Source organism: Lolium perenne, chromosome 4 (genome assembly GCF_019359855.2).
Source record: "Lolium perenne isolate Kyuss_39 chromosome 4, Kyuss_2.0, whole genome shotgun sequence".
NCBI lineage: Eukaryota > Viridiplantae > Streptophyta > Magnoliopsida > Poales > Poaceae > Lolium > Lolium perenne.
This window is the reverse complement of record NC_067247.2, coordinates 91,319,605-91,391,693: the sequence shown is the minus strand read 5'-3', so window position 1 is coordinate 91,391,693 and position 72,089 is coordinate 91,319,605. Positions and strand designations below refer to the sequence as shown.

The window sequence follows — 72,089 nt, the reverse complement described above, 5'->3', positions numbered from 1 at the left end:
TGAAAAATAATGCAGAAAACCAAACTTTAGCGTACTGGGTAACCGCCCTTTAGCATACATAGAGGGTGGAAGCTAACCGCCGACAGAGAGAGAGAGAGAGGATGGTGGCCCCGACTAGAGAGAGATAGGGGTTATCCTGCCCGTTAAATCATACGATCAACGGTCGGCGGGCACGATCCGCGTGACATGGGCTAGACCAATTAGGGCAATGTTGGGCGTCTGTGAGAATTTGTGAAGGGAGAGGGCAAAACTGAGTAGTATCAAGAAACCAAGGGCAAGTGAGTAGTAAACAGACTAAGGAATTCAAATATGAGATTAAAAAAATGAAAAATGCGTGTTTTGTACAATGAAACCCATCTTGGCCTACCTCAAACTATTTGCAATACAAATATACATGAGTGTGAAAATTATGGCCTCATTCAGACAAAGTATGTTTTGGGGAAAGCTGTTTTGGGTAGGGCTTATTGTGGAAAACCATGCACCTTCATAGCTACTAGGTGATTTGAGAAGTGGCAATTTGTGGTAAAACTTGATTTATCTACGATTTATCTATGATTTGAGAAGTGGCAACTTGTGGTAAAGACTCCATGAGTAAGTGCCACTCTTTTTCATAATTTTTTGCACATTAAATAACTCATTTAACTGGTTAATCCCATTTGTTGACTCTCTGTTGACCAGCCACTTGAGGGTAAAACTGAGTATATTGCACTAGCCAGTATTAGCACCCAAGGGGAAAACTGAGCACACAAAAAATGCTAGTATATGACTCGAGGGTATACCTGAGTATATCTAAATTTCCAAGGTTAGACTCGAGGACGTGTTGCGGTGCAGAAGTGGAAGACGTGCCATTGTTGACGCGTGTCGCGGTGCAAACGTGCACTAGTGGACGCGGGTCGCATTTAGGACGCGTAAGCCCCTCTCTCTCCCTCCTCTCGCACAGATGCGTCTCATTCTCGCTCACGCACGAAACCACGCCTCTCACGTCCCATCAACTTCTCCAAATCGAAGGAAAAACCCCAACCGCCGTACGAGCCCTGCCGGCGATGGAGAAGAAGAATGCGCCGGCGGCCATCGCCCCCGAGCCCGTCGCCTCCGAGCCCGTCGCATCCGAGCCCGTCGCCGCCGAGCCCGTTGCATCTGAGCCCGTCGCATCCGAGCCCGTCACCGCCGAGCCCGTCGTCTCCGAGCCCGTCGACGCCGAGCCCGTCGCCTCCAAGCCCGTCACCGCCGAGCCCGTCGCCGCCGAGCCCGTCGCCTCCGAGGGCGGCGCATCCAAGCGCGGCGCCTCCGTGAGCTGGGCCTCTCTCGTGGGTGACGGACCACTTCACAAGATCGGCGAATGCTTACTGGCGAATGAGGAGTACGTGGACGCCTACTCTGCTATGAGGCAAGTTTGTAGAAATTGGCGCTCAGGTTTACCTGAGCCCGACGTGCACCTGCACGAATGGATCATGGTAGACCACGCCCTTCCACGCGCCGCTGAGTTCACCTTCCTCCAACTCGGCACATCCCGCTACGTCACCATAGATCTATCGGAAGTTCGTGCAAGGTTCAAATTCCTCCAAATTCCTCCATATCTATAGGGTTAATATATTCTTATTTTCAATCTTAGTGTTGAATGTTATCTTCATCAATATATTTTAGATACTGCTTCGTCGGCTTTTGCCGTGGTGTCATCGTGCTTGCCCAGAAGAACCCGCCGCACAAGATACGGCTTCTGAACCCACTCACAAAGGCATCGAACACTATGTTTGAGGCGCAGATGCCATCTGTTTTTGTGAATTCAGTCGCTGTGATCAAATCCCCGACTATGGTCTTAGTTTGCTCACATTACCCGAACGAAATTAGTTGGGTCGATGAGAGCACTCCAACTAAGGATATATATGAAGATTGGGGAGATGGTAGTTTTTCGATGGAGAACCATAGTTTGCGTTGCATTACCCCGTTCAATGGTGAACTGTATGCAATAGCTGTGGATAATTTTGAGTCTGGAAGAATAGTGTGCACCAATGTACAGTTGCAGCAGTGCGCGAGCACTGTCAAGATGGAGACACTAATTTCATTTCCACAACTTGGAAATGACAAGTTCTATCTTGTGAAGTCGGATGGTGATCTGCTGCTTGTGTTGTTGGACAACATGCTTTTGGAGGACCAACCATTGGTGTACCGTGTGGACCCTCAGAGCCGCTCTCTCCATCCGGTCAGTAACATTGGCAGTCATGCCTTCTTCGTGCATTATATCCGGTGTATCTCCATCGACACCACAGTGCACCCGACACTTCTACCTGGCTGCATCTACTACGCCGATTTGGGTTATATCAGAGAGTACATTCATGATACAAAGGCCTGGGATGAGTGGCCACGATATGCGAATAGAATGGGAAACTACGGTCTGAGAAATGAACATAGGCCATACCGTCTGGAGGATGTATTGGCCGCATACTGCAGACGGAAGGAGTTCAATGAATATTTCCTTGGGATAATGCACGGATGGGATGACGAAGAAATATATGAGCAATGAGGAATCTTCTAGCTGGCCATACATTGCGTGCGTCTTGTATTTTTTTTCATCTTAGTTTGTCGTGAACATTAACAATGTTATTGGCTGCTTTTGGCTGCTGTATGCAGTTTATATATTATACGTTTTCTGATTATGCTGCTGTGAATTTGTCATATACTAGCTTGTAGATTTGCTGCCATATTGGGCAAAAAACGAGGGTCAAAAGGCAGAAATAGAGAAGCTTCTCTAGATTTGATACTAATTTGGTGAAAAAGACAGAGAGAGAAAGAGGGGAAAAGGTGCTCTTAAAAGGGAAAATGCCAATTTGGGCTGAGAGAGACAAAACTGAGCTCCTGCTCACGTGCAACCAAACGCTATCTCATCCTGTCCCACGCGGTCCCTTTCTACCAGCTCCACGCGACGAGGGCCCACACGACGCGGCCCCACACGTCGGCAAGACAAAGACGGAACGGTCAACTTAACGGGAATCCTGCCGTCTGAGCTGCTTCTGCGGGTTTCAAACAAGGACTTGGGGAAAAGTGAGGAAAAACTAAGGGGCTGGGGAAAACTGAGCACAACTAAGGAACCGAGGGCACGAAAATAGAAATCCCTTTTTTCTATTTGCAACTCTGTGTGCGCCATGTGGAATTGCATGCTCTAGCCAGTTCATCCAATGAGGTTTTATATCACTTAACACCAGAAGTTCGGGATTTTATTTTATCACAGAACCACAACCCTAGAAATTTGTATCACAAAACACCAACATTTGGGGTAATTGTTTCGCAGAATACATGATCTCTGTTTGATAGCCCATTAGTGACTTCAGGCCACCGTCAGTTTAAGAGTGACAATAGTGAAAGACAATTAGACTTTATTTTGTGGTATTTGCTGTTAAACGCTAAATACAAAGCTGTTTGTCAACACTAGTTGTTAAATCTTATGTCCATACAGTTCAAAAAAATCTTATGTCCAGGGTAGTTGTATTGGTACACATTATCAAAACCTTATGCTGGTACAAAATATATTACCCAAATCTCATGTTCTTGTGTGGTTATAATTTCAATGGATATTTGTCATATGGTAATTCATTTTGTGTGTAGCATATGTAACAAGTGTGACTCATATTCTCATTTCCACAGAGTGTCTACAAAATTTCACAACAAAATTCATTTGTTTGTAGCAAACATGCTCACGTACTGTAAATTGGTGTCACGCTGTAGGGTGATGCTCTTGTCAAGCCAACTAATGACAAATAATGTGTTATGTGTAATAATTTCCCCAAATATTGGTGTTTTGTGATAAAAATTCCCAACTTGTGGTGCTAAGTGATAAAACCACTCATTCAATAGACCGAGCCTTAGGCATGTATCATTAGATATTTTTTTAGGAAGGCTGCAAGTATTTATTTTGAATACTGCGTTGCTATTTGCTAGGATTTGAACTCAGGACCTTGTAGGTATGATACCATTTCGAATTGCATGCTCTAGCAAGTTCATCCAATAGACCGATCTGTTGGAACTTGGAAGACCCTAGGCAATTATATTAAGCACACGCCATTCCATATGGTTAACCATGGGCATGAAATGACACTTATGTGTTTGAGTCTATATGTGGATTGCTTAGCCCTTTCCATCGATTCGGACTTTTGGTTGCGTTAGCTCTTTGCATGAAGCTTGACATTCATACTTATCCTAAAAATTGTTGCTGCTGCCCTCTGTTGCCCAACATAAATTATTTTTGAGCCATAATTTGTTTGCCCTTTCCATCAGTCCGGACTTCCGGTTGCATTGGCTAGTGCATGAAGCTTGACAATATGAACATCAATTATTTTTGAGCCATAGTTTGTTTGTCATTACACCTTTTGAGCAGTCTCACTGCTACTATTAATTTGTTCTTATATGCATAGTTCCATGATAAATCTCATCTGCATTTCTCGCCAATGCATGTTAGGTCTTCCACTCGAGAATGAGTACGAAGAGCAACGGAGGCAAACTATCCTGCATAATAGCCGAGTTGCAGCCTCGTTGGGCCTAACACTACATCCTTCTACAAGGTCTAGTGCAAAAATGCCACCCACCTCCATCACAAAGGATACGGAACATTCCTCTGATTCAGAATTTGATCCTGCTGATTGTGATGGCGAGCTGACTCAGGAAGATGCCCTGGTCGACTATCCTCTGCAACACAACAAGGTGAGTTTTCTCTGTCCTGTCATCGAATTATTTGTCCCAACTTCCATTTGTTGTATCCCAGTCCTACCAAATATGTTACCCATGCCATGTTCAATCTCATTACTACAATTTTTCATGCTTAGTTAACGCATCATATATGTTTTGGCATATGTTGCCTTACTTTTTTCCATTCCATCTGCATATCATCATCATATAATATTGTACATTGAAATATCATTTATGTGTGACAGGCATCTACAGATTCGGGCAAGAACTTTTCAAGAACGAACAGGAGGAAGAACACTCAACAGAACCTCAGCCGATACCGTAGGATGGGTGACGGTGCGTAATAAAAAAAGGGTTAAGCCCGATGCTCGTGCTGCTCCTCCTATTACAAGGTCTAACAAAAGACCGACACGAGGTGGCGAACAAAGCCGAGAATGATAACAAGAAAAGGTCTCGTAAAAACCACAAACCATCGAATCGATTAAGTAGCCCCAACATGTACCAGCCCACACATTCCACAACCACCAGTTGCCAATCATTTCTCACAACAATTGCCAACGTAACCGGTTTCCACAAAGAATTCGAGCCAACAATTGGCACCATCAGAGTGGTGGTAGGTAATAATGGCCAAGGACACATGATGCTAGTCCCAGATGATACAGCCTCAAATGTCCAAACAGTGCTGCCACAACACCAGCAAACTGGTGATGATCTCCCTCCGACCCTTAGTCCTGCGAAAGACAACTCCTCTCCCGATGATGAGACCCACGCCCAAAAAAGGTAATACTTTTTTCAAGACTTGTAGTTTAATGCTCCCTTATGTATCTATATACCATGATAGCTTGATGTAATGCTTAACTTGGTAGGTTCACCACGATCAATAAAAACGAGGGGGCCAACGGTAGGAAGAAAACTTGCAGCTAAGATTTCCGGAATGGGTTCAAGATTTCGCATCACATCTATTGTAGGTGGCAGAAGGCCACTTCATCCGCATGAATCTTCATATCTTGTATCACATATTGGCTATTTTATCAGGAATGAACTTCCTACCTTCCCATTGTGGAAGCAGCATGTTGACACCCCTTCACAGTTCGAGAGTTTAGTGCATAATTTACATGTAAGTCATGCTTCTCCTGGTAATGATAAATTATTCCACATTGATCTGTCCCATTCCTTGTAGCTTACTGTTGTTTCTATGCTATATAACTCACCAATCATTCAACCGTTGTGAGCAGTTAAGGTTTGAATTCGATGAGGATAATGAGGATGTAAAGTTTGTCATCGCTTCCATATTCAAAGAATTGTTGCGCCAGATTACTGCCAATGTTCGAACAAAGTCTCCTGCACCCTGTATGACTGACGAGCAGTGGGGAGATCTTGTCAAGCACTGGTCTGATCCAAAGAATGTGGTATGGCTTATGAGGACCGTGAAACCAGATTAAATTCCGAATATTTATTTTGCGCCAGTGTCTCACTAGTCTCCTTTTGCAGACGTTGTCTAAAAGGAACCAGGCTAACCGCTTGAAACAACGTTTACCAAGCCATACAGGATCTCGTCACTTGGTTGGGCATCTCTGGCAAAAAGTAATGCCCCGCTGGTCTGTACTGCTACATATGTTACTCGTAAATTGTGTAGAACTCCATGTGCATGTTATATTTGCATCCTCCATTTTAACCACGTTATTTGATTTCTATATGATTGTACAAAAATGCAGAAAGTAGATCATGCAAACAACATGCAACCAGACAAAGAGATGACTCTGGCAGAAAGCGATTCGAGGCATGCCGTAAGAACAAACATAATGTGATAGGAGAACTCGCAGAAAGTGTTATTGTAAGTCTTCTTTATGATTTAAATTTTTTAACGACACACTTGCTAATTTGTAGGAGCAATAATGGGCATGTCAATATGATCTTGTAGACGTTTTTGTGAAAATGCATTTGATGTGTAATCAGGCATACCAACTTGTAGGATTAAAAGTAGTTCATACACATCAAATCTACCGTTTGCATGTTTCTCTGTAATAACTTTAATTTTTACACGACTGAAAACTTTTCAGGCAAATATGAAATTGGAGATGGCAAACCCGGGAAAGACGGTATGGAAAAAACTCTAGAAGAATGTATGGAGACATTTACCATGGTACTTAAAAATAAAGATATCACCAAAAACACTTTCCTGCGAAATGCTGGGTTTTTGCAGTCCAAGTCCAAGTCCAAGTCCAAGTCTTTCTCTGCACAAGTTCTGGAGGAACAACTCCAAATAGAACGAGCTGCAGCAGATGTGTTAAGAAACCAAGTTGACATGTTGAGATCGAGATCAGAAGCATGTGATGCCCTACTGCAGGAGGCCAATCAAGTTCGTTATAATCTCTCAAAGACTAATAAAATGGCATAGATAATTGGAGATGAACACTGACATTGACATGTGAGTACCTTGGTATTGTGAAATTTTTCCTGAGACTGAGGCAATGTTCCTATTTTGTTGGTCGATGCATTTTATCTGCGGCTGGGATCAACTTGGTAGTTGTTCCTGTGGATGTTTTATAAATTGGTTGCCTAGCCTTTTCAATCAGTTTGAACTTAAATGGTATTAGAGCCAAGGTCTCGAGTTTGAATTGTTCACGGTGTGGTTCAATTCATCCATAATTTGTTGGTGCCCCATTGGCCCTTGTAAAGCTTCATGTGCCTACCTCCGAATCCAGTGTTGAATTTCTCTTGTCACACACGAGGATGGCTGTTAATGTGTGTATAAGTGGGTTGCATAGCCCCTTTTATGTAAGTTTGCAAGTTTCCGTATTGTGTTGTGCCTTTGGGACTCGAGGCTTGCTTCGGTGTCCCCCCCTCACCAAAACTTGAAGGGGTAATTTTTGCCATGTGCCTTCATTTTTTAGCCCGTAAAAACCCATATCAAGCCCTATATACCATCGTATAGATATACTAGGTGTACTTAATGTTCCTAACAGCCAATGTGGCTGGCGAAATATTTTACCCACGAACGTTTTGGTTTTCAATGTACAACATTGTCTGCGTGTCTGACTACTGAACAATATAGACTCAAATGGACCGTACTGGCTACTTGAGAGCTTACACTTATGTCTTTTTATTCACTTTTAATCATTACGCCCTTGGTTACGAAGAGTTAAAAAGAGATATTTGCCATTCATATGTTTTAGTTCACTACAGTTTGAACGAAGGGGGGGACACCGAAGCAAATGTGTTGGGACTCAGCCTGCACTTCTGAATTTTGGTTGCGTTGGCTACTGCATAAGTTTAATATAGTTCCATGTGGTTTTTGTTGAGATCTATAAGTGGATTGCCTAGCCCTTTCCATCATTTCGGACCTGTGGTGTGCTATTCTGTTTTCCACGTGTTAGACCTCCTCTTCTTAACAAGACTCCATGAGTAGGAGGCACTATGATTTTATTTTTTTTGCGCATGAAATTACTCAATTAGAAACTAGCTTAATCCCATTTGTTGACTCTCTGTTGACCAGCCACTTGAGGGTAAAACTGAGTATATTGCACTAGCCAGTATTAGTACTCGAGGGGAAAACTGAGTACATATATTTTTCCAGTGTAAGGCTCGACGGTAGAACTGAGTACACGTAACGGTGCAGACGTGCGATACCACGGACGCGTGTCGTGGTGCGCAGCGGTTAGGCGGTGCGCGTGTTGAGACCAAACGTCTAGCTTTTTTGAGAAACTGCCGAGACCAACCGTCACGTTGCCTGTACAGAGCCCCTCTGTCCCTCCCTCTGCACACAGTCTCATTCTCACTCACGCACGCAACCACGCCTCTCACGTCCCATCAACTTCTCCAAATCGAATGAAAAAACACCAACCGCCCTACGTGCGTTCCCTGCCGGCGATGGACAAGAAGAATGCGCCGGCGGCCGTCGCCCCCGAGACCGTCGCCTCCGAGGGCGGCGCATCCAAGCGCCGCGCCTCCGTGGACCGGGCCTCTCTCGTGGCTGACGGACCACTTCACAAGATCGGGGACTGCTTGGCGAACGAGGAGTACATGGACACCTACTCTGCTTTGAGGCAAGTTTGTAGAAATTGGCGCTCAGGTTTACCTGAGCCCGACGTGCACCTGCACGAATGGATCATGGTAGAACACGCCCTTCCACGCGCTGCTGATTTCACCTTCCTCCACCTCCGCACATCCCGCTACGTCACCATCGATCTAACAGAAGTTCATGCAAGGTTCAAATTCCTCCATATCTATAGAGTTAATCTATTTTTATTTTCAATCGTAAACATCTTAGTGCTGAATGTTATCTTCATCAATATATTTTAGATACTACTTTGTCGGCTTTTGCCGTGGCGTCATCGTGCTTGCCCAGAAGAACCAGCCGCACAAGATACGGCTTCTGAACCCACTCACAAAGACATTGAATGCTAGGTTTGAGGCGCATATGCCATATGTTATTCTGAAATCAGTCGCTGTAATGAAGTCCCCGACTATGGTCTTCGTTTCCAAAGATTACCCGGCGGAAATTGCTTGGGTCGATGAGAGCACTCCAACTAAGGGTATAGATGAAGATTGGGGAGAAGGAAGATTTTCGACCGAGCACCATTCTCTGCGTTGCATTACCCCGTTCAATGGTGAATTGTATGCAATAGCTGTGAACAATTTTGAGTTCGGAAAATTAGTGTGCACCAACAATGTCCAGTTGGAGCAGCGCGCGAGCACAGTCAACATGGATACACTATTTTCATTTCCAGAACTTGGAAATAACAAGTTCTACCTTGTGAAGTCGGATGGTGCTCTGCTGCTTGTGTTGTTGGACAACAAGCATTTGGAGGAAGGTCAATCATTGGTCTACCGTGTGGACACTGAGAGCCGCTCTCTCCATGCTGTCAATAACATTGGCAGTCGTGCCTTCTTCGTCCATTATATCCGGTGTATCTCCGTCGACACCAGAGTGCACTCGACACTTCGACCTGGCTGCATCTACTATGCAGATTTGGGTTATATCAGAGAGTACTTTGATGATATAAAGGCCTGGGATGAGTGGCCAATACGTGTGGATAGATTACGAAACTACGGTATGAGAAATGAACAAAGGCCATACCGTTTGGAGGATGTATTGGCTGCACACTGCAGACGGAAGGAGTTCAATGAATATTTCCTTCAGATCAGAGAATGGAGTGACAAAGAAATATATGCTGAATGAAGATCAGATTCATTCATCCTGGGGTATCCTAATCTTCATGTTGGCCATACATTGTGTCTTGTATTATTTTCAGATTAGTTTGTCGTGAACATTAACATTGTTATTGGCTGCTTTTGGCTATTGTATGCAGTTTATGTATTATACTCCGTACTTAGTTTTCTGGATTTATTATGCTGCTGTGAATTTTTCCTATACTAGCTTCTAGATTTGACTGATTTTGTTTGTAATGATGATGGCTTGATGTGGCTGTTGGCCTTGACTGCCGGAGCAGAGCAATTAGTACTGTACTTAACCAGGTGTACCGTCTTTATATTAGTATTATATTATATTACTTGACCATAGCCATATTCAAAATCAAATCTCAGTCGGGCGGCAAAATCTCCCGCCAATCCTGAAATATTTCAGACGGGTTTTTGAATGGGATAAGAAGATAGATCACGATGATAGTAACCGGTATTCAAGGTGATGATGATTTGATTTTGCACTCGGCCTTGAACAGAGGTACTAGTACGGTCTCACAATTTTTTATCATTATAGTTGGACCTTAGCCAAATTCAAAATCTCATAGCGGCAAAACTTCCCGCCCACAAAATACAAAAATTTCACACGCTTCCAAATTCCCATTCTACCCCTGTGGAGATGACAGCAAAGTCGGTTGGTGGGGGGGTATGACCGTCATTTTTTGGATCACCACCTCCCTAGCCCGGAAACCCTCCCAAAAAGAATTCATTTCCCTCAGACCACCCACCGGAACTTCCCAAGTCCCTCTCTCCCACCTCCACGACCACCGCACCGGAACATCCCCGCCGGACTTCCCTGGCCTACCCGAGCCCTCGCGATCCTCGTCATCCGGCTGCCTGCCGGAGCCGCTTCATCGACGCCGTCATCAACCGGACCGGATCATCCCCGCCGAACATCGAAACCATATGCTCATCCAGTAGTCTACCGCAGTCGCTTCAGCTGCGGTATCGTCCACCCCACCGGAGCCGCTTCGCCGGATCCGTCGTGCACCGCATCGGATCTTGCTCACCGACACCGCTGTGCATGAACCGGATCTGCTTCACCGGCGCCGTGCATGATCTAAACTCTTCTACTGTCGCTTTTTTATTGCTTGCCTGCAAGTTCTTGTTTAATCTTGCGGGAACCTGTTTGTGCTAACGACGCGCCGTTATGTTTTTGCAGATGAGATGAGTAACATGAAGTGCAATGGCCGTCTCTCCAACCCCAAGTAGCACATGTAGCGTACTTCATCACCGGATCTATCAACCCCAGGAAGATCTGCTGTGACTCCCACAGAGTGCTTCTCCTGATGTAAGTCCCTTGTTTTAGCGCCATGTTCTGGGTTCAGATGCTTGTTTGTCTGAAGCTCTTTTAGTTCATTCCTAGCTATGACCGTAACACCTTGCTATTTTCTAGTTCATTGCTAACTTTAAGCGATTGAACATTTTGGTTTGCATTCCCTGCTCTGTAGATGTAGCCATCATAACTTCTATCTTGCTCAGTCGTTGTTACAAAAATTATAGGTATTATAGTAACATCCTGCTATTATTTAGTTCATGGCCAATTTTAAGTAATTGCACATGTTGGTTCGCATTCCCTGCTCTATAGCTTTTGGCATATAACTTATGTATTTGGTTTACATTCCCTGCTCTGTAGATCTAGCCATCATAACTTTATCTTGCTCAGTCGTTGTTACAAAACTTATGGCCTGCTACTATGTTGTTTGCGCCAATTTTTTTACTCCATGAACATGTTGGCTTGCATTCCCTGTACTACAGGTGATGCCATTGTTTTGTATCTAGTTCATTGTAAGCTAACAAAGTAAGGACTTAGTTTGGCATGCTATCACTCTGCTATCTAGCCTGTAGTACAAATAAACTTGTCATACTACTAGATAATAATTTTGCGTGCCATCTTGTTCTTCAAAAGCTGCATTATTGACTTGTTTCTCTGACTTGGCATGATGCTCACATATGGAATGCTGAACATATTGGTTTGCATTCCCTCTTATACAAGTTCACAGGTGATCCCACTATATTCTGTATCTGGTCCATCCTAAGCTCCAGCATTAACTATCCTCTATGTGTTACTCATTACAAGTTTATATCCCGAAACATCTTGATTTGCATCCCCTTCACTATAAGTTCAGGAGTATTATTTAGTTCACGGCCAAAATGAAGTAATTGCACTCTGCACATGTTGGTTCACATTCCCTCCTCTTTAGCTTTTGCCATCGTAACTTCTATTTTTGGTTTACATTCCCTGCTTTGTAGATGTAGCCATCATAACTTCATCTTGCTCAGTCATTGTTACAAAATTTATAGCCTGCTACTATGTTGTTCATGCCAATTTTGTACTCCCTGAACATGTTGGTTTGCATGGGACTCGACAGTAGTAAGTCTGCTGTTTCATTCTAACATGCTCTGTTATATTGGCTGTTGGTATGCGGCATGCACTCTTTGTTTGCTTATTGTGCGCATTACAATGATCTTGTTATAACGATGAAATGATGAGTTCCAAATTCTTTGGCAAACAATATTATAGTGTCTTTGTCTTTCCATTGTTGCTGTCTTAACTTGTAATGTCTTTGTTTCAGATATAGGTGCTGCATGGACAACTTAAAAGATTGTCGGATCGCTTCATTGTATTGCTAGGTTTAATTACCATTCAATTTCTCTGGGTTCTGTAATATTTTTTCAAAGCCGTGCAGCTGATGTAATATTTAGTTAGTTTTTATAGTTCTTTCGCGCATTTTTTCTTTGTTGCTTGTGGTAAGTGAGGCTATCCCGACGTAAATCATTGCTGCGTAAATATTCTCGATATCTAAAACACGAATTCCCATCCCTTAAACAGCCCAATTAACCGAAATCACATATGTGCCGGCCCGCAAAATCCTAAAGCGCCTATTATGCCGGCATATAAACAGCAACTAAACGGGCTGGCCCACTTACTTATTGGGCCAGCCCACTTGATTTACCGTGGACCCCACACTCTAATTGGGCCAGCCCACTTGCTTTAAGGTGGACCCCACCCACTACTGGGCCAGCCCACTAACTAGTTGGGCCAGCCAATTGCTTTTGTGGTGGATCCCACATACTAAATGGGCCGGCCCTTTAAGAGGAAAGTGGGACCCACCTGTGTTTTTGGCCCGGCCCACTATCTTGTTGGGCCGACCCACTTGCTATAAGGTGGACCCTACATACTAAATGGACCGGCCCTTTAACAGGAAAGTGGGACCCACCTTTGCTTTTGGCCCGGCCCACTATCTTGTTGGGCCGGCCCACTTGCTACATGGTGGACCCCACATACTAAATGGGCCGGCCCTTTAAGAGGAAAGTGGGACCCACCTGTGGTTTTGGCCCGGCCCACTAGCGTGTTGGGCCCGCCCACTTGCTATATGGTGGACCCCACATACTAAATGGGTCGGCCCTTTAACTGGAAAGTGGGACCCACCTGTGTTTTTGGCCCGGCCCACTATCTTGTTGGGCCGGCCCACTTGCTATATGGTGGACCCCACATACTAAATGGGCTGGCCCATTAAGAGGAAAGTGGGACCCACCTGTGCTTTTGGCCCGGCCCACTGGCTTGGTGGGCCAGCCCATTTGATCTAATGTGGACCCCACGTACTAAATGGGCCGGCCCGATAGCAGGAAAGTGGGGCCCACATGCTAATTGGGCCGGCCCAATAATTTCTTGGGCCGGCCCACTTGCTTTAAGGTGGACCCCACTTTGTAAACGAGTGCATTCGGCCCGGCCCACACGCTTAGTGGGCCGGCCCATTAATCTTTTGACCAGTCAACCTTAGAGGTTAGGCCCGGCCCACGTAACTAATGGACCAGCCCAGCTATATAGTTGACCGGTCAAACTAAGTCAGCTGGCCCGGCCCGCAAACTTAATGGGCCGGCCCGCTTAAGACGTGGCAGGCCTCGTGTGGGCCTACCATCTACCACGGGGTTTCAGCGGTTAACGCCGTGCCAATCGCGCTAATCATGCCTCGCCACGTGTCGCTTTGCCATGACGTCGCCAGTCAACGGGCTCCCGAAACACTTCTGCAACGGTCCGATTTTCCGTGGCGGAAGGGCGCCCAAGCGCGACGGACCGAAAAAAACGTGGTAGGACTTTGCCTGACGCAGTTTCGACAACAGAACCCATATCGTCGGGTTAGGCCCATAGGCGACGAAAAACACCCCTTAGCGGACGATTTTGAGACGTTGCCTATCAGAACTTTTCTTGTAGTGAATGTATATGAGCAGTAGTAACGGTACCAGAAAATAGCTTGATGCTACAACTGGCGTGTGGTTGATGGTGGTAATATTGCAGGCAGTAGAGATGCAGTAAAACAGTAAACAAGCAGTGATAACAGTATTTGGAAACAAGGCCTAGGGATTATACTTTCACTAGTGGACTCTCTCAACATTGATCACATAACAGAATAAATAGATAATGATATACTCTACACTCTCTTGTTGGATGATGAACACCACTAATTGCGTAGGATTACACAAACCCTCAATGCCGGAGTTAACAAGCTCCACAATATTCGATATTCATGTTTAAATAACCTTAGAGTGCACGATAGATCAACACAACTAAACCAAGTACTAACATAGCATGCACACTGTCACCATCACACTATGAAGGAGGAATAGATCTCATCAATACTGTCATAGCAATAGTTAACTTCATAATCTACAAGAGATCACAATCATAACCTACGCCAAGTACTACACGATGCACACACTGTCACCATTACACCGTGGAGGAGGAATAGAGTACTTTAATAACATCACTAGAGTAACATAGATGAATAGTGATACAAAACTCATATGAATCTCAATCATGTAAGGCAGCTCATGAGATCATTGTATTGAAGTACATAGGAGAGAAATTAACCACATAGCTACCGGTACAGCCCTTAGCCTCGATGGAAAACTACTCCCTCCTCATGGGAGACAGCAGCGTTGATGAAGATGGCGGTGGTGTCGATGGAGGAGCCTTCCGGGGGCACTTCCCCGTCCCGGCGGCGTGCCGGAACAGAAACTCCTGTCCCCCAGATCTTGGCTTCGCGATGGCGGCGGCTCTGGAAGGTTTCTCGTACCGTGGCTTTTCCGTCCAGACGTTTTAGGTCAGCGACCTTTATATAGGCGAAGAGGCGGAGTCGGAGGGCTGACGAGGCGACGACACAACAGGGGGGCGCGGCCCCCCCTTGGCCGCGCCAGGGTGTCATCTGGTGGCCCTGTGGCCCCTCTCCGATGGCTCTCGAGTGTTCTGGAAGCTTCGTGGAGTTTTAAGACTCTGGGCGTTGATTTCGTCCAATTCCGAGAATATTTCCTTACTAGGATTTCTGAAACCAAAAACAGCAGAAAATAGGAACTGGCACTTCGGCATCTCGTCAATAGGTTAGTTCCGGAAAATGCATAAAATCATCATAAAGTGTGAACAAAACATGTAGGTATTGTCATAAAACAAGCATGGAACATCAGAAATTATAGATACGTTGGAGACGTATCAATGACTTAATATCATTATTTTCATTAGGCATAACTTTCGATTTCAAAAGATCAACATCAGCAGCAAGACTATCGACTTTAGAAGCAAGTATATCAATTTTTTCCCAAGCTTTTCTTCAACAGATTTGTTAAAAGCAGTTTGTGTACCAATAAATTCTTTAAGCATGGCTTCAAGTCCAGGGGGTGTATTCCTATTATTGTTGTAAGAATTCCCATAAGAATTACCATAACTGTTACCATTATTATAAGGATATGGCCTATAGTTGTTACTAGAATTGTTCCGATAAGCATTGTTGTTGAAATTATTATTTTTAATGAAGTTCACATCAACATGTTATTCTTGGGCAACCAATGAAGCTAACGGAACATTATTAGGATCAACATTAGTCCTACCATTCACAAGCATAGACATAATAGCATCAATCTTATCACTCAAGGAAGAGGTTTCTTCGACAGAATTTACCTGTTACCTTGTGGAGCTCTTTCCGTGTGCCATTCAGAGTAATTAATCATCATATTATCAAGAAGCTTTGTTGCATCGCCTAGAGTGATGGACATAAACGTACCTCCAGCAGCTGAATCTAATAAGTTCCGCGAAGAAAAATTCAGTCCTGCATAAAAGATTTGGATGATCATCCAAGTAGTCAGTCCATGGGTTGCGCAATTTTTAATCAAAGATTTCATTCTTTCCCATGCTTGGGCAACATGCTCATTATCCAATTGTTTAAAACTAGTAAATTTGCCCGTGCGTTGCCACGAAAAAATATAAGATCATATGCATAATATTGTTTTTTGAGATGTAAAATATACATTTGTACCGTGCACAAAAAATTACATTTCCTTGTGAAACTATGTTTCGACAATTAGCATGCATAAATATTTTTCTCCCGGTGCAACGGGTATATTTCCTAGTTAAATTCATTGATTTGAATGTGTTCTCCAATTTGTATATTTTATAAAATATACTTATGAATAGGTTTAGTTAATTCAACGTGTAAAATTGGACAGGTCTGAAGATGAAATCTGCCTTGTGAAATGAGTACGTACTTTTAAAGGTAGGATTTTTAGCTTTTTGTGTAGTTGTGCAGTTCTCCCTATTTTATTAGAAAATCATTCAATATTTTCTGGCTCCTATCCTTCAAAAGTGTGTACGGGGAAGTACCAACATGTATATTAGTGGTTCATGACTAAAAATCTATGGAACAACTGACCTACTGTTTTCAGTAAATAGAAAAAAGCAAGAAGTAAAAGTAACTGCTTCTGTTTACAAATTTTCTCCCATATGGTTTCATCTTATCCGGGCAAAAAAAAAGGAACAAATAATGTGTGTCCTCTCTCCAAATCTTAGCCGCAAATTTTATGACTCAGCCATTTGCAACCAAGCGAATGTTTATGGGCGGTGCGGGTTTGAAATAATAGAACATGTAGAATGTATAATAAGAACTGTTTAATTAACACTTAGTTTTATGTCCTGATGGACACACATAGTTCTAACTTGTTTCTCCATGAAAGTAAACTCTAGCCTCATATTTTTAGTCTTCACTTACATTTGTTTGGTTAAGATCTCCACTTTCTCTGCTAACATATGCCGGACAAAAGAAGATACTAACTTTTCATTGCCCAGCCACATAAAGTGCAGGAGCACGTAATAAAACTAAACTCCGTAATGGAAAGTTAAACAAAAGCTACTACTAATGTCATGTAAAGAATGTTCAAATACTTCAAGATACCAGGAAAATTGATTAAATATAAGAAATAGTTGCATACCTCAATGGTATCACCTTTGTCCTTTAGACTTTGATCTTTCTGGTGGCATGCTTCCTCAAAGAAACAACCTCCTTCTGCAACTCCCATCTGGTAAGCTACTGACATTTTCATTAGTCCTCACATGCACAGTTCCTTTTGAACTATCGTTAGGAAATAGTACAACAGCATAATCAGTATTTGTCTCTGAACTTCACACAATATCTGTCTATAAACTGAACTTCCCAACACACTAAGTTTTTTGCAGTGCAAGATGATATAGCTGATGGATTTAGTGACTGACAGGTATGACTGGAAAAGCGAAGCAATTCATTGCTAATTTTCACAGTTGAAACCTTATGAGCCACGGACTACCAAGATTACCAGTCAAACAGGCAACCAAAGCAAAACAGCTGCAGCTACAGGGGAAGATCCGAGAAGAAACCACCGGGGCTGAAGCTCCAAGCATTAAAAGAATCACGACAACCACATAACCAGCGCCAGCATCCTATTCTCCCCCTCCATGGCATACACGAGGCCGGGCCTGCAGCTTGCTGCCACTGCCGACGACCCGAGGTTGAAGCTGAGGAACCCTTCCAGGTCTGTGATGCTTCTCCCCCTCCGACGTGCCGCCCTGGTCCTTCCAGCGTCCTGCAACCTGCTCCACATCTATCCGCCCGTCTTGTAACTCTGGGCGCCGTCCCCGCGTCCTCCTCGTGCACCACATCTGAGACCCCGGCCGTTCCTCGCCGACTCCCGGCCTGCGATATCCTGCACCATCGAGATCCATCTCATATTCCCCTCCACCAGAGTCCTCAGCGGCCTTGCCCCGAGCGGCCTCTTCGTCGTCAGCGATCGAAGGAGGACTGCCACAGATCGCCACGGGGAAGTCGAGCGACTTCGACCACTCCAATCTTCCACCGCGCGGCTTCGCTTCTCTAAAAAATATTCCCAATTGTTTCCTCAACTCCCTAAATCTTCCGGAGAAACTGCATCAGCATCTCAAGTTCACTGGATTCACAGCCCTCGGCGTCGGTACGGACGGCGGCGGTGTCGATTCGTTGCCGCTGTTGTAGGTCCAAGTTGGCGCAGGCGCGCAGCGCCTCGCACATCGCTACAGGGCAGCCTTGTCCCCCTCACGTTCCCAGACGGTGCTGCTTATATGTAGGCAATTTTATGAGAGAATAGCCACAATACCATTAGTCAAAACCGAACTTGCCAAAATAGCACTGGAAAAACCCAACTTGCTAAAATAGCACTACAATTTCGGTTTCTTGTGCCAAAATACCATTATGCACTAACGGAGATAAACACCCACGCAAAAAGACTTACATGCCCTTGCCTCTTCACACACAGGCAGCAACATTTCAGCACCAGATCATCAGTATTTTCCAGAAGTATTGGACAACAGCAGTTAAATAACATTCAACAAAAAATTAGCACCAGATGACAGCATTCCAGAAGCATTTGAACAACATCAAATTCGCATCATTCAGTAACATTTTCAGAAGCAACCGCATTCCAGGAACACTATATTGACAATTTGACAATATTTTCAACAGTTTTCAGCAGCAATATAAGAGGAACATCGAGTATGTAACATCACACAATAGAAAAACATAGAGCATGATAATTGCATGTTCCAATGATCGCCAAAAGGATGACACTAGTAGTTCAATAGATAACTACACATCAAAAGTAGATCTCACAGTCCACTAAACTTGTTTGAGAGGGCTATTTGTAGTACTTTTGCTCCTTGTAAATGCACTAGGAGGTGAAGAAGCATTTTCCATGGCTGCTGCCATTGACCTCGTCATTGGGCTTGATGTTGCAAGAGAAGGTTGAGAAACTTGATTAGTTGGCGTGCATGGATGGGTAGTAGTGGCTGTTGCAGTTTTGTTTGTCTTATGCCTACATGAAAACAACAGATTGGTATGCAAGAGATGTGCAAAATAGCAATCTATGTATGTGAACCAAAATACCTTTTTGGAAGAGGAGTTGCATCTCGATCGGTATCACTGTCTTTTTCGGGTTCTTTGCATGTTTTCAAAAGATGGCCCGTTGCTCCACATCTTTTGCATACATGCTTCCTACCCGTTCCACGCTCGCTACAGTTCTTGTACCTTCTAGTTCTTGGACGTCCAGCACTCCTTGACAACTTGGGAGGAATCATTTCAAAGTATGGTTGTGCCTTAGGCCATTGAGATTGGCCCCTAATTGGCATGAGAATTGGCTCATATGCAGCTTTGAACTTGGCTACCGAGAAGCAATCATCAACATATTGATCTACCTTCTCTCCTTTAGAGAATATGAAATGGAGAGCATGTGTGCAAGGCTTACCACCTATCTGCCAACGTCTACAAGAGCATTCCTTTTTGCCCAAGTCAACTATGTGCCTCCATCCATTTCCAGATATCTCGGCTATGGTTGGTGTTGCCCTGACTTCACCATAGCTGACATAGGCATCCCAAATGGGCCTGCCGAAGATAGTACCCGGGGTTTACTGAAGGCCCAGTACTCGAAGAATAAGAAGATTCGGGAGCCCAAGATATATTAAGGAAAGTTAGAGTTGTAATAGGAAGTGTTATTTGTAAATTGGCGGGATGAGTTAGAAACCGTCCCGAACTCTGTAACTTGTACAAAACGAAACCCTCGGCTCCGCCTCCTATATAAAGGGGGAGTCGAGGGACGAAGAGGCAATCGAATCATTGTTACAAACCCTAGTTTTCATAATCGTCGAGTACTTTTCGGCTGAAACCTTCGAGATCTAGTTGCCCTCTACTTCTAACTAAACCCTAGCCTACAATCCATAGGCATTGACAAGTAGATACCTTGTCAATTGGCGCCGTCTGTGGGAACTAGAGGCGTAAGGATCTGATCTCGATGGCACGTTCAAGATCTTCGACATCGTCAACCGCAAGCAACACAATGGATCGAGGTAAACAGATCGCTGCTGGTCTTGTCGATTTTGTTCCTCACCCACCCTCCCGTTTGGATGCATATGCGTATCTGGCGGAGCCCATGGAGATGACATTCGGAAGGTTTCACTTTCGCGTCGAGAAGGAAGGATCGTATCGTGTCGAGATTCCGATTTCATCGGGATCGTCGGCGGTCGATTCCGATTTTTCAAGCTATGCATCGTCAACCGAGTCAGGAGAAGAAGAAACTTCGTCGACACGCTACGTCAGCACCAGAGCAAGAGAGAAACTCGCCAAGATCTTCAATGACATGTCGTTTGAGTCATCTGCGGACTCATATATAAGCGATGGCTCAAGCGATGTCGACAGTTACGACTTCATCGACAAATCTATCACAGTGGGCAAGGTCTTCATCAATCTCAACGATGATGTCACCAAACCCAACATAGCTCTGAATACAAAATATCATCAGATTTATGCCATTGAGGATCAAGAGGAAACATCTGAGGCTTTCGACGATCTGGAAAATCCATACGTCGATCCCTCCAATCTGCGACAAGGCCTGGGCAACAAATACGTCGGGCCAGAGCCGCGAGATAGAGTTCAACTTTCACAAGCAGCGTGGGACAGAGCCGCGAGAGCTATGAACGGTACAGAACCAATGGCTACCACGGCCACACCAGAGGAATTACAAGCATATCAATATAGGCTCGCACGAGCTGCCGTAGAATTGGAAAACAGACAACCGAGTTAAACAGGAGAAAGGAGGCAGCTTCTGCATCCAGCAGGAGAAGGGCAGATCTAAGTCGACAATCTAGAACTTCGGGTGATAGCCACAGGGAGGCTCGGAACAGAGCAAGATCAAGGTTGCAACATATACCCGAAGCAGAAAGAGAGCACTTGGTCCAAAACCTCGACATGTCCTTCATGTCGATAGATACAAGAGGAAATATCATCCCTAAGACACCAGAGGCTGGGTATATGGCGACACATGCTTTTATCGTTGCATCTAAACCACCTCCAGGTGATCCAAGGGAAACACTATACAATATGGCGGTAGCAGGAGTTGGAGCTATGGGGACAGCGTTTGTATCAACGCCTCCCGAAGGAGCGGCAAGGCAAAATAGTCCACGACCTGCAGCAGCAACGGCAAAGACTCGAAGGACCAAGTGGAGCAAGAGACACAGCAGCACAAGCAAGGGTCGACAGAGCGCGGCAAAGCAGAAGGGATCATCGGCAATCTCCGGAGATTAATGATGAAGATATGTGCGGCCTGCCATGCTTCACGAGGAGAGTCCGAAAAACTCGAGTCCCCTCAGGATTCAAGTTACCCGACAACTTCAAGAAGTTCGACGGCCTTCAAGATCCAGAGGATTGGCTAGTTGATTATCTCGAGACAGTGAAGCTCACAGGAGGAACCAGGGCAACAGCTATGCAAAGCATCCAGCTGCATTTGAGTGGAGCCGCACGATCTTGGATAAAGAAACTCACTCCAGGATCTATCGACAGCTGGGAAAGTTTCGAGGACGTGTTCGTCAAGAATTTCAGATCCACGTGCAAAAAACCTGCGTCGTTAGAGGAGTTGAGAGCGTGTCGACAAAAGCCAGATGAGCCAATGAGAAAGTACATTCAAAGGTGGAATATCATCAAAAACTCGGCAGAAAATATATCTGACGAGAGAGCAATAGATGCGTTTGTCGCAGGAATCAGGCGTGGAGATTTTGTCGAGGACTTAGGAAGGACCAATCCAAAGACAAGATGTCTGCGTTAATGGAGATAGCAAACAGATGGGCAGATGGAGAAGACGCTGTCCACAACAAACGGCACAGTCGCGTGAGGAGGACCATGGTCGAAATTATCAACCGAGGCGACGATTTCCTCGGCATGCCGAACTATGACGCTCCAGGGCAAATTTCGGCAGGTTTTCGGGCAAACACAGGAGGAAGCAACAGAGATGATTATCAGAGAAGCAGTGAACAGCGAGGCGATAACAGGGATGATTCTCGCAACAACAGACATAATAGCGGGCCTAGGTTCCCAAGGCCTTTCGTGTCCCCTGAAGAGATGATGAATGGGCCGTGTCAAATGCATTTTTTCCTCGACGGCAACGGTAAAAGACAGTCAGGACACCTGCAGAAAGACTGTCGAAATTTTCAGGCAATGCTAAGATATGCAGAGAACGCTAACGCGCGGGCAACACAGAGAAATCCTCGAGAACCCAGAAGCGAGATTCACTTGCCGCCTCCTCCCGCGATTACAGACGACAATCGGCATCAGCTCAGAATAGCGGCAGCACCTCCACCACCACCTTATGTTGATCCTAACTCCAATGGAGCGGTGTCGATGATCCAGAAGGGAAGGCCGTCCAATAGAGCTCAGAAAGTAATCTCACGACAGGTGTTTATGGCAGAAAAAATGCCTCCACCAACAGTTGAGTACCTTAATTGGTCAGGACAAGATATTGGCTTCACAATAGCAGATCATCCGCAGCAAGTTCCTCGACCAGGACAGTCAGCACTTATTCTGCCAGCAGTTATCGCGGGATTTGATGTCTCCCGAGTGTTCATAGACGGCGGCAGCAGCCTAAACCTTATGTATGCAGATACATTGAGGAAGATGAACATATCCTTAGCAAACTTGAAGCCAACAGACACAAGGTTCCACGGCATCACACCGGAGAAACCAAGTTATCCATTGGGGAAGATCAATCTCGACGTTCAGTTTGGGACCCGAGAAAATTATAGAATCGAGAGGCTGGAATTTGAAGTCGTAGATTTTCCGTCGCAATACCACGCTTTGTTGGGACGCCCAGCATATGCCAGATTTATGGCGGTGCCACACTATACATACCTGTTATGGAGATTGCCTGGACCAAAGGGACCAATCACAGTTAAAGGAAGCTTTGCCTTAGCCGATAAATGCGACAAGGATTTTCATCGGCTATCAGAAACTTTCGGGATGCAAGCTGAGTATTTGGCGTCAAAAAGCATGACTGATTACGACGTACTGCCAGACGTTGGAAGGCCAAATAAAGAATCAACTTTCAATACCAAGAAAAATTCTAAGGAGGTGCGGGTTCACCCGACAGACCCGAAAAAGACGACATCTATCGCAAACGACATGGATATCGCATAGGAAAGCGCGCTCGTCGAGTTCCTCCGTGAGCACTGGAAAATCTTCGCATGGTGTCCAGCTGACATGCCAGGAGTACCCAGGGAACTTGCCGAGCACCACCTAAACTTGGATCCATTAGCGAGACCAATCAAACAACCTTTGCGGCGTTTTTCGGAACCAAACCGCAAAGCTATGCTATCAGAAGTAAATCGACTGGAGGAAGCTGGTTTTATCAAAGAGATATCTACAGAAGCCACATGGGTAGCTAACCCAGTGATGGTGCCGAAGAAACACACGACAGTCCTTCGCATGTGCGTCGACTTTACGTGTCTCAATAAACATTGTCCAAAGGATCACTTTCCCCTCCCGAGAATCGATCAAATTATCGACTCCACGGCTGGATGTGAACGTCTTTCCTTCCTGGACGCATACTCTGGTTATAACCAGATCAGATTGAAAGAAGAAGACGAGGCCAAAACAGCGTTCATAACACCTTACGGCGTGTTCGTTCTGAGAACAATGCCTTTCGGTTTAAAAAACGCGGGAGCAACATATCAGAGGATGATGCAGAAGTGTTTGGCGACACAGATCGGGAAAAACGTGCAAGTGTACATTGACGATGTCGTCATAACGTCAAAAGAGGGGGCAACACTGATCGAGGATCTCAAGGAAACCTTCGACAACCTCAACAAATTCTGCCTCAAGCTGAACCCGACGAAGTGTTCCTTTGGCATCCCAGCAGGAGAACTTCTGGGATTTCTAGTCTCAGCAAGAGGGATTGAAGCAAATCCCAACAAAATACAAGCTATCATAACAATGAGGAAGCCAACAAAGTTGAAAGAAATACAGCAGACTAATCAAGCGAGTCGCAGCTTTGAGCAGATTCGTCGCCAAAGTTGGGAGAAAAAGCGTTACCATTTTACGCTCTAATAAAGCAAGGAGATAAATTCCAGTGGAACGAAGAGGCCGATAGAGCCTTCGAGGATTTGAAGCGCACAATCTCGACACCACCAATTCTGGTGGCGCCAAAGGAAAAGGAACCTCTCCTGTTGTATATTGCAGCCACGCCCCAAGTGGTGAGCACGGTGCTAGTTGTCGAAAGAGAAGAAGAAGGAAAACTTCACGGCGTGCAGAGGCCAGTATACTTCGTCAGCGAAGTTTTATCGCCCTCAAAACAAAGGTACCCTTAGTACCAAAAGCTAGCATATGGAGTGTTCACAACAGCACGAAAATTGCGCCATTATTTTTCGGCGCACCCGATCATAGTGGTCAATGAAGCTCCCTTGTCAAATATACTAAACAATCCAGAAGCTACGGGTCGTGTCTCCCTTTGGGGAATAGAACTTTCCCCTCGGGACATCACGTATGAAAAAAGAAAAGCAATCAAGTCGCAAGTTCTCACGACTTCATCGCAGAGTGGATGGAGTTGCAAAACACAGGACCTCCAGACTTGTCGAGAACCTGGACCATGAACTTTGATGGGTCCAAAAGACTAGAAGGGGCTGGCGCAGGAGTAGTACTCATATCACCTGAAGGCGACAAGTTGAAGTACATCCTTCGGATGACATTCCCTAACGCATCTAACAATGAAGCAGAATATGAGGCTCTCATACACGGGATGAAGATGGCGAAAGCTTGCGGTGCAACTCGACTAAAAATCTTTGGCGACTCACAATTGGTGGCTCAGCAAGTTATGAACCAATGTGACGCAGTCAATGATAGCATGATGGCATACAAGGAAGTGTACAACGAGCTCGAGAAGTTGTTCGATGGATGCGAAGTGAATCATATTAGTAGATTGAGCAACAACGAAGCCAACGTTCTTGCAAACATCGGGTCGCAATGCCTTGCAGTCCCGCCAGGTGTATTCTGGGAAGAGATAACAGAGAGATCCACCAAATCGACAAAATCAAAAAAGAAGGAGAAGAAACCCTCGGGGGCTACCAAGGAAAAGCAGGAGGAAGAAGAAGAAGATCAGGACCTGGTCATGGTGATACAGATACCATGGATGCAGACGTACATATCGTACATCCTCAGGAAAGAAATACCCGATGACCCAGTTGAGGCAAGGCGAGTAATTCGACGCTCCAAAGCTTTCACGGTGGTCAAAGGAGAATTGTACAAGCGAAGTATTTCAGGCGTCCTGCAAAGATGTGTCACACCCGAAGAAGGAAGAATAATTTTGAAGGATGTACACGAAGGAATATGTGGCCACCACGCAAGTAGTCGAGCTATTGCAGCCAAGGTTTTTCGGGCAGGATTCTACTGGTTGACAGCAATCGAGGACGCTAAGGAAATAGTAAGAACTTGCGACGCGTGTCAAAAGTTTGCTGCAAAACCCCACTCTCCAGCAGCAGAACTAACACCAATACCATTGTCATGGCCCTTTGCCCAATGGGGACTTGATATGGTGGGCAAGTTACACAAATCCTGGCCAGGAGGAAAGGAGTACATGCTAGTAGCTATCGACAAATTTACAAAATGGATAGAAGTGAAGCCGATAAATTCACCAGACGGAGCATCCGCAGTAAAATTCATAAAAGGCCTCGTCTTCAGATTTGGAGTGCCCCACAGCATCGTCACAGACAATGGCAGTAACTTCACATCCCACGAATTCAAAGATTATTGCGAAGAAGTGGGTACCAAGTTGCACTTCGCGTCAGTTGCACATCCTCAAACCAATGGGCAAGTCGAGAAAGCCAATGGCATCATCTGCAATGGCATCAAGAAACGCCTGTTAGGACCACTGGAAAAAGCTCGACATACCTGGCCAGAAGAACTACCAAGTGTGTTGTGGAGCATCCGAACAACACCAAATACAAATGACACAGAGACACCGTTTTTCCTGGTCCATGGAGCAGAGGCAGTACTACCAATAGAAATAGAGCACGACTCCCCCAGAGTCACAGAGTATAATGAAGAAACTTCCAAGATAGCATTGGAAGACGACGTCGACGCACTCGACGAAGCTCGAGATGAGGTACTATCAAGGGTAACCAAGTACCAACAGGACTTGAAGAATTACCACAGTCGACGTTTGCGGCCAAGATCTTTTCAGGTGGGAGACCTAGTTCTTCGGCTCACGCAAAAAAGTCATGAAAAACTCGAGTCACCATGGCTTGGCCCTTACATTGTCACGGAAGTAATCGGAGGAGGAGCATACAGGATAAAGGACAAGAAGATAGGGGTGGAGGAGCAAAACCCCTGGAACGTGGCGCAACTCAGGCGGTTCTACGCCTAGAGTCGAAATATAGTCCTTGTAAACCTTCAATGTACTGAAACGCCCGCGAGTTTTCAGACGCACTCTTTTCCTTTTTTGGGGCACCGAGTGGGGCCGGGAAAGGTTTTTAATGAGGCGGGCTCGCGGTGCTGCAATATAATAAAGATAGTGTCAATATAACCTTTTCTTTATCGACATGCTCAAAGTCTCTGACCCGACGAATTTCAATATAGTTCATCGAAAAAGAAAAGCCTTGCCTTGGTATTAAAATACCTCGTGAGTCAATACAAATACAAAATAGTACTCAATAAAGAAGCTCGGGGGCTGATATTCGCCATAAATACATATTAAATAAATGCCTTGGTTCAAAACCTCGCAATATACAAATACAGTAAATAGCCACCGAAACACTCGGGGGCTAGACAAATATAGAAATATAATGATTGCTTCACAATACAATCACAGTCATGGGTTACAAAGAAGAGTTATCTACAAAAGGAAAATAATTAATCATGATTCAGTATATCGTCAAGGGTAATTCTGTTTTCTTCAGGAGCAGCGCCAAGAAAGTCAGCATAATGACCATCGGCAAAAAAGTCGGCATCCATCCGAAGAAGGTCTTCAATCATTTCTTCGGCTACAGGCGAAACCTTCGTGTTAATTCGGTCGACACCAACTCTTCGGCGCTTTACTTTCTGATGAACTTTCGCAACAACTTGGGTCAGGTCAAGATTTGAGTGGCAGATCTGAAGCATGATAAGAGCAAACCTGGCGCCGGCTACCGCTTGAGCTTTGACAAAATCATGGATCCCGTGGGCATCCTTGAATTTCTCCATTAACTCGGGAAGAGTCTTTGGTTGAACGTTCCGAGGAAACATGGAATTATAAACCATGGACAGGGTCTTGGTACGAAGTCAAGGAAGTCGCGAGTTTGAGAAGCGCGATCCCGAAATCCGACAATCTGGCGGGTCCTCTCTGGGGTAGCCCAAAACAAAGAACCATGATCAAGGGAAAGATTAACGAGGAGGTTCGTCCTAGTATTTACCCTCTCTTCTTCGGCAACAGCATCAGTAAAGGAACCTATTAAAACAACGGAGCAAAAAAAAATTTAAGAGACGTAGCATGAAGATGGAAGATATTGAGGTTGAAACAAGCATACCCGACATATCCGCACTGGCTTCATTCATCAACTCGAGCATGAAATTTTCTCGAGTAGTCGCCTTTTCAGCCTCGGAAGCAGCGATTTCCTTGGCAGCCACGGCCTCACGAGCTTGCTGAAGTGCAATTTTTTCGGCTTCAGATGACTTGCGAGATTTTTCCATCATCACAAGTGTTTGCTTCTTTGCATACTGAAGTTCTTGCCGAAGTTCATCCAATTCGCGGCAAGGAATCTTCGACAGGTGTAGCATCAGCAAGAGTTCTCTTTGAGCGAGAAGAAGAAGGCGAAACATTGGAAGGAGTGGAAGATGGAGTGTAGTTATCAAATACCAACTGAAATTTAAAAGACAACATCAATCAACAAGCAAAAGATAGAGTTTTCATTAATCTTTCGAAATAATTACAAAGGCCTTACAGTGGAGCTAACGAAGTACGTGTCGCCAAATAACTACTTTGGCGACAAGAGCAAAAGAAACAGAGAAAGAAAAACAAAGAGGCATGCAACTAGACCTCCGGCCTTGATGAGCTAGGAGTCGAAGCTGGTTTGATCCCGAGATAAGCCAAGATTTTCTTCGTGTTGGGCTTGGCTGCCTTAATCAGGGACCTCCATCTTGATTGCTCTATTTGCTCGGTGTCGCCAACTTTCGTCCAATCAACGATTGTTGGGCTGTCGGCAACTAGAGCAACGGTGCTTTCGACAAAGAATCTTCATGTTCTCCTGACGCATCTTTAGTCCAAGATCTTCTGGTGAATTGAAAGTCTTGGCAAGGGCAAGGAAAGTCGGGGGCTCCTCTTTCTTCGGGAAGAAGTAGGGGAACAGTGCCGACAATCCTGCATTCGCATTTGCCACGCCTTCACGAATTTCGGACCCATGAAGCTCCAGATAAGTAAGTGCGTCAAGGAGGGGGTCATCGACAGGATTCTCCAGATCAAAATCTTGGTTTGTTTGGTCTGCCAAGGAAACAAAACGTTGGTTAACAACAAGAAACAGCGGTTCTCATAAAAATAGAAGGGATCAATAATATTACTGTGAGTGCGTCGACTTTGCGATTTCAGGCGTTTGAGGATCCCCTGTTCACGAGAAGCTTGTGCAGCTTTGTGCTCGTTTAAGCCAGATGCAGCATCCTCAAGCCTTTTCTGCAGTTCCTCGACACTAGCAGCTTTTGCTTTGGCTTCATCAGCCTCGGCCTTGGCTTCGCTAGCAACAAGTTCGGCTTTCTTGCGAGCCGCCTCACTTTGCTCAAGTTTTTGAGCAAGTGCGTCGGCATGTTTGTTGGCCTCTGCAAGTTTCTCTGTCGAGATATAAAAAAAAAAAGAAGAAAGATCAAAAACCGCGACAAGCAACAGGAGCAAAAATTCAAGAAAAAATGGCAAGTATAAAAGTTGTTACCTTCGGCTCTGCTAGCATATTCACGGTACCCAATAAATTGGGATCCGATGCGGAGAAGCTCTTTGATCATGGGCTGTTAAAGAAGAACACAGCAAGAGAAACATCGGCATGAAAAAGAAAGTGAAGGCGTAAAAAAGCAAAATAGGGGAAATATAGATATCGACAAACTTACATCATCTAAGAGCAGAGTCGACGAGCTGCCCAATTGAGGGGCAGGTTCAACAATCGTTTCAATCCTTGTCCTTTTTGGTGAAGGAGCAAGGGGGCTTGCTGGCGGAGTTGTGGTGACGACGTTTTGTTGAGGAGGCGAGGATTCTTCTCCTTCAACTAGCGTGTCTGAGGCAAGTACAGTATGTGACGTGCTTGTCCGAGGAGCCACGTCAACAGTTGGTACTTCTTCCTCGTCATCACTGTTGATCAAAAATCGGCAGCATAAAAAGCAAGACAAGATAAACACCTCGAGTACAGAAAAAGGGAGAAATAAAGGTGACTTACGAGCTGACGAGGGATTCAATATAAGGATCATAAGCTGCCTTCGGATGAGAAGGAACAACTTTTTCAGCCTTAGAAGTGCTAGAATCCTCGGCATCATTCCTTTTCCTTTTGTTCCTTGGGGAAACAGCAGGAGGAAGGGATTGCGTCGACTCGCTGGCTTCAGATTCAATTTCTTTTTCATGGGAAGCCGCAGATTTGTGAGAACCTACGACTTCACTTTCAGGAATAGAAGAACCTTGGGTGTCTTCGGCAACGATAGCCTGTTCTTCGACTTCTCCATCCTCAGGAAGAGGAGGAAGGGAAGCCATAGTAGGATGGTTCTGCAAGAAAATAGCGACAAAAGAAAAATTAGAGAGATACCAATACAGTGAGATGCAGGGAAAGTTCGGAACAAGACAGAAACTCGAGAAGACAAAATACCTCGGGGAGAGGATTGGCGGAGCTATATGGTTCCACGCGACAAGAGGAGGGAATAGGATCCTTCTTGGCCAGGCGGGAAACTCTTCGAATCAATTTCTCCAAGTCCTTTGCAGAAAGATCACTGGAGATTCTATTGGCGTCGTTTTCACCAGAATACGTCCAAAGGGGATTTTTGCGAGCCTGAAGAGGCTGCACTCTAATCCTAAGGAAGTAGGCAGTGATTTGAACACCGGATAGTTCTTTGCCTCGAGTATTTTGAAGCTGATGAATACGAGACATAAGTGCTTCTGTCGCCTTTTTCTCTTCTTCGGAAGCTTCAGCGTCCCAGGAACGGCGGCGCTGAATTTTGGCACTTCCGTCGAAAGGGATTATGTTGTGTTCCACAGAGTTGGCACTTTCTTCGTGAATATAGAGCCATCTTTTGCGCCATCCTTGGACAGAATCAGGAAACTTGACGTCAAAATAATCAACGTCAGTTCGGACACAGATAACAACGCCGCCTATGTTATAGGTGGCGTTGTGGGAGCCATTGCGGCGGAGGCAGAAAATGCGTTTCCACAGAGCCCAATTAGGAGGGATTCCAAGGAAGCATTCGCACAGTGTGATAAAAATGGAAATGTGAAGGATGGAATTGGGGGTCAACTGGTGCAGTTGAATCCCGTAAACAAAAAGAAGGCCGCAGAGGAAATCGTGAATTGGGGCCGAAAGGCCGCGGATGAGGTGATCAACGAAACTAACCCGGTACTCCATTGGAGGGTTGGGGTAGCTTTCTTCGCTGGGAAAGCGGATGGCTTCTTCTTTCTTCATCAGGCCAAGCCTCTTCAGCGTGTTGACATCCTGGTTGGAGATTTTAGATCTCTCCCACTCAAGATCTTCGGCGCCCATCTTGGATTCTGGAGTGCTGTGGCGAGTGAGTCGCGTGCGCGGTGGCATCAACGGCAATGGAAAAAGCAATATTCGTGAGTGCGGAAGATCAGAGAGAGTAGGGCGCAGGGGAAGTTTTTGCAAAGAGAAACAGATGTGCGGCGCAAGCGAAGGAGTGAACGGAGGTTGAAGAAAGGTTTATATAAGAATCGGGCGAAGCAATGCACCGTTGGATGAAGAAATCGTGTGGTGAAAAAAGATCTTCTAGATAAAAGGGTAAAAAGGTATTTTTACTGAGATAGGCGTTACTGTACGTGCGCCAGAAAAAGCGGAGGACGTGTGTCCCCCACTTGCACGACGTGTCAACGTGGTGGAAACAATGGACCCACAAGGCAGAAAAATCACGACTATTAACAGAGATGAAGTAAATTTGATTAAGGGAAGCATGCCGACAAGAAAAATAAAAGAAGATTGGCGACATGAGAAGTTATTAAATATTTCGGGAGCCTTTGATCAAATACAAGTTTTTGCCCAAATGCTCGGGGGCTACTTCGATAAAAAATAAAATTTCGAGTATGGCAATATAGAAATTGCGGGTGTCTACAACCAAGCACAAGTCCTTGGCTGTAGCCTCGGGGGCTACTCCCATCGGGAGCGCTGTTCGCGCACCCGAGAGATAAAAAAAAGAAGAGAGATCATATTGGGAAATAATGACAATATAGCGACAAGGTGGACTAAAATGTTGAGCCTACAATCAAGCACAAGTTCTTGGTTGTAGCCTCGGGGGCTACTCCCATCGGGAACGCTGTTCGCGTGCCCGATGAAATTAACAAAGAAAAGATAGAAAAGCAAGAGAGTATATTTCGAGTTATAATTAACTCTACATATACTCCCATCGGGAGAGCAATATAAGTCATATTTGACCCGATAAAATGTGCCATTCCAACAGCCGGAAAAGCACTCGACAATATATTCTCAGAACGCCAAAGTTGCGATCAATTTCTGAATGCCGCAAATTTGCGAAGGTAAGACCCCAGATCCGTTCTGTTGGGCGTGGCATCGCCGAAGACTGCGCTCTGCTACTTTTATCCGTATCAACAGATACGAAGAAAAATCCTAACGGACGCGTTAGGTACTCGATAAATTTGACTGGGACTCGACAGAATGGTAAGACCTTAAGCGGCACCTGTCGAAGTTTACACCAGTATCCCGAGATCATGTCCAGGGACGTGGTCTTGAAGTAGGTTTTTGCGGATTGCCACTAGAGCAGTTAACTAGTACCTGATCCGTCAGATGAACTAGCCCCAACTACCATTATCCCTGTACAATATAGAATTTTATGTGAAGAAATACAAAAAAGTTAAAGCTCTCGAATAAAAATAAACAGTGGAGATTTTCCCTGACTCTACGATTCAAGCAAAATCTCGGGGGCTACTGACATAGGCATCCCAAATGGGCCTGCCGAAGATAGTACCCGGGGTTTACTGAAGGCCCAGTACTCGAAGAATAAGAAGATTCGGGAGCCCAAGATATATTAAGGAAAGTTAGAGTTGTAATAGGAAGTGTTATTTGTAAATCCGGCGGGATGAGTTAGAAACCGTCCCGAACTCTGTAACTTGTACAAAACGAAACCCTCGGCTCCGCCTCCTATATAAAGGGGGAGTCGAGGGACGAAGAGGCAATCGAATCATTGTTACAAACCCTAGTTTTCATAATCATCGAGTACTTTTCGGCTGAAACCTTCGAGATCTACTTGCCCTCTACTTCTAACTAAACCCTAGCCTACAATCCATAGGCATTGACAAGTAGATACCTTGTCAATAGCGCAATCCCTTGCTTTTCTGATTCAACTCTTTTACCACACTTGGTAGTATGGTACCTTGCAGCCCATCTGCAACCTTTCTCCTTTTTGCTCTCATTTGCATCGCCATCTCCCTATATTTGTCTGCAAGCTCCACGATTGCGAGTTGTTTCTTATCTCTGATCCAATTATTGAATACTTCTGCCAAGTTATTAGTGACATACTCAACTTTGGTTATTGATGAAAACTTACTTCTAGTCCACAAACAATTATGTTGCTTCTTTAAGTAGGCTATTGCTTCTGGGCTGATTGCTTCTATCTCCGCCATGAGGGACTCATGTTTCTCAGTTTCGTATGTCCAGGCTAGAGGCCACATGTTATCAAGTATGTCACCTTTGAACTTCTTCTTGAAGTTGAGCATGAGATGCATCATGCATTCTCTATGCTCACAGCTTGGGTACACTGTAGTGATGGCATTCTCCAACCCTTTACATGCATCTGTATGTATTGCGAGACCTTCTGGATCACCAATACACAACTTAAGTTGTTACATGAACCACACCCAATTTTTAGTGTTCTCCTTCTCAAAGATCCCAAATGCAACGGGAAACATCCAGCTATGTCCATCAACACCAATAGCTGCAGCCAGCTGTCCTGTGTACTTGCATGTAAGAAAGGTTGAATCAACCCCCAAATATGGTCTGCAACCTGCCAGAAAACCATCAATGCATGGCTTGAAGGCAACAAACAGCCGATTGAAGTAGTGCACAATGCCACCATTCTTCCGAACTTTCTTGATATCTATTTCACATACACTTCCTGGGTTGGCTGCCAATAATTCTGCCTTAAAGTTCCACAACAACTGAAAATTCTCTTGATATGTACCATTTAGAGAAGCCAGTGCGCAAGCCGACTTGGATTGAGCCGCCAGCGACGTTGGGATTCGGCGGTCGGGCACAGGAGTGGAGCGGAGGGAGGGATTCAGAGAGGAGAGGGCCACGGCCGACGCTGAGGTTGGGCGGCCAGGCGCGCCGCCATGGTTGGTCGTGAGAAGGAGATAAGGCTTGGAGAATTTTGGCCTGCTCCGCTCACTTGGTCTGGTCCGGTCGTTTTGTCTAGATGGGGGGCAATTTGGTGATTCTAAATAACCTGACAAGCACCACATAGATTGACTAACGTGAAGACTTTGACAACTCACGGTAGTGATATTTTGGCATCAAAAACCTAAACGGCAGTGATATTTTGGCAAGTTAGGTTTTTTCAGTGCTATTTTAGCAAGTTTGGTTTTGACTAATGGTATTGTGGCTATTCTCTCCAATTTTATCGATCTGAGTCCTTCACGAAGTCCTCTCTTGTTTGAATCGATGGAAATCTTTCAGGATTTAGGCGTGGTTCTATGCTGCACGAATTTGTGTCCCTGCCGGAGCGCGCTGGGCGCGTGGGTCAACGGATTAGGCCGGGAGGACTCGTGAATCCTGCGTGTTGTGGGTCATCCAAGCGAATCGTTTTTTTCAAACTTGGCGGTGGCACTCTTGGTAAATACCTGTCTGGTGAAAGGGCAAATCAGTAAAAATCCGGACGGACGACCGAGGGAGAAACCCTTTTGCTTTTATTATTAGGTATAGATTCATTATGCTACTTCTCAAAGATATAATTTTAGCAGGAGGATAATATCTACCAATAAAAGCATCCTTGCATTTAGTCCATGAATCAATACTATTCTTAGGCAGAGATAGCAACCAATCTTTAGCTCTTCCTCTTAATGAGAAAGGAAACAATTTTAATTTTATAATGTCACCATCTACATCATTATACTTTTGCATTTCACATAGTTCAACGAAATTATTAAGATGGGCAGCAGCATCATCAGAACTAACACCAGAAAATTGCTCTCTCATAACAAGATTTAGTAAAGTAGGTTTAATTTCAAAGAATTCTACTATAGTAGCAGGTGGAGCAATAGGTGTGCATAAGAAATCATTATTATTTGTAGTTGTGAAGTCACACAACTTAGTTTTTTCAGGAGTACCCATTTTAACAATAGTAAATAAAGCAAACTAGATAAAGTAAATGCAAGTAAATAATTTTTGTGTGTTTTTAATATGGCAAACAAGATAGCAAATAAAGTAAAGCTAGCAACTAATTTCTTTGTGTTTTGATATAATGCAGCAAACAAAGAAGTAAATAAAATAAAGCAAGACGAAAACAAAGTAAAGAGATTGGAGGTGGAGACTCCCCTTGCAGCGTGTCTTGATCTCCCCGGCAACGGCGCCAGAAAACAGTCTTGATACGCGTACAGCACGCGTCCGTTAAGAACCCCAAGAGGAAGGTGTGATGCGTACAGCGGCAGGTTTTCCCTCAGTAAGAAACCAAGGTTTATCAAACCAGTAGGAGCCAAGAAGCACGTTGAAGGTTGATGGCGGCGGAGTGTAGTGCGGCGCAACACCAGGGATTCCGGCGCCAACATGGAACCTGCACAACACAACCAAAGTACTTTGTCCCAACGTAACAGTGAGGTTGTCAATCTCACCGGCTTGCTGTAACAAAGGATTAGATGTATAGTGTGGATGATGATGTTTGCAGAAAACAGTAGAACGAGTATTGCAGTAGATTGTATTCGATGTAAAAGAATGGACCGGGGTCCACAGTTCACTAGTGGTGTCTCTCCCATAAGAATAAGCATGTTGGGTGAACAAATTACAGTTGGACAATTGACAAATAAAGAGGGCATGACCATGCACATACATGTTATGATGAGTATTGTGAGATTTAATTGGGCATTACGACAAAGTACATAGACCGCTATCCAGCATGCATCTATGCCTAAAAAGTCCACCTTCAGGTTATCATCCGAACCCCCTCCAGTATTAAGTTGCAAAAAACAGACAATTGCATTAAGTATGGTGCGTAATGTAATCAATAAATATATCCTTAGACATAGCATTGATGTTTTATCCCTAGTGGCAACAGCACATCCACAACCTTAGAGGTTTTTGTCAATCCCCCAGATTTAATGGAGACATGAACCCACTATCGAGCATAAATACTCCCTCTTGGAGTTACAAGCAAAAACTTGGCCAGAGCCTCTACTAGCAATGGAGAGCATGCAAGATCATAAACAACACATAGACAATAGATTGATAATCAACATAGCATAGTATTTCATATTCATCGGATCCCAACAAACGCAACATGTAGCATTACAGATAGATGATCTTGATCATGTTAGGCAGCTCACAAGATCCAACAATGATAGCACAATTAGGAGAAGACGACCATCTAGCTACTTCTATGGACCCATAGTCCAGGGGTGAACTACTCACACATCACTCCGGAGGCGACCATGGCAGTGAAGAGTCCTCCGGAAGATGATTCCCCTCTCCGGCAGGGTGCCGGAGGCGATCTCTTGAATCCCCCGAGATGGGATTGGCGGCGGCGTCTCTGGAAGGTTTTCCGTATCGTGGCTCTCGGTACTGGAGTTATTCTCGACGAAGGCTTAAGTAGGCGGAAGGGTAGGTCAGGGGGCGCCACGAGGGGCCCACACCACAGGCCGGCGCGGCCAGGGCCTGGGCCGCGCCGCCCTGGTGTGTGGCTGCCTCGTCGCCCCACTTCGTTTCCTCTCCGGACTTCTGGAAGCTTCGTGGAAAAATAAGATCCTGGGCGTTGATTTCGTCCAATTCCGAGAATATTTCCTTACTAGGATTTCTGAAACCAAAAACAGCATAAAACAGCAACTGGCTCTTCGGCATCTTGTTAATAGGTTAGTGCCGGAAAATGCATAAATATGACATAAAGTATGCATAAAACATGTAGGTATCATCAATAAAAGTAGCATCGAACATAAGAAATTATCGATACGTTGGAGACGTATCACAGGCCAGCCCACTGCACCAGTATATGCCAAGCGCCCCTACGCAGTTGCGCCTTCAACACCTTCTCGGGACCCGGGAGCACGCGACCATCATCATGAGGAGGAAGCGCCGGCGCCTCAGCCGGAGGATCGCCCTTGTGAGCCTTCAGCAAGCTCACATGGAATACGTCGTGGAGGCGGGAACCCACCGGAAGCTCCAAGCGGTAGGCGAGCGTGCCGACACGCTCCAGCACACGAAAGGGCCCGACATAGCGAGGCCCCAACTTGCGCTTGGCACGCGGATCCAGCGACTACGCCGTCCTGTGAAGTAGGCGCAGCTAGACCCAATCGCCCACGGCGAACTCAGCGTCGCGATGATGAGCGTCATAGTACTTCCGCGCCAGCTGCTGTGCCTGAATAAGACGCTGGCGTGCCTTAGCTATAATCTCATCACGGGTCCGAAGCAAGTCGCCCGCAGTCTCCGAACGGGCCAAGCCCGACTCATAAGGCAGCATCCTCAGTGGTGGACGCCCATAGACCACCTCAAAGGGGGTGGCGTGCAGGGCGGAGTGGTAGGAGGTGTTGTAGCAGTACTCCGCCCATGGCAACCAGTCCACCCAAGCGCGCGGACGGTCCCCTGTAACACAACGCAAGTACATGGCAATAATCTTGTTAACCACCTCGGACTGGCCGTCTGTTTGCGGGTGGAAGTCTGTGCTCATGCAAAGCTTCACACCCGCCAGGCGAAAGAGATCGCGCCACACATGTCCCGTGAACACGGGATCCCGGCCGCTGACAATGGACGACGGAAACCCATGGAGGCGCACGATGCCGTCGAAGAAGGCCCGCGCCACGGACGCGGCTGTGTATGGATGGCCGAGCGGAATGAAGTGCGCGTACTTGGAGAAGCGGTCGACCACCGTCAGGTTGACGGACTTGCTGCCCACCTTAGGGAGGCCCTCTATGAAGTCCATGGAAATATCCGCCCACACCTGCGAGGGAACGTCCAGCGGCTGAAGCAGCCCCGCCGGACGTAACGTCTCCGTCTTGTTGCACTGGCACGTCAGACACGACCCCACCAAGTCGCGGACCAGCGCACCATCACCAGGAATGTAGAAGTCATCTCGGAGACGCTTGAGCGTCTTTTGCACACCCTCGTGGCCTGCTGAGTGCGCGAGAAGAAGGGCCTACGGACGAAGATCGTCCTGATCGGGCACGAAGATGCGGCGCCCGTGGAGAAGCAGCCCGTCGGCCATGTGCCAGGGCGCGGCGAGCTCACCCGCGTCGAGACGCTGGCGCAGCACTTGGGCATCCGTGGCGCCCACCATGGCCCGGCGGATGTCGTCGATGAAAGCGAACGACGGCCCCGAGCGGATGCACATGACCACGCCGGTGCTGTCGAGGGAGTCCGCGAGCTCCTCCGTGTCGCGGCGAGAGAGCGCGTCGGGGACCGTGTTGAGTCGGCCCGGACGGTACTCGATGGTGAAGTCGAACCCGAAGAGCTTGCTGATCCACTGGTGTTGCGAAACGGTGGAGAAGCGCTGATCAAGCAAGAACTTCAGGCTGTAATGATCCGTGCGAACCCGGAAGGTGCACCCCCACAAGTAGGGCCACCAATGGCGCACGGCCTGAACCAGCCCAATGAGCTCGCGCTCATACACCGCGAGCTTGAGATGGCGAGTGGCGAACGGCCGGCTGAAAAAGGCCAGCGGCCCCTCCCCTTGATGGAGGACTGCGCCGAACCCGATGCCGGAGGTGTCGCAGTCCACGACGAACGACAGGTCGAAGTCCGGCATCTGGAGCACGGTCCCCGTCGTGAGTGCCCGCTAAAGCACCTGGAAGGCCTCCATTGCCTCCGCGTCCCAGGCGAAGGCTTCGCGGCGCAGGAGGCGGCTCAGAGGCGCGGCGATGAGGCCAAAGTCCCGGATGTACTTCCGGTAGTAGCCCGCGAGTCCCAAGAAGCCACGAAGGGCCCGCGGTGACTGCAGCGTCGCCCACGAAGCACTGTAGATGAGAATATCATCAAAGAAAACAAGCAAAAAACGGCGTAAGTAGGGACTGAGCACGTCATTCATCAAAGCCTGGAATGTGGCCGGCACATTGGAGAGGCCGAACGGCATCAACAGGAACTCGAAGTGGCCGTGGTGTGTGCGGAAAGCCGTCTTTGGAACATCATCCGGATGCATCCGCACCTGATGGTAGCCTGAGCGCAAGTCGAGCTTGGTGAAGAAGCGCGCCCCGTGTAGCTCGTCCAAGAGCTCGTCCACGACCGGGATGGGGAACTTTTCCCTGGATGTCATGGCGTTGAGCACGCGGTAGTCGATGCAGAAGCGCCACGTGCTGTCGGGCTTGCGCACCAAGAGCACCGGCGCCGAGAAGGGTGAAGTCGAAATCCAGATGATACCCTGGGCCAACATGACCGCCACCTGACGCTCAAGCTTGTCCTTCTGCAGCTGGGGGTAGCGGTACGGCCGTACTGTGACAGGCGGCGTACTCGACATCAGGTGGATGCGGTGATCGCAGGCCCATGCCGGAGGTAGGCCCTGTGGCTCGGTGAAGATGTCGCTATGCTGTTGCAGAAGGTCGTCCAGGAGCGGATGCGTCGGGTCGAGGGCGGTAGCCATCAGCGCCAGCTGAGCCACCGGTGGCCCGGAGCTGCCGAGGCCCCTCCACTGGACGCGGCGGCCGCCCGCGCGCCAGAAGATGAGGTATAGCGCCTCGAAATCCCAGAGGATGGGACCGAGGGTGGACAGGAAGTCGATGCTGAGGATGAAGTCGTAGCAGCCGAGGTTGATGCTGACGCAGTCCACGGAGAAGTGCTCGTCGCCGATGGTGATGGGCACCTGCCGAACCACGCCCTGGCAGGCCAGGCGGTCCCCGTTGGCGACAGTGAAGCTGAGGTGCTCGTCTCCTGATGGTTGTAGTGCAAGGCGGCGCATGGCATCGCCGTCCAGGAAGTTGTGTGTCGAACCCGTGTCCACCAGCGCTGTGAGGCGCTCCCCGCTGATCGTCACCGGCAGGAGCATGGTCTTTGTCGTCTTGATGCCCGCCAATGCATGGAGGGAGACGACAAAAGCCTTTGCATCGACCGGCCCATAGGTCGTGGCGCCTGGCTCGGAAGCGGCCCCACTGTCAAGCTCCGGGGTAAGTGGCTCGCCGTCCTCGTCATCGACCGTCTCCATATAGAACAGGCGAGCGCACGTGTGACCCGGTGCGTACTGCTCGTTGCAGTTGAAGCATAGGCCCTTGCGGCGCCTCTCGAGCTGCTCGCCCGTCGTTAGGCGACGAAAGGGACGTGTAGGTGCTGCAGGGATCGTCGTAGAAGCCGGCAGTGCCGGGCGGGTCGGGGCCGGCTGGGCAGGGCGTGGCGGAGGGCGGGCTCCCCTACCCTGGAAGGACTGCTGGATGGCGAGGGTGAGTTGCTCGTACGCCCGGGCGTAGTACATGGCAGTCTGCAGGTCCTGCGGCTCGCGCATCTCCACGTCGACCCAGATGTGGTTGCGGAGGCCGCCCACAAAGAGGTCGGCGCGCTGGCGAGCGGAGACGCCGGGGGCATGGCACGGCAACGACTGGAAGCGGTCGGTGAAGTCCTGCTGACATAGGCATCCCCAATGGGCCTGCCGAAGATGGTACCCGGGGTTTACTGAAGGCCCACGAGTCGAAGAATATGAAGTTTGGAAGCCCAAGTTATATTAAGGAAAGTTAGAGTTGTATTAGGAAATATAGACTTGTAATTTTACGGGACGGGTTAGAAACCCTCCCGGACTCTGTAACTTGTGTATTACGAATCCCTCGGCTCCGCCTCCTATATAAGGGGGAGTCAAGGGACAAAGAAAGGATCGACTCATTGTTTTACGCAGCCCTAGTTTTCACAACCGTCGAGTACTTTTCGGCTGAAACCTTCGAGATCTACTTGCCCTCTACTTCTGACTAAACCCTAGTCTACAATCTGTAGGCATTGATAAGTTAATCCCTTGTCAATTGGCGCCGTCTGTGGGAATTAGAGGTGTCAAGGAGCTGATCTCGATGGCACGTTCAAGATCGTCGACTTCATCAACTGCAAGAAATGCGATGGACAGAGGTAAACAGATCGAAACTGGTCTAGTCGATATTGTCCCTCACCCGCCCTCCCGTTTGGATGCATATGCGTATCTCGAGGAGCCCATGGAGATGACGTTCGGAAAGTTCCACTTCCGCGTCGAGAAAGAAGGAGCGTATCGTCTCGAAATTCCGATCTCATCGGGATTATCAGCGGTCGATCCCGATTTTTCGGGTTCAACATCGTGAATCGAGTCAGGCGACGAGGAGATTTCATCGCCACGCTTCATCAGCACTATGGCAAGTGTAAAACTCGCCAAGATCTTCAGTGACATGTCTTTCAAGTCATCTGCGGACTCCGATATAAGCGACGACTCGAGCAACATCGACAGCTTCAACTTCATCGATAGATCCACTATTGTTGGCGAGGTCTTCACCCATCTCTATGATGGTGTCACCAAACCAGACAATGTTCAGAATCCAAAATATCATCAGATCTATGCAATTGGAGAACCAAGTCGCCCATAGGAGGAGACATCAGAGAACTTCGATGATGCGGGAAATCCGTATGTCGATCCCGCAGATCTCACGCGAGGTCTAGGAACAAAATATATCGGACCGGGAACACGAGAGATTGTGCGATTTCCGCAGGCAGTATGGGATCGAGTCGCAAGAGCCATTGATGGTACAGAGCCAATGACCATAACGGCGACACCTGAGGAGTTACAAGCGTATCAATATAGGCTCGCACGTACCAGGCAGGAGCTCGAGAAGCAGAAAATCGAGTTGGATAGGAGGCAGGAAGCAGCTTCTGCGTCAAGCTGGCGAAGAGCTAACTTAAGTCAACAATCTGGCACTTCGGGAGATAGTCACAGAGCAGCTCGAATTAGAGCGAGATCTCACCTGCAAAATATACCTGAGGCAGATAGGGAGAATCTGGTTCAAAACCTCGACATGTCCTTTATGTCGATAGACACGAGGGGGAACATTATCCCTAAGACACCAGAAGCGGGGTACATGGCGACGCAAGCCTTCATCCTCGCATCCAAGCCACCTCCCGGAGATCCCAGAGAAGCATTGTACAATATGGCCATGGTAGGAGTTGTAGCCATGGGAACGGCGTTTATAAATTCGCCTCCCGAAGGATCAGCAAGGCAAAATAGTCCACGATCTACGGCAGCAGCACCAGGTCCCAAGAGAACAAGTGGATCAAGAGACACAGCAACTCAATCACGGGTAGACAGAGCACGACAAAATAGAAGGGAACATCGGCATTCCCCGGAAATAGATGAAGAGGATATGTGTGGGCTACCGTGCTTTACAAGGAGGGTCCGGAAAACTCGAGTTCCTTCAGGGTTTAAATTACCCGATAATTTCAAAAAATTCGATGGCCTGCAAAATCCCGAGGATTGGCTAGTTGATTATCTCGAGACGGTGCAGCTGATAGGCGGAACCAGAGCAACAGCCATGCAGAGCATTCAAGTACACCTGAGTGGAGCCGCACGATCTTGGATAAAGAAGCTTCCTTCAGGTTCCATCGACAGCTGGGACAGTTTTCAGGAGGTATTTGTTAAGAATTTCCGATCCACCTGCAAAAAACCCGCATCACTAGAAGAGTTGAGATCGTGTCGACAAAAGCATGATGAATCAATGAGAAAGTACATCCAGAGGTGGAACATCATTAAAAACTCGGCAGAGAACATATCTGACGAGAGAGCAATAGATGCGTTCGTGGCAGGAATTCGAAGAGGAGATTTTGTCAAAAACTTGGGGAGAACCAACCCAAGGACAGTATCAGCATTAATGGAGATAGCAAACAGGTGGGTAGATGGAGAAGATGATGTTCACAATAAGCGGCATAGGTCTCCGGAGGAGGACCGTAGTCGAAATTTTCAAAATAGACGACGATTTCCACGGCAGTTCTCGAGTTATGATGCTCCTAGCCAAATATCGGTTAGTTTCCGAGGAAGCACTGGAGGAAACAATAGAGATGAATATCAAAGGAGTAGCAAGCAGCGAGGCGACAATAGAGATGACTCCCGGAATAACAGGCAAAATAGTGGACCAAGGTTCCAGAGACCATATGTATCTCCCGAGGATATGATGAACGGGCCCTGTCAGATGCATTTCTATCTCGACAATAATGGCAAGAGGCAGTCAGGACATCTGCAGAAGGACTGTCGAAATTTTCAAGCAATGTTGAGGTTTGCGGGGCAAGCCAATGGTCAAGCAACAAATAGAAATCTCCACGGGCCCAGGAGTGAGATCCACCTTCCACCTCCTCCCACAATTACGGACGAAAATCGGCACCATCTCAGAATAGCGGCAGCACCACACCCACCTCCATATATCGACACCAACGCCAACAGTGCGGTCTCAATGATTCAGAAAGCTAGGCCGTCTAACAGGGATCAGAAAGTAATCTCGCGTCAAGTGTTCATGGCAGAGAAGATGCCTCCACCAATGACCGAGTACCTAAATTGGTCGGGACAGGACATTGGCTTCACAATAGCGGATCACCCGCAGCAAGTTCCTTGACTAGGGCAGTCAGCACTTATCTTACCAGCGGTGATAGCAGGATTCGACGTATCTCGAGTATTCATAGATGGAGGCAGCAGTCTAAACCTTATGTATGCAGATACACTAAGGAAGATGAACATATCCCTAGCAAACCTAAAACCAACTGATGCACGTTTTCATGGTATCACGCCAGAGAAGCCAAGTTATCCGCTGGGGAAGATCAATCTCGACGTTCAGTTTGGAACCCGAGAAAAATATAGGATAGAGAGGCTGGAGTTTGAAGTTGTGGATTTCCCGTCGCAATATCACACCTTGTTGGGACGACCAGCGTATGCCAGGTTTATGGCGGTACCGCACTACACGTACCTGTTGTGGAGGTTACCTGGACCTAAGGGACCAATTACAGTCAAAGGAAGTTTCGCGTTAGCTGATAAATGCGACAAGGATTTTCATCGACTGTCAGAAACCTTCGGGATGCAAGCAGAATATATGGCGTCAAGCCGTCAAGGCTAACAACTGATTATGATGTGTTGCCAGATGTAGGAAGGCCACTCAGGGAGCCAACCTTTAACACTACCAAGGATTCTAAGGAGGTGCAGATTCACCCGACAGACCCAAAGAAAACGACATCCATTGCAGCAGACATGGACCTTGCATAGGAAAGCGCGCTCATCGAGTTCCTCCGTGAGCACTGGAAAATCTTCGCATAGTATCCAGCTGACATGCCAGGATTACCCAGGGAACTTGTCGAGCACCACCTAAACGTGGATCCAATAGCGAGACCAATTAAACAACCTTTGCGGCGTTTTTCGGAATCAAACCGCAAAGCCATGCTGTCAGAGATTGATCGACTCAGAGAAGCTGGTTTTATCAAAGAGCTACATACAGAGGCCACGTGGGTGGCTAACCCAGTGCTGGTCCCGAAGAAAAACACGAAAGTCCTTCGCATGTGTGTCGACTTTACGTGTCTCAATAAACACTGTCCAAAGGATCACTTTCCCCTCCCAAGGATCGATCAAATTATCGACTCCACGACAGGATGTTAACGTCTTTCCTTCCTAGACGCATACTCTGGTTATAACCAGATCAGACTAAAAGAGGATGATGAGATCAAGACAGCGTTCATAACACCTTATGGCGTGTTTTGTTACAAAACAATGCCTTTTGGTTTGAAAAACGCGGGAGCAACATATCAGCGGATGATGCAGAAGTGTCTTGCAACACAGATTGGCAAAAACGTACGAGTGTACATTGACGATGTCGTTATAACAACAAAGAAGGGGTCAACGTTGATCGAGGATTTGAAGGAAACTTTCGACAACATTGAAAAGTTCTGTCTCAAGCTGAACCCGACAAAGTGTTCTTTCGGCGTCCCTGCGGGAGAACTTCTCGGTTTCCTAGTTTCAGCAAGAGGAATCAAAGCCAATCCAGAGAAAAGTCAAGCTATCGTAACAATGATGAAGCCAACAAAGTTGAAAGAAATACAACAATTAACTGGGCGAGTCGCAGCTTTAAGCAGATTCGTCGCCAAACTAGGAGAAAAGGCGTTGCCGTTCTACGCCCTGATCAAGCAAGGAGAGAAGTTTCAATGGAACGAAGAAGCAGACAGAGCTTTCGAGGATCTCAAACGCGCAGTTTCGACACCACCAATCCTGGTGGCGCCTAAGGAGAAGGAACCCCTCTTGTTATACATCGCAGCCACGCCTCAGGTGGCAGCACAACACTTGTAGTCGAAAGAGAGGAAGAAGGAAAACTCCATGGAGTGCAGAGGCAGGTATATTTAATCAGTGAAGTTTTATCGCCTTCAAAACAGCGGTATCCGCAGTACCAAAAGCTAGCATATGGAGTGTTTACAACCGCAAGAAAATTGCGGCACTATTTTTCGGCGCATCCGATAATAGTGGTCAATGAGCCGCCTTTATCCAATATATTAAACAATCCAGAGGCTACGGGTCGTGTCTACCTGTGGGGAATAGAGCGTTCCCCTCGGGACATCACGTACGAAAAAAGAAAAGCAATAAAGTCGCAAATTTTACCTGACTTCATCGCAGAGTGGATGGAGCTACAAAATACGGGACCCCCGGATTTATCGAGAACCTGGACTATGAACTTCGACGGGTCCAAGAGATTAGAGGGAGCTGGAGCAGGCGTGATACTGATATCACCTCAAGGCGACAAACTGAAGTATGTCTTACGGATGACATTTCCAAACGCGTCCAACAATGAGGCAGAATACGAAGCTCTTATACAGGGATGAAGATGGTGAAGGCTTGTGGCGCAACTCGATTGAAAATCTTCGGCGACTCACAATTGGTGGCTCAGCAAGTCATGAATCAATGTGATGCAGTTAATGATAGTATGATAGCGTACAAGGAAGTGTACAACGAGCTAGAGAAGCTGTTTGACGGGTGCGAGGTAAATCATATTAGCAGGCTCAGCAATGACGAAGCCGATGTTCTTGCAAACATTGGGTCGCAGTGCCTCGCGATTCCACCAGGCGTGTTCTGGGAGGAGATAGCCGAGAGATCTACAAAGCCGAAGAAACCACAGAAGAAGAAGAAGAAGGATGAGAAACCCTCGGGGGCTAAAATAGCAGCACTGGAAGAAGAAGAGGAACCAGAAGTAGTAATGATGGTACAAACTCCATGGATGCAAGCATACATATCATACATCCTCAGGAAAGAAATACCCGACGATCCAGTTGAAGCAAGGCGAGTTATCAGACGTTCTAAAGCCTTTACTGTGGTCAAAGGGGAGTTTTACAAACGAAGTATTTCGGGAGTGTTACAAAGGTGTGTCACACCCGAAGAAGGAAGGCTCATTCTGAAGGATGTACACGAAGGAATATGTGATCATCACGCAAGCAGCCGAGCTATAGCAGCCAAGGTTTTTAAAGCAGGATTTTATTGGTTGACATCAATCGAGGATGCGAAAGATATAGTTCGTACTTGCGACGCGTGCCAAAGATTTGCCGCAAAACCTCATTCTCCGGCAGCAGAATTGATGCCAATACCGCTGTCTTGGCCCTTTGCTCGGTGGGGTCTCGATATGGTGGGAAAATTACATAAAGCCTCGCCAGGAGGATACGAGTACATGCTCATCGCTATCGACAAATTCACAAAGTGGATAGAAGCAAAGCCGATAAATTCACCAGATGGAGCGTCTGCAATCAAGTTCGTGAAAAGTACCGTCTTTCGGTTTGGAGTACCTCATAGAATCGTCACGGACAATGGAAGTAATTTCACATCCAAGGAATTCAAGGCATATTGTGCAGAGGTAGGCATCAAACTACACTTTGCATCAGTTGCGCACCCGCAGACCAATGGTCAAGTCGAGAAAGCCAATGGTATCATCTGCAATGGTATCAAGAAACACCTGCTAGCACCATTGGAAAAAGCTCGACATACTTGGCCAGAGGATTTTCCCAGTGTGTTATGGAGTATTCGAACAACACCAAATACAGCGACACAGGAAACTCCATTTTTCCTGGTCCATGGAGCTGAGGCAGTATTGCCGATAGAAATAGAACATGATTCTACGAGAGTCATGGAGTATGACGAAGAAGCTTCAAGAAAAGCATTGGAGGATGATGTCGACACACTTGATGAAGCTCGAGACGAAGCGTTATCACGAGTCACTAAGTACCAGCAAGACCTGAAAAACTACCACAGTCGACCTTTGCGACCAAGATCCTTTCAGGTAGGAGACCTGGTTCTTCGGCTTAGACAAAAAAGCCATGAAAAACTCGAGCCGCCGTGGCTTGACCCTTACATCATCACAAAAGTAATTGAAGGAGGAGCATACAGGATAAAGGACAAGAAGACAGGGATTGCGGAGCCAAATCCTTGGAACGTGGCGCAGCTCAGGCGTTTTTACGCCTGAAGTCGAAATATAGTCCTCTTTGTAAACACACAATGTACTGAACGCCCGCGAGTTTTCAGACGCACTCTTTTCCTTTCAGGGCACCTAGTGGGGCTGAAAGGTTTTTAATGAGGCGGGCTCGCGGTGCTGCAATATAGTAAAAGATATTGATGATATACATCTTTTTCGTCGATAGACTCGGGGGCTCATAACCCGCGGTAACAAAATATATATGAACTCCCGCAAAATAGTAAATTCATCATGGCGTAAAAATAGTTTGAGCACCGGCCAAAGGCTCGGGGGCTTTGCAATACAGATTATACTTACAATACACACAACCTCATCATCAAGAAAAAATTGACAAAGAGAAATAAACTTTCAGTTGCTACCTAGTATATCATCTATGTTTATATTTTCGTTATTTGCAGCACCAGTCCTATGTTCAGCATAGCTACCCTTCACAAAGAATTCAGCATCCATCCGAAGAAGCTCGTCCATCATCTCTTCTACTATAGGGGTTACAGTGTCGTTGATTTTGTCGATGTTCCTCTTCCGCTTCGCCTGCCTGGCCAGACACTTGGTGGCAATTTGAGTTAGGTCTAACTTCGGGTAGCAGATCTGTATCATAATCATGGCAAACCTTGCCCCAGCAGATAGTTGAGCTCGCACAAATTCATGAATTCGAGGGGCATCTCGGAATTTCTCCATCAAAGCAGGAAGTGTTTCTGGTATTTTGTTGCGTGGAAACATGGTACTATAAACCAAAGATAATGTCCTTGTGCAGAAGTCGAGAAAATCGCGGACCTGACTCGCGCGATCTTGAAATCTGACGATTTGGCGAGTACGCTCAGGTGTAACCCAGAAATTATAACCATGCTCCAGGGCAAGCTTCAGAAGCACATTGGTTCGGGATTCAACACGCTGATCTTCGGCAGCAGTATCCAAAAAAGAACCTGTTTCAGCGGAGGCGTCAGCGAGGAATAAAAGATAGTAAGAATACAATAAAGTATGACCAAGTTTACGAAGCGTACCCGTCATATCCAAGCTAGACTCGTTCATCAGTCGAAGCATATAATTTTCGCGGGAAGCAGCTTCAGCAACCGCAGCCTCCTTCAATGCTATGGCTTCTCGAGCTTGTTGAAAAGCAAGTTTTTCCTTGTCCGATGATCTTTGAGATTGTTCCATCATCACAAGAGCTTGCTTTTTCATCAACTGCAATTGAACAAGACACTCGACAGCAGAGGACTTTTTCGAACAAGACGCAGCGGGCAAAGCAGCCGAGGAATGAGGCCCAGTGGTATAGTTGTCAAAAATCAACTGAAGAGAAATATTTCGATATCAATAACTCGGCAACATATCTTTTCATTAATAAGGTCAGATATTTACACGGCTATGACAAAAGAAGGTTCCTAGTGAACTAATGGGGCAGTTGTCGCCAAAGCTACTATGGCGACAGCATCAAAAGAGAAGCAAAACAAAAAAGAGACAAGGTGGTCTACTTGACCTCCGGCTTCGATGAACTAGGAGCTGGAGTTGGTTTGCATCCGAGGAAGGCGAGGATTTTCTTTGAGTTTGGCTTGGCAGCCTTAATCATAGACTGCCACCTCTTCATCTCCATCTTCTTCACATCGCCAACTTTCGCCCAATCAATATTTTGTTGGCTGTCAGCAACCAAGGCGATGGTGCCTTCAACACCAATCTTCAAGCCTTCTTGTCGGAGATTGAGCCCAAGATCTTCTTGAGAATTGAAGCACTCGGCGAGAGCAGTAAAAGTCTCGGGTTCTTCTTTCTTCGCGAAGAAGTAGGGAAAAAGCTTTGACATACCTGCTTTAGCGTCAGCAGGGCCTTGGCGTGCCTCATCTCCATGAATCTCAAGGAGGGAGAGCGTGTCGAGAAGGTGACCGCCTTCAGGATTTTCTAGATCAAAATCTTGATGCGTTTTCCCTAAACAAGTAAAAGGAAGCTTGTCAAAAAAGCACGCCAGGAAAAATATGATGACCCGAATAAATAACAATGATTTGAGTACTTACTAACAAAACGTCGGCTCTGCGACTCCAAGCGACTAAGGATTTCTTTTTCACGAGCAGACTGCTGAGCTATGTTTTCACTTAAAGAAGTTTCCGCGTCGTGAAGTCTTTTTCGAAGATCTTCGACAGTGGCATCATCTGATTCAGCTTTGTTGCAAGCTTTTTCGCTTTGCTCCAACTCGAGAGCAAGACCAGTAGCACGTTTGTTAGCTTCAGCAAGAGTGTCTGGCAAAACAAACGACAGTAAAATGTCATGACAAAATAATGAAGGAGAATATATTCAGCAGAAGAGGCAGGAAAAATAGTACCTTCAAGCTTCTTTGCATGGTCACGGTACCCGATGAATTGGATACCGAGACGGATAAATTCCTTCATCAGAGGCTGAAAAGAAAACCAAAGAAAGAGAAATCAATATAGGAAGCAAAAGCTCAACAACAACAAGCAAAAACCAAAGGGGAGTCGAAAAACACTGAAATGTTCGGAACATAACAGAAGAGGGGAAAACTTACATCATCCATCAAAGGAGTCGAGGAACCACCAATCACCAGGGTAGGCTCCTTGACTGGCTCGACCCTAGCTCTCTTTGGTGAAGAGGCACGGGGGCTCGCAACTGGAGTTGGGTGCTCTATGTCTTGCTGAGGAGGCGAGGTTTCATCCCCATCAGGTTGAGCTTCGGAGACAACTAAAGTACGAGACGTACTCGTTCGAGCAGTCGCGTCAATAGGTGGATTTTCATCCTCGTCACCACTACAACAAATAAGGCGACAATATAAGAAACAACATAGACAAAATATTGGAGCAAGCAACAAAAAGTAACAAAAACTTACGAGCTGACAAGGGCATCTTCATAAGGGTTGAAAGTTGTCCCTTCTTCATCGGGAACAACCTCCAATACACTCGATAGCAGAGGACTTTTTCGAACAAGACGCAGCGGGCAAAGCAGCCGAGGAATGAGGCCCAGTGGTATAGTTGTCAAAAATCAACTGAAGAGAAATATTTCGATATCAATAACTCGGCAACATATATTTTCATTAATAAGGTCAGATATTGACACGGCTATTACAAAAGAAGGTTCCTAGTGAACTAATGGGGCAGTTGTCGCCAAAGCTACTATGGCGACATCATCAAAAGAGAAGCAAAACAAAAAAGAGACAAGGTGGTCTACTTGACCTCCGGCTTCGATGAACTAGGAGCTGGAGTTGGTTTGCATCCGAGGAAGGCGAGAATTTTCTTTGCGTTTGGCTTGGCAGCCTTAATCAAAGACTGCCACCTCTTCGTCTCCATCTTCTTCACATCGCCAACTTTCGCCCAGTCAATATTTTGTTGGCTGTCAGCAACCAAGGCGATGGTGCCTTCAACACCAATCTTCAAGCCTTCTTGTCGGAGATTGAGCCCAAGATCTTCTTGAGAATTGAAGCACTCGGCGAGAGCAGTAAAAGTCTCGGGTTCTTCTTTCTTCGCGAAGAAGTAGGGAAAAAGCTTCGACAGACCTGCTTTAGCGTCAGCAGGGCCTTGGCGTGCCTCATCTCCATGAATCTCAAGGAGGGAGAGCGTGTCGAGAAGGTGACCGCCTTCAGGATTTTCTAGATCAAAATCCTGATGCGTTTTCCCTACACAAGTAAAAGGAAGCTTGTCAAAAAAGCGCGCCAGGAAAAATATGATGACACGAATAAATAACAATGATTTGAGTACTTACTAACAAAACGTCGGCTCTGCGACTCCAAGCGACTAAGGATTTCTTTTTCACGAGCAGACTGCTGAGCTATGTTTTCACTTAAAGAAGTTTCCGTGTCGTGAAGTCTTTTTCGAAGATCTTCGACAGCGGCAGCGTCTGATTCAGCTTTCTTGCGAGCTTTTTCGCTTTGCTCCAACTCGAGAGCAAGAGCAGTAGCACGTTTGTTAGCTTCCGCAAGAGTGTCTAGCAAAACAGACGACAGTAAAATGTAATGACAAAATAATGAAGGAGAATATATTCAGCAGAAGAGGCAGGAAAAATAGTACCTTCAAGCTTCTTCGCATGGTCACGGTACCCGATGAATTGGGTACCGAGACGGATAGATTCCTTCATCAGAGGCTGAAAAGAAAACCAAAGAAAGAGAAATCAATATAGGAAGCGAAAGTTTGACAGCAACAAGCAAAAACCAAAGGGGATTCGAAAAACACTGAAATGTTCGGAACATAAAAGAAGAGGGGAAAACTTACATCATCCATCGAAGGAGATGAGGAACCACCAATCACCAGGGTAGGCTCCTTGACTAGCTCGACCCTAGCTCTCTTTGGTGAAGAGGCACGGGGGCTCGCAACTGGAGTTGGGTGCTCTATGTCTTGCTGAGGAGGCGAGGTTTCATCCCCATCAGGTTGAGCTTCGGAGACAACTAAAGTACGAGACGTACTCGTTCGAGCAGTCGCGTCAATAGGTGGATTTTCATCCTCGTCACCACTACAAAAAATAAGGCGACAATATAAGAAACAACATAGACAAAATATTGGAGCAAGCAACAAAAAGTAACAAAAACTTACGAGCTGACAAGGGCATCTTCATAAGGGTTGAAAGTTGTCCCTTCTTCATCGGGAACAACTTCTTCGGCAGGAGGTGCGCCGGATTTGGAGGTGCCGGAATCGGAAACTTCGTCCCTTTTTATCTTGTTCCTTGGATAAATAGCTGAGTGGAGGGAGTGTGTCGATACGGTAGCCTCGGAGTCAACTTCTTTTTCAGAGGAAGCCGCGGATTTTTGAGAACCCGCGATTTCACTCTCAGGGCGAGAAGTACCCTGGTTGTCGTCGGTGACAACAGCCTGTTCTTCGACTTCCCCACCCTCAGGAAGAGGAGGAAGAGAAGCTAGAACTGGATGATTCTATAAAGACAAGGTATGTCGACAAGAAGTTACGTAATGGATGCCAACAAAATAGTAGTCGACAAATATTTAAAAAGTCGAGAGGGCAAAATAATAGTCGAAAAATTACCTCGGGGAGGGCGTTGGCGCCACTATATGGCTCCACGCGGCAAGAGGATGGAATAGCATCTTTCTTGCTGAGCGATGAAATTCTTCGGATGAGCTTCTCCAAGTCCTTTACAGGAAGGTCTTTGGAGAGCCTGTCGGCATCTTCTTCGCCAGCATACATCCAAAGGGGATTTTTGCGAGCTTGTAACGGCTGCACTCTAATCCTAAGGAAGTATGCCGTAATCTGGATACCCGACAACTCCTTGCCACGGGTGTTTTGAAGCTTGTGGATACGGGACATCAGTGCTTCTGTCGCTGTTTTTTCTTCTTCGGTGGCTTCAGCGTCCCAGGATCGGCGGCGAAAAATCTTGGCACCTCCGTCGAAAGGAGCTATGTTGTACCCCACCGAGTCGGAGCTTTCTTCGTGCACATAGAGCCATATTTTGCGCTACCCTTGGACGGAATCAGGGAATTTGACGTCAAAATACTCGACGTCAGGGCGAACGCAAATAACAACACCGCCTATGTTGTAGTCGATGTTGTGGGAGCCATTGCGGCGGAGGCAGAAGATGCGCTTCCACAGAGCCCAATTAGGATGGACTCCAAGGAAGCACTCGCAGAGGGTAATGAAAATAGAGACATGGAGGATGGAATTGGGAGTCAGCTGATGCAGCTGCAACCCGTAAACGAAGAGAAGACCGCGGAGGAAATCGTGAATAGGGGTAGAGAGGCCGCGAATAAGATGGTCAACAAAACTGACCCGATACTCGATAGGAGGCGATGGATAGCTTTCTTTGCTGGGGAAGCGTAGCGCCTCCTTCTTCTTCATTAACCCGAGCTTCTTCATCAGGTTCAGGTCTTGGTTCGAAATCTTGGATCTCTCCCACTCCAGATCTTCCACCGCCATCTTTGACTCAGGAGTGATGTGCCTGGTGAGCCGTGCGCGTGGTGGCATCAACAATGGCGTAGGCGTGAGTGCGAGTGTGGTTGAGCTCAGGAAGTGTTGGGCGCAATGGGGAATTTTTGAGAGGAGAGCAGAGTAGCGACGCAAGCGAAAAGATGAACGGAGGAAGAAGAAGACCTTATATAGGGATTTGGCGAATCGACGCACCGTTGGATGGAATAATTTTGCGATGGATGCTGTACACGTGGCTAAAGGGTAAAAGTGTATTTTGACTGTGAAGGAACGGAACAGGCGCTACAGTGCATGCGCCAGAAAAAGCGGAGTACGTGTGTCCCCCACTTGCACGACGTGTCAAATTGATGAGGGTTTTGGGCCCGCAAGACAGAGAGAGAGCAGTGCTCGCGTCTTCTAGATACAGTGATCGTGGCTATCGTCAGTAATGATGTCACCTTGCCAAAGAGAAAAACTAGGCTGTGAAGATTAATGAAATTGGCGACAGCAAGAGACGATTGATAATCTCGAGAGCTTTTGACCAAATACAAGTTTCTGATCAAATGCTCGGGGGCTACTCTGGGAAAAAGAAAAACTCGAGTATGACAAAATAGAAATGGCGAGAGCCTATGATCAAAAGCAAGCATTTGTTCATAGCCTCGGGGGCTACTCCCATCGGGAGCGCTGGTCGCGCACCCAATAGAAATAAAAAGCTCGAGAAAGAATGACAATATAGCGACATAAGGCGTTAAAATGTTGAGCCTACAACCAAGCACAAGTCCTTGGCTGTAGCCTCGGGGGCTACTCCCATCGGGAACGCTGTTCGCGTGCTCGATGAAATTATAAAAAGTATAGTGAGCATATTTCGAGTTATACAAATAACTCTACATATACTCCCATCGGGAGGACAAGATAAGTCATCCGTTGACTCAATAAAATGTGCTATTCCAACAGCCGAAAAAGCACTCGACAATATATTCTCAGAGCGCCAAAGCTGCGAATAATCTCTGAATGCCGCAAAACACTGCCAAGGTAAGACCCCAGATCCGTTCTGAGCGGCGTGGCACCGTCTCTGACGTCGGTTTGCTACTTTTTTCCGTATCAACAGATACGAAGAAAAATCCTAACGGACGCGTTAGGTACCCGATAAAACATGACTGGGACTCGACAGATGGTAAGACCTTAAGCGGCACCTGTCGAGTTAACACCAGTATCCCGAGATCATGTCCAGGGACGTGATCTTGAAGTAGGTTTTTGCGGATTGCCACTAGAGCAGTTAACTAGTACCTGATCCGTCAGATGAACTAGCCCCAACTACCATTATCCCTGTACAATATATAATTCCGTATCCAAAGATATGTGATAAATTTGACAGAGTTATTGGATGATTATAAAGTTGGAGAATTTCCCTGATTCTTCGATTCAAGCAAAATCTCGGGGGCTACTGACATAGGCATCCCCAATGGGCCTGCCGAAGATGGTACCCGGGGTTTACTGAAGGCCCACGAGTCGAAGAATATGAAGTTTGGAAGCCCAAGTTATATTAAGGAAAGTTATAGTTGTATTAGGAAATATAGACTTGTAGTTTTACGGGACGGGTTAGAAACCCTCCCGGACTCTGTAACTTGTGTATTACGAATCCCTCGGCTCCGCCTCCTATATAAGGGGGAGTCGAGGGACAAAGAAAGGATCGACTCATTGTTTTACGCAACCCTAGTTTTCACAACCGTCGAGTACTTTTCGGCTGAAACCTTCGAGATCTACTTGCCCTCTACTTCCGACTAAACCCTAGTCTACAATCTGTAGGCATTGATAAGTTAATCCCTTGTCACCTGCATGGACGAGGTGAACTGCAGACGCCCCAGCTCGGCGAGGCGACTCCCGCGTACCGGGGGTCCGAACCGGAGGAGGCACAGGTCGCGGAAGCGCTCCCACGGCGGCATCCCGCCTTCGTCCTGCTCGAGGGCGTAGTACCACGTCTGGGCGGCTCCACGGAGGTGGTAGGAGGCGATCCAGGTGTGGTCGAACGCCAGTGTCCGCTGCCCCCTAAAGAATTGCTCGCACAGGTTGAGCCAGTTGAGAGGGTCGGTGGCGCCATCATAGGTGGTGAACTCCAACTTGGTGTAGCGTGGTGGCTACTGGGCGGCCGACGCGGTGACGAAGGTCGTGGCCAGCGCGGTAGAGGGCGAGTAGACAGCGCTGCCCCCCGCATGGGGATTGCCGTAGCCGCTGAAGCCACCGACGTGAGAGGGCGCAGCGTACGCTGCCAGTGGAGGCACGGTCGGCTGGGCAGGGGCAGGTGTGAAGACCGGCGCGTCCACCCATGAGGGCCGCTGAGATGGCGACGCCGGCCACTTGATGTTGGTGATGGGAACGCCCTGGTTTGCGGCCGGGGCCGGTGGAGGCGACGCGTGAGGCGCGAGCGGGGGTGGCGACGGTGGCGGCGGAGCGGACACGACGGCCAGCAGCCCGTGCGTGACCTGCAGGAACGTCCGCATGTTGGCCATCGCCATGACGAGGTCGCGGACGACCGCGGACAGTTCCACCGGAGAGAGGACGGGGGCGGCTCGGCGCTCGGTGCCACGTGCGCGGCGGCGGTGGAGGCCGACTGCGTCTCGGAGGTGGCAGCGATGGTGGCGGAGGGCTGGCCCAACGACATGATCGCAACCGAGGAATCTGATACCAAATTGGTAGAGGCTAGGGTTCTACCAGAACGGGGGCGTAGATTGTAGGGGTGGAAGTGCTGCGGGCGAGAGGGAGAGAGGCGGCGCCGGCGGCAGGGCGCCACCGCGAGAGCTTGGGGAGGCGGTGGCTAGGGTTTGGGGCGGCACGGGCAGGAGAAGGCCGACTCCTCTGGGAGTCGGCAATAATGAGATTGATTATTGCTTGATCGAAATAGTCTGATTACATCTGCTTATATAATAGAATAACTGGGCTAAGCCCTTAATTTGGCCCACTATTTGGGCCCCTTCCTAGAATAGGAGATACCGACCATAACATCAGTACATGTTATGACTAGGAAGAAGTAATACGTGAGTCTGCTGCTCATACTTATCCAATGATGAAAATTTGGTCCTATCATACTAATTAATTAGGAAGGCTCACTTTCTAAATACTAAATAATTGGGATCAGCAAGCCTCCTAGCTTATCTTAATATATTCTTCAGGATTACATGAGTCTTTTAGGCCGCATGCTCAAACAAGGTAGGCTACCCTATTGTTATGCATATCTAGTATGAAGATCAAAGCATGACTATGTGGCAAGCATGGTGATGTAACACATGACTTAGCTGCGAGAGAACAAAGGAATATTGTTAGTTTTAGCCACAATAGTTTGTAATTATATAGGAGCGGAAGTTCCATTTTATTTCCATCATAGCATTGAGATAGCATAAGACATATTCTTTATTATTCTTAATAGCAAGTTTGATTACTGTTGAAGGTGTGTTTTAAAGAAGATTTAAGCCGTGCTGCAGCCTTCTAACTATATAAAACACACCATCAACAAGAATCAAACACATCTACAATAGTTTGTAATTATATAGGAGCGGAAGTTCCATTTTATTTCCATTTTACTTGGGATAATATTCATTCAGCTATGATAGTTCTTCATGAAAGAAAATCCTTATGATAAATACGCTTATATATAGGTACATGACCTTTAAATAAATTGTTATTTCAACTTCATTTTTCTTCACAATAGAACATTGTACAGCTTCATGTCAAAAGAGGTTCTTTATTATTATTAGTCTCCGATGTGGAGTAACTCTTATCAGTTAACAAAATCTATTCTCTGGGGTGTGTTAGTCTTTAGTCCTATACGCAATATTTCTGTTCACTTTTTCTTAATGATGAGTCTATCTTGTGCGAAAGAAACTATTGCTCTCCAGTCTGCACACAAAACTGCCCATTGTTTTTCTAAATGGGTAATGGACTATTAACCAGCTTCATCATAGTACATGTTTTTGCTTTATAAGGTACTAGCAAAATACCCGTGCGTTGCGACGGTGTCTTAAAATAATTTAACATGTACTCACCAATTTAGAAAACAATATCATAAAATTTGTAGTAGCAAAAACATCTTAATATTTTTTGTGTGTAACCTTCGAAATGATTTATGTTTTGTATAAGATTTAGTTTCCTTGTTACATTGTACATCATTTCTCTTCTAAGAAAAATAAAAGCTCAACGTCTAATTTCCGTTCTTCCTTGTGTGCATTGTTATCTGGAAGTACATAATACCATGTACATCATGCACCAAATTTTGTGTATATAATTAAATCACTCATGTAAAAATTTGCTAAATTACATGGTAAACTCAGCAATATTTTTAAATCGTGATAAAATAATGCTCACATAGGAAGTTCCCAAGTTCCTTTCTATTCAGATTATCATCAGGCCCGAACGATTGCAAACTTTTTGCACCACATGGTTGACATCAGAATCAAATTGATGAGCTCAGGAACATGTGGCGTAGCACCGCCACCAGCAGCTGAATCTCCTCCATGTACATTCAGGCAACGAATGATAGAACCAAGTAATAGGTCTCTCCTCCCCCCCCCCCGCGTCGCCCTCCTGTAGCGACCAGGGGGGAACCCTAGCCGCCGCCCCCCTAGGCTCCCACCCCCTCTCTCCCCTGCCTCGCCACCGCTGGAGTGGAGCCGGCAAAGCCGCGCGCTCCCCGGGGAAGGTGGCGGCGGGTCGGTTTCTTCCCTCCCACGTCCCTGGTGAGAGGGAGCTCACTCGGGCGCGGCGACGGCGGCGGGCGCGACGACGGACGGCGCGTGGTGGCCGTGCTGGGTCGTGGCGATGCTGATGGTGCCGGCGGGCGGAGCGGGCCATCCGGGCCCGATCTGGGCCGCGATGGGCGGCACTACAGAGTGGTGGTGGGCATGTGCGGCGACTGGGATGGCCACGTGGGCGGAGGAGCCTGCCGGAGGCCATGGCGGCGGTGCTGCTTCTGGTGGCTGCGGCGATGGGCGGGCCCTGATCTGGGCCTGTCGGGCCATGCGAGCCGCGGCCGATGTTGGCGTTAGCGGCGTCTCCGTCTTGGCGCTGGGGTGGCGCGGTGCTGCCATGGTCTTGGGCCGGGTTGGCTGTGCGGTGGCGGCCTCGGGTGGTGCGAAGAGTTCATGTCTGCGGACTTCGGCGGTCGTCCTCGAGCTCCGTGTCGGTGTTGGTCGGCGTCCCCTCTATGTGGCGTTCCGGCGGCGCCCACGGTGATCTTCGGCGGTTCTCCGTTGGCTTCGGGATGTGCTGCCCTCTGCGCGTCGGCGGCTACGGGTCGGCCAGGTGGTTGCTCAGCGGTGGTAGATGGTGGTTTGTGCCGGTCCTTATTGGCGGGCGCGAGGTCTTGAAACTCTTCGCTGGGCGAAAGCTCTGTCTTGGCGGCCGACCAGGACCGATGACGGTGACGCCTGTGGGCACCGCATACTTCTTGAAGGCGTCGTCGAAGCGGGTGTTTTCTTGTTCTCCGCTCGGGCTCTCCGGGGAAACCCTAGATCCCTCGCGGGATCGGGCGTGGCGGCGCTCTTGCGTTGCTTTGCCTCTTGGGGCCTCGCTTTGGATGTCCACCGAACAAAGGGACTTGTGGAGTGTTTTGGTGGTTTTCGGCGGAGGCGGGTTCGTCTTCGGCCAGGCGGGGAGCGGCCCCGGGGCCGGCGTGGTAGTTGGAGCGGTGGCTCCGGTCTTTCGCCTCTGCCTGTTGCGTAGAGGTGTGGTGTCGACCTAGCTGGTCGTCGACCTGTGTGGAGCGCAGCCTCGGGGCTGGCGTGTGGTGTCGTGTTGTAACGGTTTTCGGCCAGTTTTCCTCGTAAACGGGCCAACTCTTTTCACCTATATCAATGAAAGGCAAATCTTTTGCCTCGATTCAAAAAAAAGATAGAACCAAGTAATGAGCAGTTTATCAGTCAGGCTCTTCGCCATGTACATTAAGCAGATCCAGAGGAGCACGACCAACAAACCACCTCCACGCGCTGCTAGCTCTGTGCACGGCCGGGTCCGCTCGCTGCAGGCTCATTGTGCTGCTAGCTTCGCCCACTGCCTCTGCTCCTCGCATCCCAAGACAACGACGCGTCGCGGAGCCCGTTTTGATGCCGCTGCACGCTGCTGCAGCATAGGTGTTGTACCAGTAATTCCATGATGACTCTGGCCGGGAGGGATGGAGAGGCATGGAGGAGGGAGGCCAGAGGAGAGGCGTGTGGAGTACGCCGGAATAAAGCATGCACACGAAACTGTGCAACAGGCCGGGCAGGTAATCAGCATCAGCTGGAATAAAGAACGCGCATGAAACTGTGCAGCTAGGCAAAATCAGCAGGAGCAGCAAAGCATCGCACACCGCGGAGTCGTTTCCAAAAATAATACTGTAGCAGAGGAGGCGCTCGCGGCCTGCTCGAGATACACGCGCAGAGCCGGTAACAGTTTAGTTGCCTTCTCTCTCGATTATCTCCGTCTCTCAGTTTCTCTCTCTCTCGACCGGCCTCGACCTCCTGTCCCCAGTGCTGGCATCTCTTCCCCTTCCCTGCTCTCCACCACTTCTCCTTTCTACCGTCCCTGCCTTTCCTCCGTCTGCACATCTTCATCTCAAGCGGGGTCGCTAATATTCTGGATGCGATCCGAATCGTGGAGGATTGACCCGAACCTCGCGAACTCCTGAAACGCCCCTAGGAAGACCGCGCCAGAGATGGACTCGTGGTACGGTCCCCGCCGAGCGCGCGCCGTAGTGGGACTGTGGGAGAGGGAGTAGAGGGTACGGATGGAGGAGTCCGCGGATATCCCAGCGATTGAGCGCAGTGTTCGCGCTGTCGGCGAGATGGAGGGGACTCAGGGAGAGGCCAGGGAGTCTGGCAGGGTGAGGACGGAGCAGACGACCGGCTAGCCAATCGATGCAGACGACGAAGAGACGGGCTCTCCTTTCCCCTTTTCGCGTCCAATCGTTTTTTTTCCAACTTACCGGTGGCAGTGGTGCGTAATTTCGTTTGACCTTAAGGGTAGTTTTAAATTGGACGGACGACCGAGGGAGAAACCCTTTTGCTTTTATTATTAGGTATAGACTACAGTTATGCTCGGTGAGATTCCGTGTTGCTATTTACAAGGTAGCTGTTGGTGGAAAAGATAATGTTTTGGAAGGCATGACTGAACAGATCCACATAGTTCACGATGCAATAGCTTGTGATGCAGCATGGTCGAAGTAAGAGGATATTGAACATGCCATTGAGAACTTCCATTCGAGTCATATCATCATAAGAATGATACTTGGTTGTTCTAGATTTGCTGATGTATACATGTACCTCATATTTAATCCTTTATATGACTGTTCTTTATAAGTCATATAACCCTGTTCTGTTCATCAATTTTGTGAACCATGCTTGAATGAAATTTCAAAGTTTATGTATTAATGTACTCCTTCAGTGTAATTTTACATAAGTTACCTCTGATATGCTTGGCTATGTCTGATGAGGTTTGTTTCTTCTGAACTTCTTGGTCACTGCAGTTTCAAGGTGGTCGCTCCTTTTCTGGAATCTCCAGATTCCGCGGTGAAGGATCTTGCGAAATCTGAGCTGCAGCTGCTGATTGATGGTGGCAAACTGAAAATCCTAGGCCATAAAGCAGCTGAGAAGAAGTGAGCTTTCTTGATGGCGCTTTCACCATTGCCAGCAGGCAAAGGTGGTGTCCACGCTTCACTCATAGATGAAATTTTGTCACTTGGCTTTGTCATGGATATGATAGTTTGCACCAATGAGTAGGGAATGATCCTATCACCTCTGTTACTCTGAAGAACGAAATCTTACCATATTTTGGTGTATATCTGTTGTGGGTATACTTCATGGGTGTACCATCGACAGTGCCTAAGATCCGGCAAGCCCGGGTGGCCCACAGATGGTGGTGAGGCATATGGCCCATCGGGCGGCCCAGTTGCTGTTGATCCTGACGAAAGATGTCCGGCCCAGGAGCAGGGAGCCGGATCCAACCGACATTGAGGAGGAACCCGGATCCACGGAGGCCCATTAAGGGACCCGGATCCAGTACGACATAGATGGAAGGGCGGATCCTTGGCGTACACGGCAAGACATTGTACCGTAGTTAGGAAACCTGTATCCGGGTAGGACTCTCCATGTAAACCCTAGATCCGTGCGCCTTTATAAGCCGGATCCTGGGAGCCCTAGAGGCAGAACCTCAACTCATTGTAACATCGCGAAAGCGCCGGATAATTCCGGACAAGCAGCGGTAGGCCACAGCTGTCGTGCAGGTGTTCCGAAGCTGGGTAAATCGCGTACCACCGTCCCGTGTGCACTCCGCCCTATGGCCCCTACTTCTTCTTCCCCTCGTGAGGATCCCTCCTCCGGGGTACCGTCGATTAGGCAACGACAGTTGGCGCCCACCGTGGGGCCTGCGGCATCTGGAGGCCGGAACCGGGAGGGTTCCGCCAGGGGAAGCTACGACGACACCATCGCTGTGGGGCGCGTCCTCTACGCCGGAAATCTGCCGATCGTCCCTCCGGATGAGTGTTGGATTCCGGCTAGGACAAACCCCGTCAAGCTCTCCATCGTCCCAGTTGGCGGCATACACATCTTCATCGGGGAAACCGTCGATTCCGACGGAAACCCACTGGTAAGTAACGCAGACGCGACCGCCGCAGAGCTGGACGCTGTCGCGAAGATCCGATCTGAGATGCAGGAGCTTCCCAAGGAAGATTCCGCCTTGGATCTGGAAAAATCAAAGCCCACCCAATCCGCCCCTGAGCAGGAAATAAAGGTGGAAGACCAATGCAGATCCGCCTGGATCTCCCAGGTGTTAGAGAAGCAAAGGTGTCACTTCGTACACTTCTTGGCCCATACCGCCGGAACCGCCCCTCAAGAAGGCGGTGCTGGTCCCGAGCAGGTCGAGGTACCGGAAAACAACGCTGCTCCGGATCAGCATGAGGCTGTCGGAGAAAGCGGAACCCCGGTTGAAGAGTCGATTCTGGGCAACCTAAGCCCAATTTCCGGGGATACGCCCTCCATGGATACTGAAGAGTTCGATCGCAAGATAAGGGAATACGGATACGGTGATCAGCCTGAAGTTGAATCCGCCCAGCCTAAGCAGGTTCTCGCAACCGTAGCAGCGCTGGGAGAACCTGGATCTGAAGGGGCAACCAACCAATCCGACCCTCAGCCATCCCGCCAAGGATCTCCAATGTCACGGGAGCGACCCCGCAAGGATTCTTCCTCGGAGGAACTCCTGTCACCTGAAGAGATGGTTGCACAAGCAGGCATGGATGCAGTTTATCGCTCGGATATTCTTAACACACCCATAACCTCGGGCGACGCCGCAGATCCGGAGGCTTTAGAGGCCACGAGAAAGGAAATGCTGGCCACAGCCAAGAAGCTCGCCAATACCTCAGCCGCAATAAGGGATGAAAGGGCAGAAGCTGCAAACTTGATGGACCGCTTCGAAAGACAGGATCGCGAAATCGCTGACACACTCGAGCACGTCAAGAGCATGAGGCAAGAGTGGGAAGTAAAGATGACCTATGCGCAGGCGGAGGCCGATCGAATCATTAGAGAAGCAATTCCGCCCCGCAGAATCAACTTCACCACGCCCGCAGAGCAGCAGCCGCTGGAAACCCCAAAGGATAACATGCTAAAAGCTGCGGAGCTGTTGAAAAAGAAGGACGAAGAGGTTGATATCAACTACCTCCGCAAACTTGTCGCTTCAGCAATGCAGCAGCAAAGCAAGGCGGATACCTCGCGCAGGTTAGAATCCAATCCGGATAACTGTGTATCTACCGCGCAGAAGGATGCTCGCGCCAGTCACCATCGAGATGACGAATCGCGAACCGGATCTTCGGAACGCAGAAGGATAGCCAGAGAACACCCAAATCCGATCCCCGTGCCGTCAAAGACGCCTCCGTCTGATCCAAGAAAGGGAAAGGATGCAATGTACTCTGGACGAGACAAGTACCGCAACCCCTCTCCTCCGCCTAATGGTTACCCGCGACCCCCTCGCCGCCGTAGTCCAGCCGGAAACACCAAGCCCCGAGGGCATGGTGGGATTGTTATCCGCGACAACGTGCTGCCAAGAAACAGAAACAGGGAGCGCTCGCCGGAACCTCTCCGGAACTAGAACAACGATCGTGAGCCCGAGCCCAGGAGGAGTCGGAATGAGGAGCGCGACCCGGAGCCTCGCCGGAGCCGCGACCCGGAGCCTCGCCGGAGCCGGAACGACCAGGGCAGCCAGCGCCATGGCGAAGGCAGCCACAGAAGCCGGAGCCAGCACCGGGAAGGCCGAGGAGAATCGGAAGGCGGAAGCAAGAAGTCGGATCGACCACCTCGCAGGTCTCCCTCACCACCACCTAGCGGTGGCGGCGGAGGTGGAGGCGGAGGCGATGGCCGAAGATCTCGCTCTCGCTCACAATCTCCTCGCCACGGCCCGCGCGACGCGCGGGAACGCCTTGACGAATACAGAACCGACTACATTGGTCCAAAGTGCTTTGGCAGGATGATTCGAGAGGAACCAAAGCCAAGGATGAACCTCAAGCTACCAGGAAACTTGAAGCATTATGATGGCACTGAAAGGCCGGATACCTGGATTGAGGATTACTATAATGCAGTAACCTTTGCAGGAGGAACCCCTAACATCGCCTGCCGCATGCTCCAGTTGTACCTTGTAGGTCCAGCCCGGATCTGGCTCAGTGACCTCGAGAAGAACTCCATCTTTTGCTGGTTCGACCTGAAGACCGCTTTCGAGAAACACTTCAGAGGCACCTACAAAAGACCTGCCACGGCAAGCGACTTGCAAGCCTGCATCCAGAAGAAGGGAGAAACCTCAAGACACTACCTCACACGATGGTTGGCATGCAGGAACGAGTGCGAAAACGTCGACCACACCACCGCCATGTACGCCTTCATTGGTGGACTGCAGAGGGGAGGATTGTTGAGGCATACGCTCACTCGTTTGGCTAACTCAAACAAACTGACTTTGGATGAAATGATCTCCATTGCCAGTGATCATACTGCCGCCGATGATGACGCAGGCGGTGATCTCGCAGCTACAGCAATCCCCCTACATCAACAAAAGAAGAACCGTGATAACGGCAAGAGTAGCAGCCATAAGCGCAAGAACCCTGATGACCAGAAGAGTGGCGGATCCGAGATGGTCGCCATGGCGTTTCAACGCGGAGGTTCAGGAGGCGGAATAGGACGTGGCCGTGGTGGCGGAGCCGGCAGGGGTCAGCAGCATGGCACTGAGGTCACAGCTGGCGGATCCCGCGCCCCGCAAACCTATGAGGAGTACAGAGACATGCCTTGCCTAGCCCACTTGGATCCGGTTACAGGGAAGTCCACTCACACCAACCGCAACTGCAAATGGGTCAATGATTTAAAGAACGACCTGGAGGCAGGATACAAGCGAGCCCGGAAGCACCACCCACGCGGCAAGGGAGGCAAGGGCAAGAACAAGGACAAAGGGGAAGATAGTTCCGAGGCGATGGATGAGGATGATAACTCGCCGGATCCCAAGGCAGGGTCCGCAGGTAAATCCAACCCATTCGAGAAAAAGAGCGTGGGGGCTTACCACACTTTCCTCGGAACCCCAACAGTCCGCGCTACCAAGTCAGCTACCCTGATCCTGAACGCCACAGTTCCGGCTGTGCCGCAGTATGTCAGGTGGTCGGAAGTCCCGTGCACATTTGATAGGGAGGATCACCCTGCCTTTGTGCCAAAAGAATGCTACGCCTTGGTTGTAAGTCCCCGCATAGACGGGTATGACTTCTCCAAGTGCCTCATGGATGGTGGAGCCAGCTTGAACATCATGTACCTGGAGACTCTAGAGCGGATGAACCTCACCAAGGAACAGCTCAAACACAGCAACACTGAGTTTCATGGCGTGGTTCCGGGTAAGAAGGTGAATTCCCTCGGCAGCATCACACTTCCCGTGGCTTTCGGCGATGTTCACAATTTCCGCGAAGAGAAGATCACGTTTGAAGTTGTGCCCTTCAAGAGCTCCTACCACGTTATCTTCGGCAGGCCCACCTACCACAAGTTCCACGCAAGAGCATGCTACATCTACAACAAGCTCAAGATTCCGGGTCCTAAGGGTATGATTACCGTATCCGGAGACTACAAAAAGGCTCATGAGTGCGAGTTAGGCGAAGCCGCCTTCGCAGAGTCTGTGATATCTGGAGAAGAGCTGAAAGGCTATAGAGCCGCGGTGGATCCGACTGAGATGCAGACCACCAAGAAGCAGATCTCCGAGCACAAAAACTCCTTCAAGGCCGCGATAGAGACCAAGAAAGTCAACTTCAAGGAAGACGACGATTCCATGCAGGTCTCAGTCGGTGCCAACATGGACCCCAAATAGGAAAACGCGCTCGTCGAGTTCCTCCGCGCTAACATGGATATCTTCGCATGGCAGCCTTCTGACATGTCCGGAGTACCAAGGGAACTCGCCGAGCACTACCTCAACATAAACCCGGGGGCTAAACCGGTGAAGCAAGCTATGCGACGCTTTGGAGACAAGAAGCGCCACGCCATAGGAATGGAGTTAGCAAAGTTACTTGAGGCAGGTTTTGTAATAGAAGTTATCCACACTGATTGGATCGCAAATCCCGTCCTTGTACCCAAAAAGAACACTGAAATACTAAGAATGTGCATCGATTACTCTGGCTTGAACAAACATTGCCCGAAAGATCCGTTTCCCCTGCCGCGCATTGACCAAGTCATTGATTCGACGGCAGGGGCGGAACTTCTGTGTTTTCTTGATGCGTATTCCGGGTATCATCAGATCCGGATGAAGGAGTCCGACCAAAAGGCGACCTCATTCATCACCCCGTTCGGCACTTACTGCTATGTTACTATGCCCTTTGGCTTGAAAAACGCAGGTGCCACCTATCAACGTACGATGCAGCGGTGCTTGAAGGACCAAATTGGCCGGAACGTACACGCCTACGTCGATGACATCGCGGTCATGACTCGGAAAGGATCCGACTTGATCAGCGATCTCACAGAAACCTTTGAGAATCTCCGTCGGTACAAGATGATGTTGAATCCGCTAAAGTGCGTCTTTGGCGTACCAGCTGGAAAACTCATTGGCTTCATTGTCTCTAATAGGGGCATCGAAGTTAACCCGGAAAAAATCAAGGCAATTTTGTGCATAAAAAGGCCAACTTGTCTCAAAGATGTGCAACGGCTCACTGGTTGTGTCGCAGCAATCAGCAGGTTTGTTAGCCGTCTTGGCGAGAAGGCACTCCCCCTGTATAAGCTATTGAAGAAAACAGACAAGTTTGTCTGGGACGAGGCAGCAGATGCAGCTCTTCAAGGGTTGAAGGACATACTTACCTCCCCACCCATCCTAGCAGCTCCAGGAGAGTCAGAGCCTATGCTCCTCTACCTGGCAGCTACCAACAGGGTCATCAGCCTCGTCATCGTGGTGGAGCGACAGGAAGAAGGTCACGAGTACGGAGTCCAAAGGCCAGTCTACTATATCAGCGAAGTCCTTACGGAATCCAAACAGCGCTACCCTCACTTTCAGAAGTTAGCCTACGGAGTATTCCTAGGCAGCAGGAAGCTGAGACACTACTTCCAGGAACATCCAGTAACAGTCGTGAGCAAGGCTCCGCTGTCAACGATTCTCAACAACGCTGACGCAACAGGACGCACAGCAAAATGGGGCATTGAGTTATCCGCCTTCGACATCAACTACAAAGCCAGGACCGCGGTCAAATTCCAGGTCTTGGCAGATTTCGTCGCAGATTGGACAGAAGCCCCGGATATGAACCTGGAGCCGGAACCTGAGACATGGGTTATGCACTTCGATGGATCCAAGCAGCATCAAGGCTCGGGAGCCAGAGTCACCCTGAAGTCCCCTACCGGAGAAGAACTGCAGTATGTTCTGTAGATACACTTCGAAGCTACAAACAATATGGCGGAATACGAGGCTCTACTACACGGATTGCGCATCGCCAAGGAGATAGGGATCAAGCACATTATATGTTGCGGAGATTCAGACCTGGTGGCACAGCAAGTAGCCGGAACCTGGAACGCCAGAAATTCCATCATGGCGGCCTATAGAGACAAAGTTGACGAGATCGCCAAACATTTCCTTGGATACGAAGTCAAGTACGTCAGGCGAGATGACAATGCAGCGGCAGATATGATATCCAAGCTCGGATCCAGCAGGAAGCCAATTCCGCCTGGAATTTTCCTGGAGCATCTCCGGATACCCTCGGTGAAGGGCGCTAATCCGGAAAACCCAGATGTGGCAGTATCTCTGGCTAGGGAAGTGATGGCTATCATTCCGGCTTGGACACAGCTTTTCCTGGACTACCTCATCGATCAGAAGTTGCCAGAGGACGAGGTCCTCGCGCGACAGATCGTCAGACGAGCAAGATCCTACACCATTGTTGATGGACAGCTCTACAAACGAAGCGCAACAGGGGTATTTCTCAAATGCGTCTCCAATCAAGATGGCATTGAAATCCTCAGAGAGATTCATGCAGGGGACTGCGGGCATCATGCCGCCCCCAGGTCACTCGTTGCAAAAGCTTTCCGGCTAGGTTTTTACTGGCTCACAGCTAAAGAAGATGCTGACAAGATAGTCAAGACCTGCCGAGGTTGTCAGTACTACGCTACTCAACCAAACGCTCCAGCCCAAGAGCTGAAGACCATACCTATCACCTGGCCATTTGCGGTCTGGGGGCTCGATATGGTTGGTAAATTAAAAAGATCATCTCCTGGCGGTTTTGAATACCTTCTGGTCGCTGTTGACAAGTTCAGCAAGTGGATCGAGGCAAAGCCAGTGAGGAAAGCCGATGGTGCTACGGCACTAAAATTTGTCTGCAGCCTCGTGATGCGATTCGGCATCCCACACAGCATAATCACAGACAATGGCACAAACTTCGCATAGGGAGAATTGAAGGATTACTGTGAGACATTAGGGATTCGACTGGACCTCGCATCTGTGGCTCATCCACAATCGAATGGTCAGGTCGAAAGGGCTAACGGCCTAATATTATCAGGAATTAAGCCGCGCCTTGAAGAACCGCTGCGACGAGCAGCTGGAGCTTGGGCTGACGAGTTGGAAGCTGTTTTGTGGAGTTTACGAACTACCCCTAACAGATCAACAGGGTTTACCCCATTTTTCCTGGTATACGGATCCGAAGCCGTACTTCCCTCCGACATCATCCACGATTCACCGCGAGTTTCCGCCTACAATGAAGAAACAGCTGACGAGGCCAGACAGCTATCTGTGGACCTGATCGAGGAAGCTCGGAATCTAGCTGACCAGCGTTCCGCCATCTACCAGCAGAAGCTCCGACGATATCACAGTCGTCGAGTTCGGAATCGCTCCTTCATGGCAGGAGACCTGGTCCTCCGCCTTCGACAGGTGAAAGACCATAAGCTGCAGTCTCCATGGGAAGGACCCTTCGTCGTTAGCAAAGTGCTTCATAACGGGTCGTACTACCTTGTTGATTTCCGCGAGCTGAAGGATAGACCTGCTAATTGGCACCGGAAACGCAAGCGTGAGGATCCGGATGACATCTACGACGAGACAGATCGCCCTTGGAACATCGCACAACTACGTCCTTTCTACACTTAGCGTATTTTTTCCGAGTTAGAAACTCTGTAATAGTTATACATGATCAATGAAATAAAGCTTATGGTTCACTCTCTGAGTCTTTTACCTCCTTTACTTGTTCATTTTTAGATCATGTATGTTTTCCGACTAAAACCGCAGAGCTGGATTTGTCCGCCTAGGCGTGTATGAAAGTTGTGATTTTCAAAAATCGTCCTTTAGGACGTAAGCTTAAGTTTTCTGATTAAATTGTTATCTGTTGCAAACTCGTGGATTCCTAGTAGCGATTTCCGGCACCTATGACTGGGGGCTTGTTTCCGCGGTTATGGACGGATTGCCATTGGGCTTCGTCGCCGCTGGCGAGTGTTTCCGGCTAAGGTCCTCCGGCTCGCGGAAGGTCAAGCGGGCAAGCCGGAAAAACAATAAAATCAGCACTTGCTTTCCAACATAAAACGAAACATGCGCATAATATTAACGGATAGCAGGATAAGTGTTTCCGCCCCATGCATAGTCGTTTCGTTTCCTAGCTACTTAAGAATTTAAAGTCTTATTACAAACCCACTCTGGGGCCAAAATGATGCAACTTGTTTCATTGTCTAAACAGGAACTCTACTCGGAGTCCTCTTCTTCAGATTCCTGGTAGGCGGAGCCGTCGTCGTCACTGTCACCAGATCCGGCTTCGGAGTCGTCACCAGAGCCTCCTCCGGAATGCTCGACGCTTGACCCGGAGCCTTCCCCATAATACTCCGGCTCACCTTCCTCCTCCTCCTCTGCATCAGAAAATCCCTTGGGCAGATCGTGTTTGTTATACCAGAACGAGTGATTCACTCGCCTGACAAACAACTGCTCATAGCCTTGGGATTCCGCAAGGAGGGCACCCATGTCGGAACCCTTGGGGGCTTCGCGTGCAACATTCGCAAAGTTGAGCGAGGGGAAGTGAGCCTTGCAGGTGGCCAAGACTAGGGAGGCGACTCCGCGTGCTGAAGATTTTTGCCAGTCCTTGATGAAATCCGGCACTTGTTCCATAAGATTGGTCATCGTATCGATGACTGTGGTTTTGGCCTTCTTCAGAGACAGAGTCTTGGCGATTCCGCGACAGGCTTCAAATAACGCGTCAATAGAAATCCGCGCTTCATCGTATGCCTCCGTCCTCTTCAGGTTCGACTCTTTTGACCACTCGAAGCCAAGGCTCGCTGTGGAAGAAGGAGGTCCAGTTCCGTTAGAAAGAAAGCATATAAGGCAGTCGGAACAATGACACGGAAAAAAGCTTACGGAAGATAAGTTGGTCGATGGCCTCCGCCTCCGCTTCTAGAACTTTGTTCTTGGCTACCAAGGAAATCACGCGACCCTAGCTCTTCTCTAGTTTTTCATTCAGATCCGCCAGGTCGTGGGCATGCTTCTCGGAGAGCTCCTTCCTCGCCTCAGTCTCCTTGTTGGAGGATTCTTGCAGGAAGGTTTTGAGGGATTCATTCTCCGCCTCAAGCACCTTGACCTTGGCGGATAGCTCATCAAACGAGGAGTGCTTGGCAGTTTCTTCTGAAGGCGGAAAGTTGCACATATCAAGCATCATGAACAGTTATATCAATATATGAAATCAAAACTCGGATCTCGTACCATGGAGGCGGGTCTCAAGAAGCTGGATAGCCTTCCGGCTGTTTTCCGCGTTCTGACGCAGCCCTTCGATCTCCGTGATCTGCTCCAGCACATGAACGCGGAGATCCTCGTGCAATTTCCGCTTCGTCTGAGAAGCAGAGAGGAGTTAGCAGGATATTTGAAATCCGGGGGGCTGGCGAGGAATTCAAATTCTTGAAGGAATAAAATTTTTAAATCTCCGCCTAAGGTACATTTTGAGAAAGCATCGGCTAACACATGTTACTCGGAAATGTCTGACCCAATGCTTGGGGGCTAGTATTACCTGCCGCACTTCTTTGTGCTTGGCGAAAAACTCTTTTAGATCGTTTTCCAAGACGGTGAGCTCTTGCATCTCCTCATCCGACTTCCCCCAGACCTTGTTCAGCATGGCGGAAACTTCCGTATGGCGCTCGGCGAGGGAAAGCTTTTGAAGAGACTGGGTCGGTCGAGGATCCACCCGGATCGCGTTGGAGGCTTGAACGAGCTTCACCTTCTCCTCATATTCTTCCTCGGTGGGCTCCGCGAAAGCGGCGCTTGGTTGATCTTGAGGAGGGGCAGACGAGGAGGCACCCTTGGCGGAATCTCCGAGGTCTGCGGGATCTTCCGGAAGATCTTCAAGGTCGATGATGTCCTTGGGATCCGGCTTGGAAGCAGATGAAGCTTTGGGTGGGATCTCCACTTCTGGAGTAACAGGAATTGAAGCCGGTGACGGCTTGACCTTCTTCTTCAAGACCTTTGGAGCCTTGGGGGGCTGGCTTCCGGAGCTTCAGTAAAAAGAAAAAAGCATAAACAACTAAGGAATTGCTCGTGAAACTAGAACTTGGATCTCGGAAACGGACACTTACCCGGAGGGCTTGAAGAAGTTCTGGATGGCGGGCTGCCCCTTGTTGCTGGTGTTAATCAGCTTAAGGCGTTTCTTTTCCGCCTCCGCCTTCCGAGTTGCCGCAGTGCTAGGCACTTCGCGGGCACGTTTAGCGGCGGGGCTGGAAGGAGCTGGCCTTTTCCTCTTAGGAGGGCGCGGAGCTTCGTGAACCTCCGCTTCAGATGCAGCCTCCGGATCCGTGTTGCCGGTGGAAGGAACCCGGAGAAGAGTTCCGAGTTCACTTTCTTCGAGCGCCTCAAGCTAATGCAGTGTTGAACACTTAGACAAAAAGTTTGGATGCGAAGGAAAGCAATGGACTAAAAAGTCGAGACGACGTACCGCGGTTCCGGAACCATTCGTGTGAATGTCCTTGTTGCACACGTGAACATGAAGTTCACGCGGAACCTTGATGAGGAGCCGGATCCTCTTGTCGATGGCGTCGGCGAAAAGATTGTCTTTTGTGGCGCGCATTGGGTCGTCGCGCCCTGAGTACTGGAACATCAGCCGGTCCCTGTGTTGAAGCGGCTGGATCCGCTTGGTGAACCAGGAAAGGGTTAAGTCCTTCCCTGACAGCCCCTCCTCCGTGAGCTTGCAGATCCGCCTGACAGCGCGAGTGAGCTGGGGCGACTCGGAGAGATGGGGGCAGTGCGTCCATGTCGGAAGCTCGGTGGCGGGGCAGTTCTTGAACGGCGGCAGCCTCCTTGTGCTCGCCGGGTCGGAAACGTCCTTCAAATAGAAGAAGCCTCCGGACCAGTACCGCGCGGATTCGTGGCGGTCAGTGTGGGGGTAGACGCGGCCCGGGCGGATCATGAAGGTGATGGATCCGCATGTTGCGAGCTCGGTGGAGTTCCGGATCCTCTCCTTCTTGACGGTGAAGTAATATTGAAACAGAGGAAGTTCGGGAGTTACCCGGAGATGGCCCTCGCACAGGGTGACGTGATTGCTGATCGCAAGCACGCTGTTTGGAGAGATGTTGTGGGGTTGGAGCCCGTAAACCTTCAGGATCTCCAGGAAGAAGTCCGAAGGCGGAAATGAAAAACCCCGCTCCACCAGTGCTTTCGTGAGCACCATCTCGTTGTCCTCCGGAGCTGGGGCTAAGGCAGTGGGAACTGACCTCCAGCTTCCGGGTTGCAGGAAGCCTTCCGTCTCGAGATTCGTCAACTCCGTCTTGGTGGTGGTGCATGGCCACTATTTTCCCTTGGCTTCAGCATCTCGTTGGCGAGCCTTTGATTTTTTGGCAGCGGCCACTTCCGCCTTGTGCTCCGCCTGATCCTCCCCGGAGGCCTTTTCCGGGTTAGTGGAAGTCCCTTCGGTTTCCTTGCCGGAATCCTTTGAAGGACCCAGCTTAACTGGAGCGAAAGGTGGAGGGGCGGAGGAGATTGGGGTGGCCATGATCGGTTCAGAGGCTGGAGGCGGAG

At 48.2% G+C, this 72,089-nt stretch overlaps 1 protein-coding gene across 1 annotated transcript; it reads right to left on the bottom strand.

The window, feature by feature from the left end:
* Positions 1 to 38,168: 38,168 nt before the first annotated feature.
* LOC127346995 (uncharacterized) lies at positions 38,169 to 55,138 on the bottom strand. Its single transcript, XM_051373231.1, has 3 exons — positions 54,765 to 55,138; positions 54,458 to 54,671; positions 38,169 to 39,932 (listed from the first exon to the last, which is right to left on the bottom strand). Exons 1-3 carry the CDS (start codon positions 55,136 to 55,138, stop codon positions 38,169 to 38,171), a joined length of 2,352 nt encoding a protein of 783 aa, XP_051229191.1.
* Between the last annotated feature and the right edge of the window lie 16,951 nt (positions 55,139 to 72,089).

Bases quoted from the DNA above. Each gene is read 5' to 3' on its own strand.
- LOC127346995 (XM_051373231.1), bottom strand. From the start codon at position 55,138: ATGGCGATGGCCAACATGCGGACGTTCCTGCAGGTCACGCACGGGCTG. The intron at 54,672-54,764 runs GTAGCCACCACG...GCAATTCTTTAG, and splicing joins GTCACCGCGTCGGCCGCCCA to GGGGCAGCGGACACTGGCGT. The intron at 39,933-54,457 runs GTGACAAGGGAT...CTATGTCAGCAG, and splicing joins AGTTCACCTCGTCCATGCAG to GACTTCACCGACCGCTTCCA.